Below are 50,612 nucleotides of genomic sequence, written 5' to 3' on the forward strand. Positions count from 1 at the left end.
ATGTATTGTTTTTTCTGTAAAATATTTTCTAATGTCAAAATTAAATTTACTGAAAATGGATAATTATTTTAAAATATATGGCTGAAGCTTTGTCCAGCCACGCTAAGTCTCCAGCTCATCTACAGTCACAGCGACAGTGGGTAGAACAAACAATAATTAGACTAGAATCGGGCCAAACCATAGACGAAGAAACACAAAAAGTTCTTCTAAATTCAGACACTTGCCATTGGAAAAATGTAATAAAACGACTCATATCAATAATACAGTACTTAGCACAACAATGTCTTCCACTGAAGGGCGATTCTGATAAACGGTTTCATCAAAACAATGGTAAATTTTTAAAACTTGTTGAGTTCTTTGGAAAAACTGATTATGTTTTACAAGGGCCCGTTAGAACAACGAATGGTAGTAACAAGCTACTATACTTGGGAAAACGTATTCAAAACGAAATTATTCAGCTCCTTCAAAAATAAAATTTTAAACTTTTTGAAGTCAGAACAGTATTATAACATAATTTTATATTGTACACCTGATATTTCAGGGGTGGAACAGATGACTATTGTTTTATCAATTTAGGTTCCTGTTCACAAAGTGTTAAAATTGCAGAACATTTTCTTGCATTTGTGCCTGTACTGGAAACCACTGGCTTGGAATTACAGAAGTTATTTTGCAAAAACTGAATGAACTGGGAATACGTTTGGAAAATATGAGAAAACAAGGGTATGATAATTGATAATGGGGCAAACATGAAAGGGAAGAACTTAGGAGTTTAAAACAGAATTTTGAAAATGAATCCTAGAGCATTTTTTATCCCATGTTCTAGCCATTCACTCAACTTAGTCGTGAACGATGCTGCTAAATCCTCACAGTTTGCAGTTTGTTTCATTTCCTTAGTGACAAAAATTTGACAAAAATTGACAACTTTTTGCAGCAACTATTCATCGTTGAAATCATATTTCTAGCCTGACATTGGAACCTTTGTGGTTTCAACGAAACTACGAAACTATCTAGATGGAAAAGTAGATTGATGCAATTACCCCCATCAGATACTAAATTGAAGAAATCTACGATGCTCTTGTAGAAATCACCGTCAATAAAAACAACGATAAAACAGTTGCTCATGAGGCAAGCTGTTTGGGAAATCAAATCCGTAATTTTATTTTCCTTTGTTCTGTGGTAATATGGCATCTCATGAGTCTACCAAAGGGGGCGGTAGTTGCCGATCTTGTCCAGGGCGGCAAAATCCCTAGGGCCGGGCCTGGTTATAACAGCAAATCCAATAAGATGTAAATTGGAGTTGGAGGGTCAAAAATTAATGAAAAAAAAGTGATGGAATTTAAATATCTAGGCATCACACCATCTAACTACGGAAAGCTCGAAACGGAAGTAGAAGATCTGGTGATATGCGCAGCATGATATGGATCACAATTGAGTGGCCTGATCAACAACCATTGAACCATTGGCCTTATTCCTCATGCAAGCAAAACTCTGTTAAATAATATAATTAATGAACCGCTAAAAAACTTTCTGCTTCCAGAGGTAGAGGTAGCCAAAGAACAAATGCGAATTCGCACCAGGAAAAGGAACGCGTAAGCAAATATTAAACACCAGACAGATAATGGAAAAAGCGATGGAACACAATATACCAATGCTGCCCTGTTTCGTAGATTACACGAAGACTTTCGATTTAGTAAAATGGGATCCCTTCTAGTCTAGAGTATGATGGAAAATATGGAAGCATCTAATCATTTAGTTAACCTACCAAGAAATCTGTATGATAAAAACTCAGTAAAAATTAAAGTACATCATGGAAAATATTCAAAAGCGCTCAAAACAAAGAAACGAACAGGCAGGGCTGCATACCATCACCATTAGGTATTATACAAAATACACTAAGCGTCAAAATTAACGCACCACCTTAAAAATGGGACATTTTTAAAGTCTCGTATTTTCTAAACCTGTTGTCCGATTTTAGTAATTTTTTTAGTATGTTATAGCTTTATTCTTCACGAATATCGCTGTAATATTATTGTTGCGCTAAACATGTAAGTGTTATTGTATACCGGGTGTAACAATGATAGTGTGTTTTTTCCTCAAAGTTCGGAACACCCTGTGGAATATTCTAGCGTATATAAAATATTTAAATTAAAACTAAACTGTAGCCTTAGGGTTTCTTAACATTTTGCTTTTTGATTCATTCGCTTACGTTGCGTAATAAAAAAGTTAGGTATTTTAACAACTAGTAACGTTCTTCATCAATACAGGGTGTTTCTAAATAAGTGCGACAAACTTTAAGGGGTAATTCTGCATGAAAAATAATGACCGTTTGATTTATAAACATATGTCCGCAAATGCTTCCTTTCCGAGATACGGGATGTTGAATTTTTTTTTACAAACTGACGATTTATTCACTGCTCTAAAACCGGTTGAGATATGCAAATGAAATTTGGTACGTTTTAAGAGGTGGTTATTGCGCACTTTTTGGCATACAATTAAGAATTTTATATTCACCATTGGCGTACATACGGGGATTATGACCGGGTAATATGACCCGTATGCACGCCAATGGTGAACATACAATTCTTAATTGTAGCCAAAAAAATGCGCAATAACTACCTCTTAAAACCTACCAAATTTCATTTGGTAGGTTTCATACCAAACCTACCTAATTCCTCTCTTAAAAAGGGAGAAAAATCGGACCCGGAGAATTACAGAGGAATTAATTTATTAAACACAACACTAAAATTAACGACCAAAGTGAAAACAAACAAACTGAATAAAATTATAACATTAGCAGAAGAACAACAAGGTTTTAGGTCGGAAAGATCATGCACCGACGCTATATTTATAATGAGGCAGATTCAAGAAAAATCGTTAGAAGACAACAAACCGGCATACTTATGTTTCGTGGACCTTAAGAAGGCATTTGACAGGGTCAAATTAAAGGACGTTATCGATTTATTGTACGCAAGAGAGGTACCTCTAGGAATAATTAAATCGATCGAAAATATCTACCAGAACAACACAATAAAAGTAAAAGTAGATGAAGAACTAACTGACCCAATTGAAGCTGGCAATGGGATAAGACAGGGAGATTCCCCGAGTCCTCTGATGTTCAACCTGATCATGGACGAAATAATAAAAAAACTAAGAACAAAAAAAAGGATACCAAATGGGAGAAAAACAACTTAAAATAATCTGCTATGCAGACGACGCAATACTAATATCTCAAAGTGAAGATGATTTACAACGTATGCTGCACGAATTTAATATAACCGCTAGAAAATTTAACATATTAATTTCCCCAAATAGTGCAGCCGATATGTGAAACAATTGTGCATTTCGTGATAGAAGTATATAATTTGGACCACATATACTACACATATAAAGGTTCAAATTTAGATACGAGGCCATTCTACCGCATACTTTTAAGCCATACGGACGTGTCTAGTAGTAATCGTATTTGGTTTAATAGCTTGTTAATTAGTTCTAGTTTTTTCTTTTTGTTTTGGTGATCGTTTAAAAATAAATACATAAATAGTGTGTTTTTAAATAAATAGACCCCGTAATGGGGGATAAAAATCTAAAGACGTCCTCTTTGACGAAAGAAATTGATATGGACGTGTCTAGTGGAAATAGTGTATTGGAAACTAGTGGTGAAACAACTCAGGAAAAAGATGATTTGCAGTCCAAGGAAAAGGAGATAAAGCATTTTAATTTGCAGTCAGATAAGTACAATTTAAATAATATCTGGGCATATATTGAAAGAATTGGTGATTTAAGTAATTTATCAAGATTACACCCCATGGTTTTAGGGGATTTATTATTTAAAAAGTTAAAATTTACTCACATACAGCAAATACGCAGTATTGGGAAGAATAGGATAAAAGTTTTATTAAATTCTCGTTTAGATGCTAACAACTTAGTAAATAATAAGTCTCTAAAAGAACATAATTTGCGAGCTTATATACCAAATCACTTAGAAGTGAAAGGGTTGGTAAGAGACGTGGATACGACGTTTGATGTTAATTATCTTTTAGAGAATATTGAATGCACGTCAAAAGTTTTAAATATATATAGAACAAAACGTAGGATTCAAAAAGAAAGTACAATAGAATATGTAGATAAGAAAACTGTAGTCATTACTTTTGAGGGAAATATTTCTACCCAGTTTCGTTGCTTTCAATCGTGTTTATTTTCCTGTTGAGCATTTTGTTGGTAGGGTTGTTCAATGTTACCGGTGCCTGAAATTTGGGCACGTCTCTAAGCAGTGTAAAAGCTCACAGGAATCCTGTATACAGTGTGGTGAAATAAAAAATCCAGATCATAAATGTGAGAAAAGTATGTTTTGCATTCACTGTAAAAATAGTAACCATGTTACATATCTAAAAACTGCCCTTTTTATGAAAAGCAGAAGAAAATCAAGACCATTATGATAGAGCAAAAAACTGCCTTTTTAGAAGCAAAATTGTATTGCGAAAATTCATTATCCGGCCAAATCAGTCACAATCCTTTTTCTGTTCTTTCAAGTTATGATAAAGAATTTCCCACACTCCCTGTAAATAACAATAATGTTTCTTTAAATCGGCCTAATATAAGTATGAAACAAACCCAATTTTCAACACACCGTCAAACTATTTCTAGTAGTGAAAACCTTCCTACAGCAAAGAAAAGAAAAGCCAACACCCCTCCTATACAATCACCAGCACATCAACCACATTTTCCATTCACATTTGGACCCTCACAACCCTTACCTCCTAACCCATACAAACCAAACTATGGAAAAACTGACAATAAAAATGAATTAGCTAAATGTCTGTCATCTTTTATAATCAATCTTTTAAGTAACATTCGTACATTGGAAGACATAAAAACAATAGACGATAAAACAATAATTTCAGGTTTAGAACAAGTATTGGATAAAGTAGATAATAGTAAATTTTAATGTCTCTTAAAAATACTTTTAAAACAAGTCAATGGAATGCTAGATCTGCGGTTGCCAATAAAGGTAGCTTAATGAATTATTTGAACAAAAAAAAAATAGATATTCTCCTCTTAAGTGAAACATGGTTTAAAAGAAATTTGCAGTATCGATTTAATGGTTACAATCTTATCAGAAATGATCGCCAAGATGGTTTTGGCGGTGTGGGTATATTAATTCATAATTCAATTTCTTTTAGTGAATTAAACTTAAATTGTAATTTTAATAAGGATATTCAAGTTTGTGGTACAAAGATTAAATATGAAAAAAGTGAATTACGCATATTCTCTATATACAGATCACCTAAAAGTAAGAGCACAGTAGATGATTGGAAAAATATTTTTTCGGAAGTCAGTAAACCAGCAATTATAGGTGGAGACTTCAACGCACATCATGCAATCTGGGGATCGACTATTAATGACGCAGTTGGAAAACAACTCATAACAGTTGCAGATGACTTGGATTATATAGTAATGAATAATGGTCAACCAACTATTTTTACCCGACCTGACCAAAATACTTCAGCCATTGATGTAACTTTTGTTTCGCCTGAACTAACTAGTAAAATAAACTGGTCCGTCTATCCTGACACATTAGGTTCAAACCATTTTATCATCAACATGGAAATAAATTGCCAGAATAAAAATGAGGAGATTAATCCTGCGAGCAAGTGGAACGTAAAAAAGGCCAACTGGTATTTATATACATCTTGTGTAGAACAATTTTTTGATAAGCAATATCAAATGGAAAATATATCAGAAAAATACAATTTCTTAATAGATGGGATCAACCAGGCAGCAGAAATTTCAATTCCACGGTACAAACCTTTTAAAAACAAAATTCGAACCCCTCCCCCCTGGTGGAATAGAGATTGTGACAAAATCATCAGTGAGAGACAAGAATCACTTTCAAATTATAAACACAATTCAAATTTTGAGAACTATTTGAAATGCCAAGAGACCATAGCAAACGGTAAGAAAAAACTGAAAGCAATCGCAAAACAAAGTTGGAAAAATTTTGTCTCCACCCTTAACAAAAATACTCCATCATCATCCTTGTGGAATCAAGCCAGGAAAATAAACAGAAAACCAATATCGAATACAAAATGCTTTGACAGTACATTAGAGGAAGAATTTTTTGACCAGATAGCACCACCATCTGTTAAACCACGAGAAATTATAATACCTACTACAAAAAATAATGAAAAGGAATTTTTACTAGAACCATTTAAAATTGCTGAGTTAGAATATGCACTCAAAAACAGATGCAACACAAGCCCAGGACTAGACAATATTAAATATCCTATGATTCAATTTCTTCCTAAAATTGCTAAACTCTTTTTATTAGATATATTTAACGACAAAATTATCAATAAATCAGTTATTTATGAATTTAAAGACGGAAAGATAGATCAAGAAATCTCATACAGAGCGAAAAAAGCAAATAAGATCTACTATGCACTAAATAAAACAATATTTGGAAAGGAAGAAATAGATAAAGAAATAAAACTGACGCAATCTCTGTGCCAACTTTAATGTATGCAAGTGAGACATGGGTAAACAATGCAAAAATAGACAGTACAATAAACGCAGCGGAGATGAAGCAGCTAAGAAAAATAGCAGGAAAAACGAAATTGGACAGAATAAGAAATGAAGATATTAGACAAAGACTGAAACAGGAATCGATAATAACCAAGATACAAAAAAGAAAATTAAAATGGTATGGACACATTAACAGAATGGACCAGGGAAGACTACCAAAGCAGGTGATGGAATCGAAAAGATATGGTAAAAGAAGGAAAGGAAGGCCAAGGAAGAGATGGATCGATCAGATTATAGAAATTGGACAGGAAAAAGGAAAAACACATCAACAAATGAAAGAGTTAGCAAAGGACCGCAAGAAATGGAAGAGATGGATAGAAGATGAATAAAACCTCCGACGCCCCTGGGGGGCATAAGGAGTTTCGAGAAAGAAGAAGAAAGAAGTAATTATTATTTCTATTCTCAAACCAGGTAAAAATTCCAACTTAGCAGATTCGTACAGACCCATTTCCCTTATGTCTTGTTTACTAAAAACATTAGAACGAATGATCAAACATAGACTAGAATGGTGGTTAGATAGGAATAACTTACTTCCAGAATTTCAATTTGGATACAAAAAAGGATGTGGTTCTATAGACGCTCTTGCTACATTAATAACAGACATTCAGGATACATTTACCAATAATACATATCTACCTACAATATGTTTAGATATAGAAGGTGCATATAATAGTGTGTGTCTTGACATCCTAATGGAAAGAATGATTAGAAATTTTCACATACCAGCTGCATTAGCGAAAAGCATACTCAACTTTTACACTTGCAGAAAAATTTATCTGAGATCTAATAATAATAGACTGATAGGTCCTCGATATAATAACCTAGGACTTCCACAGGGGTCAGTTTTAAGCCCTCTATTATTTAATCTGTATACAGCTGACTTGCACAATATTTCAATGGTAAATAACAGCTTTAATATAATACAATATGCTGATGATTTTCTGATATACTCATCTTCCAAATCATACTAAAAGTGCATACAAATTTTAGGAAAAATGGACGACTTCTCTAATAACTGGTTCAAAGAAAATGGATTTGAAATAGCACCGAGCAAATCCAGTATATGTATTTTCACGAGACATCAGTGGCGGCTCGTAGCCTTAGAGACAGGGTCGGCAAGGTTTTTTTGTCTCCTCGTATAGGTATACCATCAAACTAAAAGGCTTAAATCATCATAGGAGATTTTGTTGTTTTTTGTTTTTTTTTTATTTGATGTACCTACTTGACGTTCTCTCGTTTCATAGTGTTTCCACAATACGTGTTGATTCTTTTGAGACAAGATAAATCCCGTTTCTTTGAGGCAGAAATCGGTGGTAATAAGAAAATTGATGAACAGTTTGTTGTAATGGATTGCAGTACTTATTACATATAATTATACATACATATCGTCCCTTAGCTAACAACACCACATAAGTAATTTTTACCAACTTTATAGGAGACGAAAAAAACTACTTTTTGAAACACCGCCTAAGTTTAAAAAAATACCGTTAGTAAACACCGCTTAAGTTATTTTATTATCATTTCTTTCTATATTATTACGCGTAAATGAATAAACATTACTTTATTATATAGCTTATCTCTTAATCTTCTATAAAAACTTCTTGGTTACTAGACTTTTCAGAAGTAAAACTCACGTACAAACATATAATCACAGAGCGACTTGTGCGGTGTTGACCATGATACAGGTTGACGACTTGCGCGGTGTCACTACTTTTTGAATTACGGCATCTGATTGAGTGAAATCTAAATCATGTGACAAATGGTTAGATGCGCAATGAACAGACCTATCCAACGGTATGTATATGTCAAAACCGTTAATTTTCGACTTGAGCGGTGTTGTAAGCTAAGGGACGATATTTTGTAACTTATCCCACTTTCTGAAAATATTTGGATCGGCATAATTTTGAAGTACCTAACTTGTAATAATAAATATCTTAGAAATTCTTTGACGAAGGTAACTTTTAAATTTTGAATCGTCAAAGAGGTCAAAAATTTTCAAATCTTCAAAATTCGAAAAACGAGTATCTATTTGCATATTATAGTAAGGTATCCAAAATTTCAAGATATACCTACTCGTTTTTCGAGATATGTATAATGTCGTTGTCTTTTTTGGGATGGTTCGGAAATATCAAGCGAATCCAAAACGTCACTGCGTATATATTGGAAACTACTATCATTACGAAAATCTCTGAGATTTTTCACCAGCTTTCGCATTCTATTTTTAGAATAAATAACGTCAGTTGACTAATTTTGAACAACAATGAATATCTTTGGCAAACTCTGTCTTAAAAAGATTTAAAAGAATATTAAAAGAGTAATTATTTAATAAAGTTCTCAAACCGATTGCTTCACGGATCGAGGTATCGCCACTTTCAAAATCGTCGCCTTCGATAATAAAATCAAAAACTTCCAAAAGCTGTTCACGAAAATCTGCTACAGATACTAAAACTACCAGAGATAATCTGCTTAGATAAAATTAACCTGAGATTTAATATTTCATCGCGTCTGACAAACTGTTTGCTTTTTTTTTCGAAACAAATTTGTTCTAAACCAATAATCCGTTTAGGTGAGCTAAACTGGCAAGAAAAGACGATATTCTTTATTTTTTACACGTATCATGCAAAACTAAATTCATTATATCCGCATAATAGTGAGTAAATAAAGCTTGTAATGCAATAGTTTTAACTTTTGCCTGGAGACCATTCAATTCACCACACATCACATCAACGCCGTCATAAGATTGCCCCAGTTTGCCCTACCAATTTATTTTTGATATCAAAAAATTTTAATCCGTTCTTTAAAACACCAAAATATATTTTGCCTTATTGCTTTTAGTCACGTCTCTAAAACCTAAAAACCTCTCATAAATATTACCACGTAACGCGTATCGAACAACAATAATTGATAATTGTGAATGACATGATAATCAGAAGTTTCATCTACTTCCAGCGAAAAGCAAATGGTTTTCTAAATCTGAGATTCAATAACGTTATTCAAAATGTAACTATTTGATTATATGTATTAGTTCATTCTGTATTACGAATACACTTCGAATCAGAAAGTAAATATTTCTAAAACAATTTTATTAATTCTCTATAATTACTTTGATTTTTAACAAATGCTTCGATCCATCATGTCCACTAAATGATAATTCCTGACAACTTAAAAAAATTACAATATCAACTAAACGACGTAAAACGGCGTGATTATTTTTGACAATTTCTGCCGATGCGATGCCTCCAACTGAAACACCGACCGGCAGATCGGTGATGTGCCGTACCTACCGCTTAAATGCCTACGGAGAGAATGCATGCTCGCTTGCTCATCGACTTGTTATTTCGTTGAGTTTTACGTGTAAATCGTCAAGCTACGGATGAGTTGGGTAATACGGCTAGCCGAAAAGTCAGATGAATGGCTCGGATCATTCATTTTTTGAGAAGTCTGTTATGCGCAGGGATCACTTAACGCTCGGATTGATCAAATTCTTTTAAAAACCATGAATAAAATTTAGTCTGTATTATCTGACAGATTTTTTTTACTTCACAGATACAAATATTAAAAAAATCTATATCTATAAATGTGTGGGTCGGCACTGCCGACCCCGACCGGCCGCCACTGCGAGACATAATCTCCCAAAAATAGACAAAATAACAGTAAGCAGTCGTGAGTATAATTTCTGTGCCTCAATTAAATATTTAAATTTATGTGCCTCAATTTAAATATTTAGGGATGATTCTTGACCGTAAATTAACTTGGAAGCTACACATCGAATTCATGTTAAACAGATGCAACAAGGGATTAAATTTTCTTAAAGCAATTTCTAAAACTTGGTGGGGAGCCGATGTAGAAACGGCATTGCTTTTTTATCGATCGTACATAAGATCAATAATCGATTATGGATGTGTTTTGTATGGTTCAGCAGCTAAGTATATCTTGGGAAAAATAGATGTGTTTCAAAATACAATATTACGTATTTGCCTGGGTACTATGAAGTCAACTCCAATCAATTCGTTATATGTTGAATCTCTTGCATTTCCATTGAGATATAGAAGACAATATCTTAGTCAAAAATTTCTGATTAATATTTGTCATAGAAACCCCTCTCTCTACTCCAATATTAGCAAACTTAATAATGCAGATTTAATAAATAAATTTTGGATCCACAAGAACTCCCCTCCACTTTGTGAGGCTTTTAGGAATCTCTCATATTGCGATTACAGCAATACATATAAAAGCTCAAACTTTGAAGATTTTGATGCTTTTTTTCAAACTATTACGGTAATTAAACCAAGGTACCATGTAAATACTGCAATCAGCTTCAATATTTTAAGAAATTTATTAGAAAACTGGCCAGAATCAACAGTTATTTACACAGATGCATCAAAGTCTTCTTTTGGCACTGGATGCGCTTTTTATATCCCCTCAAAAAGTATAGGAAACATGTTTACACTGGATCATAATTTTTCAACTTTTACTGCTGAAACCATAGCAATTTATGAAGCATTAAAGTATTTTAAGAGTTCCAATGACAGCTCCGCAACAATTGCGTCTGATTCTTTGTCGGTTCTTTTAGCCATTGAGACTATGTTTTTACCCAGTAAAAACACAAATATTTACATTCTTCTAATTAAAAAAATTATTTTTGAATTACACCATGAGCAAAGAACAGTTAGATTTTTGTGGATTAAAGCTCACATAGGGCTCGAGTATAATGAGCATGTAGATATATTAGCTAAGAAATCCATTGCTTCTGGTGTGAAAACAGATTATAAGCTCTGCATTCCAGATGTATTTATAAAAATCAAGAATGATCTAAACCAGCGGTTCTCAACCTTTTTGAGTGATGTACCACCTACAGTTATTTTTATTATTTTTGGTACCACCTATATTTTTAAATTGTATTATCAATACTTACTACAAAGTACTACTATTTTAATTTTTTCTGTGTTTTGTGTACCACCGCCAATAATGATACGTACCACCAGTGGTACATGTACCACAGATTGAAAACCTCTGATCTAAACAAACAGTGGAAACAAGAATATTATGAATATAGTCAACACTCCAAGTCACAATATGCACTGATACAACCCACAATCCCGAGTGAATTTTGGTTTAAAAATTACTCTGTCCCACGTAGATACATTACATCTATTATCAGAATGAGATCTGGACACGCGTGTTATCCAGCCCATCTAGCAAAACTTAGAATTATAAGTTCTAATTTATGTGAAGATTGTCAAAAAGAAGCAGATTTAAACCATATTTTCTTTGAATGTACAAAATATATACAACAAACTGATGACTTAATAAAAAATTTAATCAAACATAAAATCTTTCCTCCCTATAAAATTTGCTACCTTTTGTCATTAAATAATAAAACCGTATATGACTATTTAACAGAATTTATTTCAAAAAGTAACCTTAACTTGTGAGCACAGTTAAACTAGTAACCTTTGTTTTACCCCATTTGTTTAAAACCTTCTTTCCGTGACCCAGTCTAATTTGTGTATTAATTTAATGTCTTGATGGGTCCCTAGACGAGAAGCGAGTAACCATGTTATTCCTTACTGATAATCAAATAGGTATTGTGATAATTACTTTCTTTTCTTTGCTTTAGGAAGAACTTAAAAAAGTTGTGACTGGCTGAATGGCAAAAGCCTATGCCAAAAAAAAAGATACGAGGCCATCTCAGATTTTGCCTTTTACAAAAAAGGCGTGCATTCAAAATGGCGACTATACATATGTGACTAATAGCATAGCACGATAACTTTTGAACGAGACGTCAGATTTCAACCAAATTTGGTATATACGTTCTTTTTTTATGTATAAGATCGAGGTCTTGAACCGGAAAAATTGGTTTAACCGAAGTTGTGTTTTTCCTGGTTTTTATGTAAAAATATGTTGTTTTTTTTTCAATTCTCTCACCCTGTATGTATTAATTTTTCAAAAAGTTAATACCGCCATTGAAAAGAGCGTAAAAATATTTTTTAGAAAATATTTTGAACTTTTTAGTTATGTTAATTAACATTTAATAAATACATAACGTATCTTCACATGTACCTATGTGCGACACATTCGTGCAAATATTATAGGAATTACTGTGAATTTAATGGTAGAAGCATATAATTTGGACCACATATACTACACATACAAAGGTTCAAATTTAGATATGAGGCCATCTCAGTTTTTGTTCCTTTTACAAAAATGGCGGGCATTCAAAATGGCGACTATACATATGTGACTATAGCACGATAACTTTTGAACGAGACGTCAGATTTCAACCAAATTTGGTATACAGGTTCTTTTTTTGATGGATAATATCAAGGTCTTGAACAGGAAGAATCGTTTTGCCAGAAGTTATGTTTTTACTGTTTTATTATGTAAAAATATGTTGTAATTTTTCAAAAAGATATTAACGCCATTGAAAAGAGTGTACCAATATTTTTTGAAAATATTTTAAATTTTTTGTTATGTTAATTACCTTAATAAATGCATAACGAATGTTCTCATGTACCTATGGGCAGCAGATTCATTTTGAATGCCCGCCATTTTTGTAAAAGACAAACTCCGAGATGGCCTCATATCTAAATTTTAATTTTTGTATGTTTAGTATGTGTGGTAAAAATTATATGCTTCCACCATTAAATGCACAATAATTCTTATATTATTATTTGCACGAATCTGCCGCACATAGGTACCTACATGTGAAGATACGTTATGCATTTATTAAATGGTAATTAATATAACTAAAGAGTTCAAAATATTTCCTAAAAAATATTTTTACGCTCTTTTCAACGCCAGTATTACCTTTTTGAAAAAATAATATATACAGGGTGAAATAATTGAACAAATAAACAACATATTTTTACAAAAAATCAAGAAAAACACAACTTCTGGTAACAGATTCTTCCGGTTCAAGAGCTCGATCTTATACATAAAAAAAAAGAACCTATATACCAAATTTGATTGAAATCGGACATTTCGGTCAAAAGTTATCGTGCTATCAGTCACATATGTAATCCTTTGTATATATGTATGCCTTTTTTGTAAAAGGCAAAATCTGATATGGCCTCATATCTAAATTTGAACCTTTGTATGTGTAGTATATTTGGTCCAAATTATATTCTTCTGTCATTAAATACACAATCGTTCTTATAATATTTGCACGAATCTGCTGCACATAGGTACATGTGAAGATAAGTTATGCATTTATTACATGGTAATGAACATAACTAAAAAGTTCAAAATATTTCCTAAAAAATATTTTTACGCTCTTTTCAATGCCGGTATTACCTTTTTGAAAAATTAATATATACAGGGTGAAAGAATTGAAAAAATAACAACACATCTTTACATAAAAAATCGGGAAAAACACAACTTCTGGTAAACAGATTCTTCCGGTTCAAGAGCTCGGCCTTTTTCATTAAAAAAAGAATGTGTGTGTACTTTGTACGCACGTAAGAAGATATTCTTCTATTATATAGGTAATTTAAACGAAGTAAATATACCTAACAGGTTATTTGTATTTTATTTAAAAATTAAACTAACTTTCTTACCTACCACTTTCAAAAAATTTTTATTAAAATAACGAAAAATACAAAAAAGATGAATCGTCCAGGATTAGAACCTGCGACCTTCCGTTCTCTGTCCCACTGCTCTGCCAACTACGCCATCGAGCCACTTGAATTGACACGTAAGTTTCGGATATAGTTACACAACACGGCGACAAACTGTAAAAATGTTATGCCTACATATTTTATTATTTTACTACAGGGAAACACAAATCCAAAAACACAAGAATTAAAATAAATAATACATTTCCTAAAACCACTAATATATTCTTTTAATGACTTATAGGCTATTGATTATATTCAAAATAAGATAGCTAAAAGGAACTACAGCGTTAACGGGGTTTTATTATTTGATATGGTCAATGGACATCTATATACATGAAAAAACCGCGGAGTGTTACCATTTAAAGGGGTGCGTTTTTGAGAAATGGGTGAATTAGTCCCTGGGCACAGGTTACATTAGGGTGAGTTCTATGCACTTTTGATACAAATACTTCTACATAAAAATTGTTCCTGGTTAAATTTCCTATCTAAATATATCTTTTTAAAGTCAAAGATACTTTTTTTTACAAAAATATATTCAAAAGAAAAAGCACAAAGAAACCCAAAAGAAAGAAATTTTGTTTTTTGTCCCATAACTTTTGTCCACGGGGATATAGGTATAGATATTGCTTCACAGAAAGAAAACTTACATATTTTCTCTTTAAAATGATGTTTGGTAGAGGTCATTAGGATTTACAGTTTCCGAAATATGATTTTTCAAAGTTCGCCACTCACAGCAATTTTGGGCAATTTTCCTTGTTATTTCGCAAATATTGTTCTGTAACTTTTTTCTACGTATCTTTAGGTATATGCAATGGTACACGTAATAGGAATAGAAATCAATTACCTTTAAAATGGTCTACTGTATAACGTTGTACGACTTTTTTTAAAGAGATTGTGGTTTGTCAAGGTTTTATACTTTTAACGATTTTTTTATAATATAATTTAAAAATAAAGCAAAATTATTATATAATATATTATATATTATATAATACCTAATATAAAAAAATATTATTTTTTACATTTTTTACGATTATTTTTGAAATTTCTCATTATAACTTTTTTTCTTGTACATGAATATACTATCTATGTATATATTGGGCAACAAAGAGGGCTTACTTTCTGTTCTTTAAAATGGTGTATCATCTATATTTAAATACATAATGGAAACCGAGTGATTATTTGATATTTTTTTGCCTGTATTATTTAAAATATTTCTTTTACAAAAATTACAAAAACATTAGTCTTAAAAAACATCACTTTAGTTAAAATTATTTAAACGTTGACATTTAAAAAAAAATTTCAAAATCAAAGTCCATCTCTTCGTTAGCATTAGCTTCAATATCTTCCTCTGACACCTCAGTTATCTTAGAGTTCCCACAATTAGTACCCATGCACATGCACCCTTTGCAGAATATTGAACAACTAATTCCTATCTTCCTACAACCGCAGTTTTTTGTACATCCTTTGGTACATTTACATGCTATTTTTTCAATCAAAGCTTGTGGTGCAGGAGCTTTGACAGTAAATATTGGAATTAATCCATATTTTCAAGTTTGCCCGGCCGAGTCAAGTGGATCAAAAGTATTACCTATAAAAAATAAGATTCAATCATAACACACAATCACATAAAAAAGTTATAATGGGGAATTTAAAAAATAATCCTAAAATCAAAAATCGTTGCAAGTACTTATTACAATTTGAAAAAGCATATCTTATTCAAAAATAACCCTAGAATTTTTTTTAATACACCATTTTAAAGTAAACAGAATAAGCTTTCTTTTTTATTATATAATATATACCATATAGAAAAAAAAGTTATAATGGGAAATTTAAAAAATAATCGTAAAAATATAAAAACTCGTTAAAAGTCTTGAAAAAGATAACCTCTTTAAAAGAAGTCGTACAACATTATACATTAGACCATTTTAAAGGTAATTAATTTCTATTCCTCTTACATGTACCATTGCATATACCTAAAGTTACGTAGAAAAAAGTTACAGAACAATATTTGCGAAATAACAGGAAAATTGCCCAAAATTGCTGAGTGGCGAACTTTGAAAAATCATATTTCGAAAACTCTAAATCCTAATGACCTCTACCAAACATCATTTTAAAGAGAAAATATGTAAGTTATTTTCTGTGAAGCAATGTCTATACCTATATCCCCGTGGACAAAAGTTATGGGACAAAAAACAAAATTTCTTTCTTTTGGGTTTCTTTGTGCTTTTTCTTTTGAATATATTTTTGTAAAAAAAGTATCTTTGATTTTAAAAAGTTATATTTAGATAGGAAATTGAACCAGGAACAATTTTTATGTAGACGTGTTTGTACCAAAAGTGCATAGAACTCACCCTAATGTAACCTGTGCCCAGGGACTAATTCACCCATTTCTCAAAAACGCACCCCTTTAAATGGTAGCACTCCGCGGTTTTTTCATATAGAGAGATTCATTGACCATATGAAATAATAAAACCCCGTTAACGTTGTAGTTCCTTTCTATAGTACATAATCAATAGCCTATTATTTGCACGGTTACAGATACATACATACCTATCTTGAAAGATTAGCAATGAACTACATACTATCAGTGTGCGCAGGCGCGTGGTTCATGTACAATTTTACCCTCAATCGATTCGCCGCTAAAGAAGAATATCTTCAAAAACGAACCTATATACCAAATTTGGTTGAAATCGCACTTTTAGTTTAAAAGTTATAGTGCTATTAGTCACATGTATCGTCGCCATTTTGAATGCCCGCCATTTTTGCAAGAGGTAAAACCTGAGATGGCCTCATATCTAATTTTGAACCTTTATATGTGTAGTATATGTGGTCCAAATTATATGCTTCTATCATTAAATGCACAATTCTTATAATATTTGCACGAATCTGCCGCACTAAAAAAAGACTACATGCATGGTTATAACAGCAGATCTAAGAAGGTGTAAAAGTAAGTCTAGTAGGGTGTTTACAAGTTTTGGTAAAAAATCTGCTTACCGGCTACTGTCATGACCTGACGGTTTCTATAAAAATATAAAACTAATAATGATTTAAGTTGGATAATATTTGCGAATCAACCAAAAAAATTTGCATCTCAGGTTTTTACAACATAACTTAAATTATTCCAACTTATAAATAATTTTATACATTGTTAATTAATTCACTGATCCAGGTGGTCTGTTTACACCCATTTTGGAGATTTCAATTACACTCATGTTAAATTTAAAAAAATCAACTTCGTGCTTTTATATAACTTTCAACTTTTTGATTGTTACCTTGCTAAGGTAAGTGCCACCCATTTTGAAATATAACGACAAAACTATGCATGATTACCTTTTACGTGACTTAAGGGGGGGGGGAGTATGGTTTGAAATATTTAATTTTTTTTTATTTCAAATAAAGGTACATACTTTCTTTCAAGAATACATACTCTCTGAAAATTTCAAAATAATCGGAGTAAAATTACCAGAGATACAGCGTGTTGAATATCCCTACCTTCGTCTTGCTTTGCCGCGACTTCGCGCCAGCACGCTTGAGCGCAGTGAGAAACGTTAAACAACTGTTCGCCTTCTCTTTTGTAGATTACTCCTCGATTCAAAAAACTTATTCCAATGTGCATCACTTTACGATTTGGCAGACAAATAAGAAGATAAAGATGCAGTTGTCAAAACTTTAAACGCATTTTCCCAAAACTGCTTTTTTAAATGCGGTGGACATTGTAACTGAAAAACTACTAGTCCGATCTACCTGAATTTTGCACAATTTTCTTTAGATATTTCATGAGGTAACAACGTCGAGCTATTTTTCTTTTTTTGCTTATTTTTTGTTCAACAATAATAAATCTGTTGATTTTCACAAAATTTTTACCAAAAATTTCATTTTTTTTTATTTCTGAGTGATACCAAAAATTCAAGTCATTAAAAATAAAAAACTCGACGTTGTGACCTCGTGAAACTCATAAGCTTATTAAATCTTTTTTAATTTTTTTGTTTCGTATGATCTAGTGACGAGTTCTGATGTTCACTGCAAAATCCATTTTTTTTCTGAGCTGCCTGTCAAAATTTGTCACCAATGGCTTATTTTTCAATATTTTGGACTCAATTTTTTTCTAAATATTCTTTGAATTTTACTTATTATGTTTATTTAATTTAAAAATAAAATAATTGTACCATAGCTTCGAAAAAAATTCACAAAAATGTGCTTGATATGTTGATTTCAAACCATACTCTTAAGATTTTGATTTAATAATGTTCTTGAACTCCTAAGTAGAGCATAGAGCTTCAGTGAAAACGCGCCATCTGGTTCTATTTTGCGCTAGGGCCTTCACCTCATTCCAAGACTTTCCTTGACTTCTTATCTCGTCCATGATGGATCTTCTCCAAGTTTGTGCTGGGCGACCTCTTTTTCTTTTTACTTGGGGATTCCACTCTAGGGCAGTTTTTGCAATACTGGAACTATCTTTTCGGAGTGTGTGACCTATCCACCCCCACTTTCTGGATTAGATTTTGATTTATATAATAATCATTATATTATTTTTATGTAACTATATGTTCCTATTATATATAATACATGTTTATTATTTATTTTATAATACAAAATGTCATTAATATAGTAAAAAATAATGTTCCCAAATTTTGTGAATTTATAATAGAAGTTTAATTTTTAATTTATTTTTACCAAATAAATATAATACATATAAATAAATTACTTGTATTATTTATTATTTGTAAATGTATGTAACTATAGAAAAACGTACAGTTTATTCTAATTATTGACGTATAAACCTTGAAATACTGACATGTGTCAATTTTACGCATGATTATCTTTTATGTACATCAAAATATGATTATCTTTCTAGGGTTAAATAAAAACACTTACTTCCATATTCTTTTAAGTATATACTTATTTAAATTATTTAATATTGACACAGTTTATCTATTCACATAATATGTGTATATTATACAAAATCTAACAGACAATAATTACAATAATGAGATTATTAGTATTATTATTTAATAGAGCCTCTAGTTTAGCTTGGATTAGAGAAAATGTTATTTGTCTTTGAGGACAGCCTTTGTCACATTCAGATACTTCTTAAATGATGCCAAATTCTGAAATAAGTTTCACACATCTTAAGTTTTTCTTAAGTATGTGTTCCCAAATGTTTTTCTCGAATGTGCCTTCAAATGATTTTAATACTCAATTGTTTTAAAAACATTTAACACCATACTTAAGGCTTTTCTCCAGTGTGCACTTTCAAATGTGATTTCAAATTACTTGTAACTAGTAAACTGGTTCAAACAAATTTCACACTTTTAAGGCTTTTCTTCAGTGTGCACTATCAAATGCTTTTTCAGATTTTCTGATTTAGTATATTCCTTAGGGCAACGTCCACACTTATAAGGCTTTTCTCCAGTGTGCACTCTCAAATGCCTTTTCAAACTTCCTGATTCAGTAAATCCCTTAAAACAAATGTCACACTTGTAAGGCTTTTCTCCAGTGTGCACTCGCAAATGTTTTTTCAAATCATATGATTGGCTAAATTGCTTAAAACAAATTTCACACTTGTAAGGTGTTTCTCCAGAATGCAATCTCAAATGCTTTTTCAAACTTCCTGATTCAGTAAAATTCTTAAAACAAATTTCACACTTATAAGGCTTTTCTCCAGTGTGCACTCGCAAATGTTTCTTCAAATCAGATGAATGACTAAATTGCTTAAAACAACTTTCACACTTGTAAAACTTTTCCCCGGTGTGAAATTTCAAATGTGTATTCAAATGACTTTTCTGAGAAAACTGCTTTAAACAAATTTTGCACTTATAAGGCTTTTCTCCAGTGTGCACTCTCAAATGCCTTTTCAATTTTCCTGATTCAATAAACTTTTTAAAACAAATTTCACACTTGTAAGGTTCTTCTCCAGTGTGCACTCGCAAATGTTTTTTCAAATCATATGAATGACTAAACTGCTTAAAACAAATTTCACACTTGTTAGGCTTTTCGCCAGTGTGGACTCTCAAATGCCTTTTCAAATTGTGTGGTACAGTAAATTTCTTAAAACAAATTTCACATTTGTAATTCTCTTCTCCAGTGTGCACTCTCAAATGCTTTTTCAAACTCTCTGATTTAGTAAATTTCTTAAAACATATTTCACACTTGTAAGGCTGTTCCCCAGTGTGCAATCTCAAATGTCTTTCCAAATTACTCTTTTGGATAAACTGCTTTAAACAAATTTCACACTGGGAAGGTTTTTCTCCAGTGTGAATTTTCATATGTCGAGGTAAACAAGCCCTTCGAGAAAATTGCTTTAAGCAAATTTCACACTTGTAATGCTTCTTGCCAGTGTGTATTCTCATATGAACCTTCAAATGTGATGCATGACGAAACTGCTTTAAACAAATTTCACAGTTGTAAGGTCTGTGTCCACCCGCAACTTTCTTATTTTTATTTAATATTTTTCCTTCAGTATGTTGAGCTGTTACTTCATGAGATGAATGTGACATTTCCTTGATTTCCATTCGATTCTCCTCTTGGGAACCACCTAAAATGCAAACGAACTATAAACATTTTACTGGAGCAGAAAAATGATTAAAAATGAACATAATCGGTTTCATTTTGATTCAAATCGAGTCTCTTGCCATCGCCTGCCACCCAGTTTCGGGGTCTACCCTGTATCAAAGACGATTTGCAAGAAGAATGATTTGAATCAAAACGAACCGAGAAGACGGTATAAAGATTCAAATATTTACACCGTAGTATGCTTCACTCATTTTATCGTTCCCCGTTAGAGGTCAATCTAACCATAATCAGTCTTATTGCAAAGCCTCTTTGATAAAGGGTAAACCCCGAAACACGGTGTCAGAAGATGGCTGACTCGATTTGAATCAAAACGAAACCGATTATTTTCATTTTTGTTTTAAACCATACTCTGTATTAATTTATTAGAGTACAAAATGATAGCGTTTCATATGGGTAATCTGCGATAGTGATGTTGATTATAGTTAATTTCGAGTATTCCTTATAAATCGTTACTTTTGTATAAAGTAATCATTTACAGTATTCGTTACTTTGATTACTTTTGTATTAGAGTACCGGTCGGTACCGGTAATCATATCAAGAATCGCATTTCTAAGTACATATTTTATATTAGTATTAGTAGGATACTTTGACATATATAGTAGGAGACTATATACTTGTAAATGAGCGTTTCCGAAATGCCGTCAAAAAAGTCACTACATTTCCTGGGGCAGATATTGGATCTGATCATCAACCACTTGTAGCAGATATTAAACTAAGGTTAAAACGAATTCAGAAACAAAAACCAAAAACCAATGTACCTAACTTTGACGATATAAACATAAAACATAACATTAAAAAAGAATTTAACAATAGAATAAAAAAACATCGGAGAACAACTAGAAGATCCAGAAGAAATATGGAGTGAATTTAAAAATCAAGTTAACGAAATCTCCACAAACAATGATTATAGAAAAAACTTAATCAAGAAAAATAAATGGATGACAGACGACATCTTGAAATTGATGGAACAACGACGACTGATCAAATCTAATGAAACAGAATATAGACACCTGCAGAGAAGAATAAAAAAGGAGATCAAATTAGCCAAAGAAAAATGGATGAGAGAAAGGTGCGAAGAAATGGAGGATGTGATATCTAGACACGACTTGTTTAATGTGCACAAAAAACTAAAAGAAGTAAGTAACATATTTAAAAAACGAGTTCCCTCTGTGCGCGTTGACAATAATAACAAAATTATTGTAAATGAGCACGAAATAAGAAAAGAATGGCAACTGTATATATCAGAGTTGTTTGAAGATGATAGGAATAATATTACCGAATTCTACCAAAACTGTACTGACGGCCCAGAAATTATGAAATGCGAAGTAGAACACGCTATAAATAGTGCTAAAATTAGAAAAGCTTGTGGTCCAGATGATACACCAACTGAGTTGCTGAAACTAATAGAGGATGATAACATAAAAGTAGTAGTAAGACTTTTTAATTCAATATATAACACCGGAGTGATTCCCACAGGTTGGCTCAAATCCATCTTTGTCGCAATACCTAAAAAACACAATGCGAGAAAATGCTCAGAATATCGATTAATTAGCCTAATCAGTCACACTCTTAAGATTTTCCTAAGAATACTTCACAACAGAACTAGACGCAAATGCGAAGAAGATCTCAAAGATACCCAATTTGGTTTTAGAAATGCTATGGGTACCAGGGAGGCACTTTTTGCGCTTAACATCCTATTACAAAAGTGCCGTGATCAAAGAAAAGATGTATTTGCATGTTTCGTGGACTTCGAAAAGGCATTCGATAAAGTACAGCATGTAAAATTAATGCAAATACTGAAAAATATCGGAATAGATGACAAAGATATTCGTGTCATTAAAAATTTGTACTGGAATCAAACTGCTACGGTCAAAATTGGAGATAACTACACCGATGAAATCTCCATACAACGAGGCGTCAGACAAGGTTGCATTTTGTCACCAACATTGTTTAATGTTTACTCGGACCAGTTATTTAAAAAGGCACTTGAGAGACAGCCATATGGAATAAAAATCAACGGAGAACTACTTAATGTGATAAGATATGCAGACGATACAGTAATTCTGTCAGATAATATTGAAGGTCTCCAAATTCTGCTTGATCGTATTCACGAGGTAGGAGAGGAAATGGGCATTAAAATAAACTCAAACAAAACCAAATTTTTAGTGTTTAGTCGTGACCCACATCCCGATGCAAAGCTTCAATTAAACGGAGTCCAAGTTGAGAAAGTTCACAAAATGACATATCTGGGAACTGTGATAACGGACCAACTAGATCCAGACATAGAAATAAAACGTAGAATAGCAATGACTAAAACTACTTTTACGAAAATGAAGTAATTTCTTTGCAATAATCATCTCAGTTTAGAACTAAGACAAAGAATGGTCAAGTGCTATGTTTGGTCCGTACTTTTGTATAGTGCAGAAGTGTGGACGCTAAAAGTATCGATTATGAACAGAATTGAAGCATTGGAAATGTGGATTCATAGACGGATGCTGAAGATACCCTGGACAGCAAGAAAAACTAATGAAGAAGTACTAAGGAAGGTCAACAAAGATAGAGAACTTCTAAAGACTGTTAAACATCGAAAAATGTTTTATCTGGGACATATAGTGAGGGGAAGTCGATATATAAAATATTACAACTAATCCTTAAAGGCAAAATAGAGGGCCGTAGAGGTGTAGGAAGAAAACAAGTTTCTTGGTTAAAAAACATTCGTGAATGGTCTCGGATATCAAATGCAGGACAACTATTCCATATTGCAGAAGATCGAGAAGCCTTCGCAATGGTGATCGCCAACGTCGGATAATTCTGATATGGCACGTGAAGAAGAAGAAGGATACTTTGATTACTGATTACTTTTGTATTTGAGTACCGGTAATCATATCGAGAATCGCATTTCTCAGTATTTTAAGTATAAGATCCGATATAACAACGACCTTCACCGATCTATTTAATGGATATTATGTAAAAAAATATTAAAACAAGGGGTGCCCGACATAATTTTGTCCAGACTAATTAATAATTAAACAAGAATTTTTTATAAATTATTCTAATTGTTTTGGCCCAGGCAGTATTATTTTAGTCGGTCTAGTTAGCTGAGGCGCAGTCGATCGACAAGTTTAGTGGATTTGCGATTTGCGATCGCTAGTTCGAGCCTCAGCTAGGTCATGAAATTAATAAAAGGCCAACGCCGCGCGCCGTAATATAAAACTCAGTAGTCTACGGCTTGGTCTGGAATAAACTAGCGTCTGATCGGCCTATGGAGGAGCGGTACGGCAAGGGATAAGGGCTTGCGGCTTGGTGATACTCCTCCATAGATCCCTACCGAAGGGCGTTAACGCTTAAGAATGGTAGATATTATTTTAGATTTTTGGATCACAATAATAAAATACACATAGATCAAGGCATTTAGGAAAAAATAAATGATTTTTAGGGAAATAGTGAAACAGGAAAAAGTTTTCAATAGAAAAGCCTGATAAGAATAGTGTGTACGTATTTATTATTATTAAAATCTAATGTGTTGCATTTTTATTTTCAAAGGAATTGTGAAATTCTGTGAATTATTTACCTCGACATCTGTTTCTGGGTGCATGCTTTGTTAAATGATATACCTCCCTCTGTTTCAGCTACTTCTCAGCACCCTTTAATCCTGTAAAACTCTTCATAGCCTTTCCCTTCATAGATACAATTTTAGTTAACTGTACTGATACCGAACACTCGTGGAATACCGGCCCGATTCCGATATCAACCGATTGTAGATACAATATTCAAATATGTACTCGCTCTGATAGGATTGGTACGAAGTAATCAGAGTAATCAAAGTAACGATTTGCCTCTCTGTATAGCAATCGTTACTTTCGGTATTCGTAAGTAACGAGTACTTTGTAACGAATAGTTACTTTTTCAACATCACTAATCTGCGATGCATTGTTGGAATATTTTCCTAGCGTGTCGCCCGTTTGGTACTTTAGTACAGCAGAACCCCTATAAGTCGGCCTCCGTTAACCCGGAAGTCCAGCTAACCCGGACTGATTTTCATCAGACAAAACAAACATTTTTTTCACTTTGACCGAGTTTTTTGCCAATAAATAAACAATAGGTACTGTATACAACTGTATGTAATTTAGATTTTTAGATGTACTGTGCATATGTATTTCATGTTGTTGCAATTATAATGGAGTTTATCTGTAAGTAAGTATACCGCGTTTTATTAATTTTTACCATATTCACAGCCTAACCTGGATTTTCGGGCATATACTAGTTCGCTCCGGCAGTCAGATTTTAATACCCAACAGAAAAGGGTCACAGGTAAATTCGCTCCGGCCATTAGAAATCAAAATTTCTAATAAAATGTCTTACTAAGATTTTTCAAAATAGGGACCAAAATGAAGTTAATATTATACAAATAATCTAATTCAACTGTCTTGTAAATAAATATGTAACAAATAATATTTTATATAATTTCTATATAAAATACAAAAACCACAGAACCAATTTTGCCGATATTAATTATTCTCCTAGAACTTAGTAAATAACTTTTAACCCGCTTAACCATGGGAGCGAACTAGTATATAATTAAAAGGGTTTTTGACCACGGCAGCGAACTAGTGTGCTCCGGGATTTTCGATAACCCGGATCGGCCGCGGTCCCGATTAATCCGACTTATTGAGGTTCCACTGTACCTGGGTTAACATATTACGTGATTCGTTATCGACATTCATTTCAATCAGAAAAATGATTGTTCAAAAAAGGATATAATAAATAAAGTAAAATTATATGCCAAGTTGACCTTTCAAAGTTTATTCCTACATGTAAAATACTGGTTTCATCGCTCGGCAACATTTTTCGCACTTTTAATTAACAAAAAAATTATAAGAAGAAAAAGTAATATTAAGGTTATGTTATTAAAAGGTAAACGATTGTATGTAGTAAATAAAATTAATTATTAAAATGCACTACTACAAGCAAAATATAATTAATTAAATTTACTTTTATATAATATATCATATCAATGAAATGACTAATGAAATAAAAAATTTTAGCAGTTCGAAAATGGCACAAAATCTAGGCATCGGATAAAAAAGTTTATCTGAAGAAAGTATATTTTTTTGTTCTTCTTAATGGCGGTACAGGCTCGTTTTTTTAATATTGTATTTAATTACAGAGTAATTTCCACATATTAATATATTTTTCAAATTGGGCTCTGTACCGCCATTCTTTATTATATTACGAATACGTGTGCCAAATATCTCGAAAAAATATTCAAAATTACAGCCGCACATATCCAGTAAATTCAGACAATCACTATTATAATACAAGAAGTGCTGAATCTTTACGAATTCCTAAACACAGAACATCGTGATTTCAAAATTCTTTCAGATATATGGGACTGACTTTATACAATCATTTACCAAAAACAGTACAAGAAATTAATAAAATAATGTTAAACATTTACTCATAAAAAGCCTATTATTCTATAAATGAATATTAGTTCAGAGAAATAAGGAAAAAAAATATCCTGTTGGTGACACAACCCCCTCCAGGCCGAAACCAAATTTTTTGAGTAGTATGAACATCTATATTAATAACCTATATGTTTCCTGCAGCCGATTTTGATGATATATATAGTTAAAACAAATGAAGATCAAAAAACGGCAAATTTTCGCTTTTTTCGTCTATAACTAAAAAGTTAAGTATTTTAAACAAAGAGAGTGAGAAAATCATAAACCGTATAAAAAACTTCAATATGGCGTTCGCTGAATATGTCTATCCTTATTGGTTGCTTAGAAAATTGCAAAATAAATCATAAATTTTGAGTTTTTATAAATATTCATCTTATTATTGGCTTTGACAGAGCCAATTAGCCAGACTATTTGTGTTTTTTTGTATGGTATTACAATAACAATTTTAAGTTAATATCTAAGCCTACTTATTATCTAAATTTACAGAGTGTTATAATATATTAATGGATACATTTTTCAATTTTGTGTGATATTTTTACAATTTTATTATCTAAGCCTATTTAAAATTTAAATTTACTTCTGGTGCTTAAATCATACCCTAAATTTCAAAGCAATTGGTCAACTAGTTTAAAAGGTATTTAATTTGTTTATCCCAAATTAATTTTTTTTGTAACGCTATAAATCAGAAAATGACAAAGTTACATTAATACTTTGGATAGTTTATGAAAGAAGAAGATTTATACTATTAATTTAATTAACAAAAAAAAAATGACAAAAAATAATTCTAAATACTGCAAAATTATTTTGCAAAAACATGTGAATTAAAAAAAGGGGTGACTAACTTCGTCCCTAATTGTCCTAGGACAATTGTTTTTCTTTCAAAATATGTATAAAAATTCAGTATTTTCCAGTAATTTCCAAATATGAAAAAATAATTTTTCTACGGGTAACGGTTAAAAAGTTATTCTAATTGTTTATAAGTAGGTAAGCAAAAAATCGACGTGTTTTTGCAAAATAATTTTACACTGTTTAAAATGACTTTTTGTCATTTTATTTTAATTAAGTCAATAGTATAAATGTTCTTCTTGTAGTAAAACTATTTGACCAATTGCTTTGAAATTTAAAAATATAATTTAAGCACCAGAAGTCTCAGCAATTCCTGTAATAAGAACGTTCTAAGTTAATTTTTACATAAGTTATGGATATTTATAAAAACTCAAAATTTATGATTTAGTTTGCAATTTTCTAAGCAACCAATACGGATAGACATATTCAGCGAACGCCATATTGAAATTTTTTAGACGATTTATGAGTTTCTTACTCTCGAATTTGTTTAAAATGCTTAACTTTTTGGTTATAGACGAAAAATGCGAAAATTTACCGGTTTTTATCTTCATTTGTTTATTGTATATCATCAAAATCGGCTGCAGGAAACATAAAGGTTATTAATATAGATGTCCATACTAGTGATGTAACGAATATTCGTATTCGCATTCGCGAATATCCGCATCTTTTTGCATATTCGCATTCACGTTCGCATTCGCAAAATTTGTGCGAATGTTTTGCGAATATGAATATCAGGGAGAAAATAATTTGAAAATAAAGTTAGATTTAATAAAACCAAAATCTATTCTCTTTGTCATCTTTTTTTATTAAAGAAAAGGTAAACCTCGGGGAACCCCTTAAAAAGGGTATTTATCGTTCCCTCGTTTAATCAGATTATCAGGCTTCACGTTGTTTTATTATTTGGTATAATGTAATAAAGCTTAAGATTCAGATTGATTTACACTAAATATCAATTAACTTCTCATTATAAATTTAGAAAACATTTCAAAAATAGAAACAAATTAAAAAAACTGTACATTCGCATTCGCATCCGCATTCGCGAATGTCGTTATTAGATATTCGCATTCGTATTCGCGAATGTTCAAAAAACGATATTCGTTACATCACTAGTCCATACTACTCAAAAAATTTGGTTTCGGCCTGGAGGAGGATGTGTCACGAGAAAAATCTTATTTCTCTGGACTACATCTTGAGAACAAACTGCAGTAGCTTCATATTTTAATTGTAAAAAATGTTATTTTATAAATCTTATGTTTTGTGAGTTTTGTTACACTGTGAATATTGTAGGTACTATACAAGTTGATGTTTTTTTTATACTGAAATTGTAGGGGGAACAGAGCAAAATGCAAAATTTTGACGCATGTCAAAAATTTCAATGTGTTTTAAATGAATTCATTTTTTTCGAATCCTGAGAAAACTAATAAGTATTTTTGAAAAATTTAAACGCACATGACAATTTTGACATGCCTCAAAATTTTGCGTTTTATTCCGTTCCCCTTAAAGGATCAATAAAGTATGACAATGACTATATGTATGGTAAACATTTTTGAAAAACAATGGCATTGGTTTGGTGGAAATCTTTATAGATGAGAATGATTGGTCTTCAGGAAAACAAAAATTTGTTGAGTTATGTGAACAATAGGGAACTTGCATAAAATTTTAAATTCGAAAAAAATGTTATAAATCACAACAGAACATAATTTAAAACATGCATCAAAGATTAAAAAGTTTTGTTTGGCTTTCATTTGGCCAATAAAGATGATTAAAAATTCAAATTAAAACAGGTGGCTCAAAACGCGTCGTGACGTCATTCGTTTAAATTATGTTTACATTCTTCCAAAAAAGTAAACAGAATTTAAAATTAGACATTATAAACGTCAGTAGAAAATACAGTTATGTAACCTCACAAGTGTTTTTGATCGTTTGAACTATGTATTTTAAATTGACTAAAGGTTCTCTAAACCAAGGCCAGAAAACAAAAAAATATATATAGATTTTAAATTTGTACTTGTTATTATGAGGTTTTAAAGCGTGAAATTTTGGAAATCTTATTTTTAAAGGAAACTGAATATTAATAATAATGCAATAAAAAAATGTGCAAGTTTCCTATTAGGTTTGGCATTCGTTTTGACACTGACACTATTAAATGACATTTAAAATAGTTCAAACGATCAAAAACACTTGTGAGGTTACATAACTGTATTTTCTACTGACCTTTATAATGTCTAATTTTAAATTTTGTTTACTTTTTTGGAAGAATGTAAACATAATTTAAACGAATGACGTCACGACGCGTTTGGGCCACCTGTTTTAATTTGAATTTTTAATCATCTTTAGGGGCCAAACGAAAGCCAAACACAACTTTTTAATACTTTATACATGTTTTAAATTATGTTCTGTTGCGATTTATAACATTTTTTCGAATTTAAAATTTTATGCAAGTTCCCAATAATTGGCGGGTGTATGGGGAAAGGGATATATGCCAAAAAAGTATAATTTTGGGAAAACAGGTTTTTGTGATTTATGTGACGTAAGTAAATGCAATACTCTTTTATTTTTCAATAAAATGTATATTAACTTCTGTGTATGACTTAATTCTGATGCAAGAACACATTTTGTGTAGTAAATATGGAGTATATCGAATATTTTTTGAAAAAACAAGAACATATGCCTCTATTTCCAAACATTTTTTATTTATGTCCAATTAAGTCGGCATCATATGGGAAACTTTTTTATTCTTAGTTTTATGAAAAAAAGTTATTCTTTATAAAAAGTTGTGTATGGTCTTAAACTTAAAATACAACCATCAGTTATCAATTTTTTTTAGCCGTATACGACGTATGTCAAAAAATATGAATTTTACTCAAGAGTAAAGTAGCTTTATTTTTCACAATATTAAAAACTGTTATAATTAAAAGTTGTTTAGAATTAAGAACTATATTTTAATATGGAATTTCATCCTTCTAACTGAAAAAAAAATTGAATTTGTTTTTTAATTATGGATAACCAACATTATTTTCAGTTATTTCAATTATTATTATTAATTTATTAATGTTCTGCATGGTCTAAAACCTAAAATACAACCATGTTATATCAAATGTTGTCAATTTTATACGAGGTGTATAAAAAAAATATGAATTCGCTAAGAGTACTTAAATAAAATACCGTTATTTTTCCCAATATTGAAAATTGTGATTATGTAAAGTTGTTTAGAACTAAAAATCATGTTCCAATATGTAATTACATCCTTCTTATTGAAATATTTTGAACTATAAAGGTACTTTATTCTTGATCGAAATTCATCTTATTTGACATACCTCGTATAAAATTGTTCAAATTTGATTAGATGGTTGTATTCAAGGCTTTTGACCATGCAGAACTTTTTACAAGGTATACATTTTTTTCGTAAAATTAATAATAAAATAGTTATCTTAATTTAAATAACTGAAAATAATGTTGGTTATCTATAAAAAAAATTCTATTTTTTTTTCAATTAGAAGGATGAAATTGCATATTAAAATATAGTTCTTAATTCCAAACAAATTTTCATTACAACAAATTTCAATATTGTGAAAAATAAACCTACTTTACTCTTGAGTAAAATTCATATTTTTTGACATACCTCGTATACGGCTTAAAAAAATTGGTAACTGAGAGTTGTATTTTAAGTTTTAGACCATGCACAACTTTTTATAAAAAATAACTTTTTTTGATAAAACTAAAAATAAAAAAGTTTCCCATATGATGCCGACTTAATTGGACACACTGTATAATTATTACTAGTAATTTATTATTGTTAATTATCCTGTCATTCAATTATTGTTCAAAATTATGTAATATTTATGTTGGCTCATACCTATTAACCCAAGCGCAAATCAGAAAAAAATTGGAACGCTTTTGATCATATGCAAACATACACTAGGGTGCAAAAAAATCGATCTACTGAAAATTTGGTCATTTTTGATGTCTCGAATTTCCTAAACCTTTTTTCCGATTTAAGTGATTTTTTACCATGTTATAGCCTTATTCATTCACAATATCAGCTTTTGAACTGAGTAGAGAGCCGTGGAAGAGTTTGCTATGGAACTCTAAGGACCTCATTGCCTTCTTTATGTATGAATAGAAAACAAAAAAGTTGTGACTGGCTAATTGAGACCCAAGTCTACGCCATAAAACAAAAAAAATATCACTGTAATAATATTGTTACTAGACAGGTAAACTGCCATTGTAGACCAGGTGTACGAATCAAACTGTTTTTTTCTCAAAGTTCGCATCACCCTGTGGAACAGCGTTTATAAAATACTGAAATTAAAAACCAACTATAGCCTAAGGTTTTCTTAACATTCTGTTTTGAGATTCATTCGCTTATGTTGGATAATAAAAAAGTTAGGTACTTTAACAACTTCATCAGTACAGGCTTTTTCGAAATAAGTGCGGCAAACTATAAGGGGTAATTTTACACATGAAAATAATGACAGTTTGCTTTATAATCATATGTCCGCAAACGCTTCGTTTCCGAGATACGGGGTTCAATTTTTTTTTCAAACTGACGATTTATTTATTGCTTTAAAACCAGTTGAGATATGCAAATCAAATTTGGTGGGTTTTAAGACGTAGTTATTGCACATTTTTTGACACACAATTAAGAATTTAATATTCACCATTAGCGCGCAAACATGTATTATGACCGATCATATTATCTGTATTCATATTACCTGTATACACGCCAATGGTGAATATAAAATTCTTAATTGTATGTCAAAAAATGTGCAATGGTTACGTCTTAAAACCCACCAAATTTGACTTGCATATCTCAACTGGTTTTAAAGCAATAAATAAATCGTCAGTTTGTAAAAAAAATTGAACATCCCGTTTCTTTGAAACGAATCGTTTGCGAACATATGATTATATAGCAAACTGTCATTATTTTCATGTGTAAAATTACCCCTTAAAGTTTGCCGTACTTATTTCGAAACACCCTGTACTGATGACAAACATGGCCAGTTGTTAAAGTACCTAAATTTTTTATTATCCAACATAAGCGAATGAATCTAAAAACAGAATGTTAAGAAAACCTGAGGCTATAGTTGGGTTTTAATTTCAGTATTTTATAAACGCTGTTCCACAGGGTGATGCGAACTTTGAGAAAAAAACAGTTTGATTCGTACTCCTGGTCTACAATGACAGTTTACCTCTCTAGCAACAATATTATTACAGCGATATTGTTAATGAATAAGACTATAACATGGTAAAAAAATCACTTAAATCGGACAACAGTTTGTTTATAAACGTGGGGTTTTTCTAGACTTACTTTATACACATAAGAGTAGTGAGATTACTGAAGCAACGAATATACTATTTAACAGTAGCTTTCACCATGTACCTTATCGTGTAACAGTTCCTCATAGCTCTAGTTCATCACTACCAATTGAGACTTTCTACTATGATTTTAGGAATATTGATTTTATAGGTATAAATAATTATCTTGCTCATATTAATTGGTCATATATGTATAATATCAAGGATATTAATTTGGCTATTCAATTCTTCTGCAGCATTATCTATGAGGCTATTCATTTATTTGTACCACTGAAACTTTATAAAACATCAACTTTTCCAGTATGGTTTACAAGAGAATTAAAAAATTTGGTTTTTAAGAAAAAAATGCAGCACAAACAATACAAACACTTAATCCTTTTGACTATCATAAATTTTGTGAACTACGCTTACAATGTAAAGCTCTGAGTGAGATTTGTTATAGAAACTATTTGATTAAAACTGAAACAAATATTCAGAACGATCCTAGTTGTTTTTGGAAAAATATGTCAATAATTTACGTAAATCTAATGGTTATTCCAATACAACGTTTTTAAATGATGAACGTAGTTCTGATGGTCAAACTGTTGTTAACCTTTTTGCTGAAAGCTTTAGCACAGTATATTCAGATAAAAAAATAACATTACCAACTACTACCTCTATTGATGTAATTGACTTGAACAGGGTAACTCTAAGTATTATTGAAGTGTTCGAAGGTATTAACCAATTAAAAAACAAGTCTTCATTTGGCCCAGATGGTGTCCCCGCTCTTTTAATTAAATGTTGCAAATTTACTTTGTTTAACTTGTCTTTGGAAACAGAAAAAATTCCTGATTTTTGGAAGGATAGTTTTATTACACCAATTTTTAAATCAGGTGATAGGCAAAATATTTAAAACTGAAGGGGTATATGCATACAATCAACATTACCTAAATTGTTGGATAAATTAGTGACTCGTCACTTAAATTGGGCATGTAAAAATGTAATTATACCACAACAGCATGGTTTTCAATCAAGTAAATCTACTGTTACAAATTTACTTTGTTATCACAGTTTTATATTAGAGGCTATTGAAAAGGGATTACAAGTTGATTGTATTTACACAGACTTCTCTAAAGCCTTCGATAGAGTCAATCATGACCTACTCGTATACCTATAAGTTGAAGAATCTTGGTTTAGGGAATGGCATTGTGACCTGGTTCAAGAGCTTTCTTTATGGTCGTCAACAATGTGTTAAAATTGGCAGTTATATATCTAATGAAATTCAGGTTCATTCAGGAGTACCACAAGGCTCACATTGTGGACCATTATTATTTAACATCTTTATCAATGATCTATTATCTGTAATTGAAAATGTTAACCTTCTACTCTTTGCTGATGACTTAAAATTATTTCACATTGTAGAGAACTTATTGGATAGTAAAATTCTACAAAATGACTTGGATAAAGTATATGAATGGTCTATTTCCAACAACTTATTATTAAATATCGACAAATGTCATATTATTAGTTTCTCAAAAACTAACACTACAGATCTGTATGAATATAATATTGGTATAAATGTGTTGTCTAGAGTTGATGAGATGAGAGATCTAGGAGTAACTTTTGAAAAACAATTAAATTTTAAATCTCACCTGCGTGTTCTATCATCTAACTAATGCTAACAGATCTCTAGGTTTTGTAAAAAGGAATACAAAAGTTTTTTCTGTACCCGTTCTTCGAGTTTTATATTGTTCAATAGTTAACTACGCTTACAATGTAAAGCTCTGAGTGAGATTTGTTATAGAAACTATTTGATTAAAACTGAAACAAATATTCAGAACGATCCTAGTTGTTTTTGGAAAAATATGTCAATAATTTACGTAAATCTAATGGTTATTCCAATACAACGTTTTTAAATGATGAACGTAGTTCTGATGGTCAAACTGTTGTTAACCTTTTTGCTGAAAACTTTAGCACAGTATATTCAGATAAAAAAATAACATTACCAACTACTACCTCTATTGATGTAATTGACTTGAACAGGGTAACTCTAAGTATTATTGAAGTGTTCGAAGGTATTAACCAATTAAAAAACAAGTCTTCATTTGGCCCAGATGGTGTCCCCGCTCTTTTAATTAAATGTTGCAAATTTACTTTGTTTAACTTGTCTTTGGAAACAGAAAAAATTCCTGATTTTTGGAAGGATAGTTTTATTACACCAATTTTTAAATCAGGTGATAGGCAAAATATTTAAAACTGAAGGGGTATATGCATACAATCAACATTACCTAAATTGTTGGATAAATTAGTGACTCGTCACTTAAATTGGGCATGTAAAAATGTAATTATACCACAACAGCATGGTTTTCAATCAAGTAAATCTACTGTTACAAATTTACTTTGTTATCACAGTTTTATATTAGAGGCTATTGAAAAGGGATTACAAGTTGATTGTATTTACACAGACTTCTCTAAAGCCTTCGATAGAGTCAATCATGACCTACTCGTATACCTATAAGTTGAAGAATCTTGGTTTAGGGAATGGCATTGTGACCTGGTTCAAGAGCTTTCTTTATGGTCGTCAACAATGTGTTAAAATTGGCAGTTATATATCTAATGAAATTCAGGTTCATTCAGGAGTACCACAAGGCTCACATTGTGGACCATTATTATTTAACATCTTTATCAATGATCTATTATCTGTAATTGAAAATGTTAACCTTCTACTCTTTGCTGATGACTTAAAATTATTTCACATTGTAGAGAACTTATTGGATAGTAAAATTCTACAAAATGACTTGGATAAAGTATATGAATGGTCTATTTCCAACAACTTATTATTAAATATCGACAAATGTCATATTATTAGTTTCTCAAAAACTAACACTACAGATCTGTATGAATATAATATTGGTATAAATGTGTTGTCTAGAGTTGATGAGATGAGAGATCTAGGAGTAACTTTTGAAAAACAATTAAATTTTAAATCTCACCTGCGTGTTCTATCATCTAACTAATGCTAACAGATCTCTAGGTTTTGTAAAAAGGAATACAAAAGTTTTTTCTGTACCCGTTCTTCGAGTTTTATATTGTTCAATAGTTCGATCATCCCTAGAGTATGCTTCCATTATTTGGTCTCCCTATTATGAGGTTGACAAAGTCTTAATTGAGAAGATTCAAGTACATTTTGCTCGATACGCTAGATTTAAATTGCAGATTCTCAATAATTTTAACAACAATGATGTTCTTCAGCATTTGAATTTGTCACTTCTTGTAAATAGACGAATAAAACTAGAGATGCTTTTTATCTATAAACTAATTAACGGCTTTGTTAACTGTCCTGAATTACTATCTGAAATCCGAATTAATACCACCAGTTACAACTTAAGAAATCCTTCTTTATTCTATATTGAGTATCACCGTACTAATTATGGTAGAAATGATCCGATGACTAGAGCTCTTAGGCACTTTAACACATATACTGTTGATCCATTTTTTAATTCAATTTATTCTTTTAGGCAATTGTTAAATTGTGTTGATCATGTTTAGTTTGTCTATGGTGTTACATCATTTTTAATATGTTTTATATTGTATTTTATTGTATATGTTAGAATTTAACTATGTCAACTATTTTATAATTTATTGTATTACTTTTTTTGAATAATGGTGAAACCGTTAATAAATAAATAAATAAACAGCTTTAGGAAATTCGAGACATGAAAAATGACAAAATTTTCAGTTAATCGATTTTTTTGCACCTGAGTGTATATCTCTATTCACAGAATATTTCATTTATTTTGACATATCAGTATACATAAGCCCCCAATTCTTCAAAAATTTCACTTTTAGTCAGTTATATCATTTTACACATATAAAATCGCAGGTAAATTTGTGTAGAATGACATGTCTCTTTTCCTCTAGGTGTAATATCCATTTTTGGAATATATGGTGTACTTAGCTCAGTTTGCATATTTTTCGACATATATCCGTTTTCCCGTACACTCACCAATGAATATACATCTCATAGAAGGGTATGGCCCTGTAAAGTTTTAGCATAGGATTTTGCGTCCCAACTGAGTAGGTGCTATGGCGGTGCATACCTGACAGCGACTACGGACTACCACCGCCTGCATCATCCCTTGTCAACAAGCCTGCTTATAAACCTAACCATCTGTTTCATATAAAAGCTTATTCTATGAAATGTATATTCATTGCACTCGCCAATGGTTAACAGCTAATGCAGTGACAGCAGCTTTAGAGAGATAGGTATTTTCTCTGTCTGTGAGACCAGATATTAGCAGTGAAAGGTTAAAATCAACTTCAAATACTACTTATACTTCTATAATATGTACTCTCTAACCTTTATTTTAATAAGGAACTTCCTCAAAATATAATTAGATCTATCAATCATGTTATTGTAAGAATTATGTAATGTTATTTACTTACTTTCTTCATTTGTTGTTTGGTTTTCTTCAAATAGTGTCAATTTATATTCATCATCTTGTTCTGCTTCAGTTTTTAGGGGGAATTCTTTTAAGTCTAAATAATCAAATGCTTCATCTTCGGATGCACATTCTCTTTTGGGCTCTTCCTTGATTTCAATTTTGAAGCCATCCAAGGAATCATCACATGTCTCAATATCTGTTTCTATTTTACAAGTCTTCACACTATCAATATACTTTACTAAGGAACCATCAAATGGCTCAATATCTGTTTCTACTTTACAAGTTTTCACACCAGCTTCTTGATTTGTTTCCATATTATTAAAATTGATTTTATTAGCCAATTTCAATTTGTGGTTGTATTTTGCTCTATGATTTTTGCTTTTTCACTTTTGGTCTTTTTACTATTTACTTTTTTGTTTTGGCGTTTGCCTGCCACTATCCACTATGCCAGTGAGCAGGCAGAGCGAGCCTCATCCGAGCCGAGCAGCGAGCTAGCAGCTGCCAGCTGGGAGCTGCACTTATTTAATTAAAGGCGCGTACACATCTGGCGAACATAGAAAAAAGTGTTGTGTGATTTGGTAGAATCTTAGACAAGGAAAAAAGAGAGGACGGGTAACACCCATTTAACACACACGTTCCAAAAGTGAAGCCAGTTTTTGGTTTGTTGTTTGTTTGTCACCAGAAACATGGCGGTCACGTCAAAAATAACAATGGGTTGCCAGTGGTGGGTGTTCGTTGAAGGTTAAAATTTCATAAAAAATAAAGTAAATCATCATCTAAAATTCGTAATAAAAACATATGTATGTATTGAAACATATGTACGTAATATGAGCAACTTAATAAAACATTTACCGTACACAAATTCTTCATTTTAAATACATTTCATGTTTTTATTTTAAATACTCAATGCATAACAATACCCCAAAGACAGTACCGCTACCGGTTTAACCTAATTTCGGGCCCTGGGCGCTGCAGGTTTAGGGGCCCCCTTCATTGCTATTCGTTGTCAGTTTTTAACAAGAAACCACATGCATTAACTATATATAAAGGTTTATTGTAAAATCCAAAAAATATTTGTTTAACAAGCAAGAAGAATAGCAAATGTAAAAAAAAATCCAAAAAATACATTTAAAAACATAAATAAAAAATAGGAAGTTCCACAAAACAACACATGACAAGCAATAAAAATATTCTAAAAAATACATCAAGACAAAAATTAGATCACTTTTTTTCTTGACTTGGCATTCGCAAACTGCCATATAATATTATTACAATTCAGTTTCTCCAGTTCTTCAGTCTCATATACAATAGTGATAATGCGTCTAGGTTTTCTTGACCCAAATTTGACCTTAAATATGTTTCTATTCTTTTTAAAGCCGAAAAAGACCACTCGCCTGACGCATTACAAATTGGTATCGTCAAATAAATTTGCAGTAAAGTTAAAATATTGGGAAAAGTTGCTTTAAAATCCTGGAAGAATCAAATTTTTCATAAATTGTATGATGTTTATTCAAATTTTGGCATATCGTTACAAAATGGGTAATTTCATTATGAAAGTTCCCTTTGGTTTCATCAATATCGTTTTTATGTTTCTCGCATAAAGTATTAATTGACATCTTGACTTCTTCTTTGTCTCTAGATTAAAAAAACATCTAAAAGCTGATGTTACATCCTTGTAGCATTCAATTCGCGATTCTGAAAACAGCGACTAATTTTCTAGACTAGGTTTTTCTAGACTAGATTTTCTGCGACCAGGATTTTTTTGTCGCTGCGACTGCAAATCGCTAGTGGAGTGCTAGCCTTAGAGACCACTGTATATTGCCAAATTGCAATTTTTGTAATCGCTTTACTTTTGAATGTTTGAAAGAGTGTGTACCTATTGTTTGGGTATTGGCATTTTCGAGAATAATCTATTCTTTATCTTTAAATTAGATTTATGTATATCCAGGGCCGGACTGGCTCATCAAAAAAGCGCCAACCCAAATTCTAAAAAAGGCGCCAACCTAATCTCTGAACTAAGGCGCCCGACCACACCCCCCCTCCTAAACTTTTTTGAAATCCTAATGCATTGAATATTACTTGTAAATTTTTTAAGTTATATTAAGTTTCATTTATTTATTTAATATGCACTACAGGCCTTGTGGGCCTAGGGCTTTACAATTTTACAATTACAGCTTTACAATTTTATTTAATACACATGGTAGTATATACTAATGTCTTATATTTAATTTTATTTAATTTCTATGTAAAAATTGCTGCACTATGGTTCTCCACTGTATCCTATTTTTCGCTTTCTCTTTCTTTCTAGTCTGTAATTTCCATCGATCCTATATCGTTCTGAAACTTTTCTTGTCATCTTTTTCTTGGACTACCTCGTCCCTTTGTCCCAACTGGCCTACTTAGCAGTACCTTCCTTGGCATTCTTGCTCTATCCATTCTCTCGACATGACCTGCCCACCTGATGCTTTGTGCCTTTGTGTATCTTGTTATACTTGGTTCGTTGTAAAGCATCCTTAATTGTTGATTGGTTCTTCTTTGCCAACCGTCTTCTGTATTTTTCCCCCGAAAATAGCTCTTCGTACCTTCCGTTCCCATCTCTCTATCATTTATTCTTGTTTTGTTTAGCACCCATGTCTCACATCCGTAGGTGACTGTTGCTCTTATTACGGTTTTGTATATTCTGGTTTTCGTCTTTCTCGATAGGTACTTTGACTATAATATTTTTTTATACTGTTTTTTATACTTTTAAACTGTCGACCTTTCGGTTACCTTTTGATATCCTGTGCTTTAGTTCATTTTGCTCGTTATATTAAGTTTACTTTGGAATAAACTTATTAAGATGCCACAAAAATATAGCTTCAGTTTCCCAGTAGGTGCCTATCCCTTTTAATCCGTTACACTCTTTGGTACTCTCTGGAGACTCGAAACCAATTTTTGAAACGTGTGGGTAATTTTTCAACTACTGCTACAGAATAATATACTACTACTACTACTACTACTACTATCGGTTTACAGAGCCCTCCGACGCCTTCCGACTTATAACCGCCATTCTTCTCTGTTTAATCACAGACCTGGACTTTCCTCTAGTTCTTTTTCAATTCTGTCCCTCCAGCTTCTTCTCGACCTTCCTCTTTCCCTTCTCCCTTGTGGTGTCCACGCCAAAATCTGTTTATGGATCCTGTCATCTGGCATTTTCTTTATATGGCCGTACCATTTTCGTAAGGTCTCCATTTTGTGGAGACTTTTGTTTACACTTTTAAGTATGGTATTGTATATGATCTGTTTGTTCGATTTAGATATTGTTTGGTCCCACAGAATGCCGTTCATCATGGATATCGCTTTTCTACCCTGTATGTTTCTGTCATTTATAGCAGTATCGAGTATCTCATTTTGAGTTATCTTCATACTTGTATTCATCACAGTGTTTAATTTCTACCCCATCATCTAATGTAATGGACTGCTTTGTCTCTCCAATACACATGGCTTCAGTTTTCTTAATGTTGACTGCGAGGCCCCATTTGTTAGATTCTTCTATTAGCTTCCACGTCATGTAACGTAAGTCGTCATGATCCTGAGCAATCAGAATTTGGTCATCAGCGAAACATAAAGTGTATAATGTGGTCTCGTCATTGAGAGGAATTCCCATGCCATTTTTCCATAGCTTGAGTGCTTGTTCCAGAGTTGTTAGGCCACTCTGGCTCTCACGGCCTTATATTATAATATAAACAGCGGATATTGATACTTACCTTCGAGGGCGCTGCGCGTCGTTTCTAAACTATTAACATAAAACTCTGGGTGCCATTTTCGGGCTATATATGCTGGTCTTTGATTATCTGATACGAGTTGTATTTTGTTATACTCACTGGCTTCGTTATGTATGATTCTGGGGTGCAACAATCCTGTATGTATAATGTAGTCAGGCGAAAGGCGCCCGAAGGTCTTCGAGGGCGCCGCGTGTCACATCTAAGATTAACACAAAACCCTGGATACCATTTTCGAGCTATGTTTGCTGAAAACTGTACCTGTATATTTTAAGCTAATTGTAGGATGTAACACTCTTATATTATTATAACAGAAACGGCGGGTATTGATAACCACAAAAGGCGGCCGAAAGTGTTCGAGGGCGCCCCGCGTCGTATCTAAGCTATTAACTTAATACCCAGGATGTCATTTTCAAGCTATGTGTGCTGGCCTTTGATTATCTGATAACTGATATTTTTTTGTATCCGCTGGCTTCGTTATGTATGATTCTGGAGCGCAACAATCCTGTATGTATAATATAGTAAGGCAAAAGGCGCCCGAAGGTCTTCGAGGGCGCCGCGCGTCACATCTAAGCTATTAACACAAAACACTGGATGCCTTTTTCGAGCTATGTGTGCTAGATTTTGATTACCTGATACCTGATACGTGTTGTATTTTGCAACCACACTATGCTTAATTGGTCTTTGCTTCAAGGAATCTTTGTGTAAAGTTTTAAAAAAAATTTCAGCGTTTAAATTTTTAATGGAATATGAATGAAAGCAAAAGGCGCACCGGCCCGCGGGCCGGTGGGCCGGCGGCCCTGTCCGGGCCTGTGTATATCTATTTTTGTCTTTCGTTTAACTATTTTTAATGGACTTATTTTGTTCCTATTTCAATAGAACTTATTTTAAAGCCGAAAAGTGAGATAAATTATTAGATATTATTCCCCACAATTAAGAATGAAATTATTAGAAACAGTTTTTACCCAATAACTGGGTAGTTTTTAATCAATGACATGGCGACATCTGACAACTTTCTGTAGTTTTTGGAAAAGGGCCCCGCCACAAACACTGACACGGGTCCCCCGTGGGGCTAGGCTACGGCACTGTGTATAGATCAGTTCACTGTTTGAAAAGATGTAACAATAGGTCAAAGACGTTTGCAGTGTATTGGCGTATCTGCGTATGAAATTTTTTTCGAAGAATATGTAAATTATTTAGCGACTTTATTTTTTTTTAATTAAAAGGAACGGGCCCCTCCGGGGCCCGGGCCCCTGGGCGCCCGCCCCAAGCGCCCAGTGGATAAAACGGCACTGCCCAAAGATAAGTCGATGATCAAAATCCCTGGTGTCAGTTTGGCTTCACTTTTGGTCATAGGATTACTCGTCCTCTCTCTTTCCTTGTCTAAGGGTAGAATGCGATCTTACCCTTCAAAAAATATGTCACGTATTTCAGCACCTGGAAAATTGGAAGGATACTACAAATCTGGCCTCCACATAAGTGGTCTGTAGCTTCGACATGATAGGTGTGAAATTTTAAACGTTCTTGCTGTTGATTGGATAGGAAGGGTAGCGTTATCTAGCCTCCACGCTAGGTACACCATAGCCTCCATACGATACTTCCAATATTTAATATTATTTTATTCAAGTGGACAATAAAGGTAAAACAAACAACTTTTGTTTCTTAATTATTTATTTATACAATAATGTGACATTTTACATAGAAATATGAGTATTTAATTTCGATTAAATATATGTTTACTTGTTGAATTTATCGGCTGCACACAACAGCTGATCGGCCATTAGACCCAACAACAAAACGCGAAATAAAATGTGTATTTTAAAACTGTTGGATAAACAGTACCTACAATCAGAAAAACTTACCTTTAAAAAGGTACTCGATTATGAAATAACAAAAATATCAAAAAACACGACTGAATATCAGCTTTTTATGGTGACACAAACTAAACACAAACACCAAACACATCACATAACCGACCATATAAAATAAGTGAACGACAACGAACGAACGAACACGAACACAGATTACAGATTCACAGATAGCCCAAGATTTGTCAAAAGTCATGTTCCACCAATCACAATGCCGACATCAGCGCCTCTGACTAAACGGAAGGAAAATAAATACGATTACATGTTTTTTATTAGAGTTAGCGGGGCATGCTGGCGAACGCATGTGGCCGAAGCCTTGCGACGTGCTTTCAACCAAACGTCTTCCTACTACGCTAATTATCAAAATACAAAGAAAAGTTATTTACCAGCAATTTTATTGCTGGAATCGAATTTTATGATTGTATATATTAATAATATAGGTATGCAAAGTCCGCAGATAGTGTGCTACTTTTTTTATAAACAAAATGGCGCCCGAAAATCGTGTTTTTTTCAATTTTTGCTCTATAACTCCAAAGATTTTAACTTTACACCAAAAACATTCAAATAAAAATTCACCGTAATTAAATTCTGCATAGAGACGTGTTTTTCCCGATTTAATTCGACGAATATTTTTCCCGGAAAATGCGGGTTTTTCCAACAAAATCTTTAATTTTCAACTAAAATTTTAGATAAGTAATTGTTTATCAATTATTAAATAACTTGGTAATATAAAAGCTCTTTTTGTATAGATTATAATTATTCCAAAAGCCTATGGAAATTGAATGAACAGTTTAGCAACAATTTAATTGTTAATTAAAAATTTACGGTAGCTATAATAACCACAATAATTATGATACATAAGAGTATCTATGATTTTTGTATAAAAAGGCACTGTAGACTATTTAAGCGGCCTCAGGAATATTTTAAAATTATAATCAATTTTTTTGGCTTATAAACAAACACAATATCTCGGGAAATATTAAATTAAATTAAATCATGAAAACGGTATTGGAAAAAAGGCGGCAGAGGACGCTCCTTTTAAAAGAAAAAACGTTTAATTGGGATGAGTGGTTCCTGAGATACAACCGGTCAAAGTTGACCGGCATTTACGGCAAAGATATAAACAATAGGATCATAATTTTCAAACCACCACCTTTTTATTTTTGTTCTCTTTCTCCACACCAATTTTCATATCTTTAAAGTACTTATAACATAAATTATTATAATAAACACTATCGACATTACGAGTGAAAATTGCCAAAAATAGCAAAATTCCAATAAAAAATTAGGTTGGAAAAATGTAATCTCAAAGTTCAAAATCTGTATACGTTAAAAAAAAAAAGAATGTGTGTGTACTTTGTACGCACGTAAGGATATATTCTTCTATTATATAATAGGTAATTTAAACGAAGTAAATATACTTAAAAGGTTATTTGTATTTTATTTAAAAATCAAACTAACTTTCTTATCTACCACTTTCAAAAATTTTTTATTAAAACAACCAAAATAAAAAAAAAATATATGAATCGCCCAGGAATTGAACACGCAACCTTCCAATCTCAGTGCTAACGCATTTCCCACTACTCCAGCGAGGCCCTAGAAATAGACATGTAAGTTTCGGATATAATTACACAACACGGCGACATATAGTGTAAAAATGTTATGCTTACATAATATTTTATTATTTTACTACAGGGAAACACAAATCCAAAAACACAAGAATTATAATAAATAATACATTTCCTAAAACCACTAATATATACTTTTAATGACTTATTTGCACGGTTACAGATACATACATACCTATCTTGAAAGATTATCAATGAACTACATACTGTCAGAACTACATACTGTCAGTGTGCGCAGGCGCGCGGATCATGTACAATTTTACCCTCAATCGATTCGCCGCTAAAGAAGAATATCTTCAAAAATGCATTTTCTCGGCTTCCCATGGAGCAATTTTGTTCATTCTTTTTTTGTTCCCAAGTAACTCGAGTAGAGCCATCAGGGCCATCTAACTAACGCATTATTAAATGTCAAACTTGCTTTTGCTTGGAGTTGTAGACTTTTTTTTAGATATACTTACTACAAGTGTACCTTTTAACGTTAAAAAATATTCTCATTTTAAAGCTGTATAATTGTTTAAACGATCTTTATTTAAACAAATTAAAAATTTTTGTTATAATAAATAAATTTATTTATTATAACAAAACAAAAGCAACCTTGACATTTAATAATGCGTTAGTTAGATGGCTCTATTCGAGTTACTTGGGTACAAAAAAAGAATGAAGAAAATTATTGCTCCATGGGAAGCCGAGAAAATGCATTTTTTTTAACGTATACCGATTTTGAACTTTTTTCTATTATAATTCCTGTCATTTGACATATTCTACATGTTCCACTCAATAAAACGCCCATTTGATGATAAATAGCAGTCTGATTTTTGCATGAGACTTTAATCTCTGTTCGGAGAGTTTAAGTCTGTTTTGTCGGACAAAATACATGTGCCGTTTTCGCGGTCTGATCGTTCCAAATTTTTAACCTGTTCCACAATTAAAACTTCCCCTGTTCCAGTGTTCCCATATATCAAAGTTTGTCCGACTAGACACCCTTAAGCTATTAACAAATTTTCAGCTTGCTATTAATCAACTATTTTTTTCATACGCGGGATCCAGATCTAATAGACAAATTCAACCTTTAAAACACGCATTTAATGCATATAAGTTATTATTTACGTCTTTTAGTAGTTTGGATATATGTCTTTTTTATTTTATGTCTTTTGGTTGGTGTTTCATTGAAAGTTCCCCTCGAAACGCAAATTTCTTGATAAGCCTGCACTATCGCTCACTGGGCGGTACATCAAAAGAAAATTGAAGAACTAATTTTCTTGGCTGTGTTTAGTGTGTAATCTTCCAAGTGAAAGTATCGAACTTCGTCGCAATTTTGTTTTGATTCTCTGATTTGCAATCACGGAATGGACTAATTCTTCTAGTTTAAAACTTCCAGTGCATAAATACCAAAATAAAATAAAGAAAATGGATGTCTGGAACGACATCGTCAAACGTCAAATAAAATACCAAACGTCAGACCGCGTATTTTAAATTTAAGAAATATTTTCCAAAAATTTAATATTTCTAAACTAGACATTACGCTTTCGAGGTGTGAACAGTTTCTGTTTTGCAGCAGTTAAAGTTTGCCACTAGTTTAGGGTCTTAACCTAGCTAACAACCGCCGGTGTTGTTGCTTAAGTGTTTGCATATAGGTAAGTTGAGCATTTTTGCTTATATTTTTATTAAGCGGCTTTCTTTTATGCTATTTTGCTTGCTCTTTTTATTTCTTTTTGCTTTCTAGTTATTAATACTTCATTGACTGGTTTTTTCTTACAATGAGTGAGGAAAAGGGGGGCTCAGTCCCCCCTTATCCTGATACTTCTTCTCCGGCTAAAATTGCAATGACTAATAATTCCGAAAAAAATCAAAATCAGACTTCCGACAATAATTCTCAGGAAGAAAAAAAGGTTAATACATACTCCGAAAAAGATCATGGACCTTTTGTAGTATATCTTGAATCTACAAATATACCGAATATAAAAATTGGCACATTCAATACAATTAAAATAGCTCGAGATATATTCAACCTCAAACTTAATGACGTTAAAAAAATAGATAGTAAAGGACTCAATAGAGTTTCAGTTGAATTTGCCAATTTTCACTCGGCTAACATGCTACTTAAGAACACTCAACTTCTAAATCAGGGATACAAGATATATATACCTTTTAACTTCGTAACCTGCAAAGGTATCGTCAGACAGATTGATACAGATATTGATGAAAAAGAACTTCTTCGGTGTTGCGATACAGGAAATGACATTGAAATTTTACATATAAAAAGATTAAATAGAAGAGTAATTAAAGATGGAGTAACTTCTTATGAACCCACAGGTACGACACTATTTACATTTCGAGGCGTTCTTATGCCCAAAACTGTGTTTTTTTATGGCATACCAAGACTAGTGGACACATATATTGCTCCAGTGACACAATGCTATAACTGTCTTAGATTTGGCCACACAAAAACAAACTGTAAAGGGAAAGAAATATGTTTTAATTGCGGGGAAAACAAACATGAAGACGTATGCATGACAAAATGTTTTTACTGCAAGGACTCTCACAAATCTATTGACAAGAGCTGCCCAGAATATACAAGGCAAAAGAATATTAAAGAACTGATGGCGTATGAAAATTTGACATTTTTTGAGGCAAGTGAAGCCATTCCAAAATCATACATCTCAAATAATAAATTTATTTATAACCCGAGAGATTTTCCAAATTTTAAAAATAACAGCAGGCCATTAGAAAATACTCCAAGTACCAGTACAAATAATTCTAACACCATAGAACCATCGCAACGAAGAACAAACAATTTTAGATCATCTACAGTAAAACGTTCCTTTCAACAGGTGGTTCTGAACTCCGACAACAAACGGAGAGTTGTGCAAAAACGTCAAGATAAGCAACCAAATGAAAAGAGTACATATACACAGCAATTAAGACCAGAAAAGCCAACCTCTTCCCCCACTAGCACATTTTCTCGTTCAGAACCTTTCAAATCAAGAACCTCGGCTAATTTATCACAAAACTCTAATCAAGCCTGGCAATCCAGTGCATCGCAAAACTTTCAAAATATTGATACCTTTTCTTCAAATGACTTTTTAAACTCATGCCTAAATTTTATTAGTAATACATCATCAGAAAACTTAAATTTACTTAAAAACCCTTTATTTTCCCGATTAAACGTAGAGTCCTATATGGACCAAGAGGATAAATCTGATTCTGATTTTAATTAATTAAACATATCAAATCACATAATCATGAATTCAAAAAAGAAATTAAAAATTATTCAGTGGAATATTAGAAGTATTAAATCAAACAGGGAAAACATAACGAACTTAATTTTCAAAGAAGACCCTGACATAATTGCTATTAATGAAACTTGGCTTAAACAAGATTTTAATTTTTCTTTGAAGTATTATAATGTTGTCAGACAGGACAGAGATGACGGATATGGTGGAGTAGCTACTTGTATCAAGAAATCTATTATTTTTTCTACAATTCGGAAGTACAACTCAGACCAAATCCAATACATAACAACAAAAATTGGTAACTTATACATAATAAACATTTACGCCAATACAAATAATGCCATAACTCTTCCTTTCTTGAGCTCAACAATAGAAAACATACCTACAGAAAACTTAATTATACTAGGTGATCTGAACTCTCACCATCCCCTATGGGATAAATCTCCTACCAATAAGGGAGGAAAAAATATTTGATTTTATTTTTGATAAAGAATTAATTATCCTAAATGATGGGTCAGCAACATTGTTTCAACCTCCTAATAATAATCTTAGCGCTGTAGATCTAGCCATAACAAGTAATAATATGGCTCTATGTTCTACTTGGGGTGTCATACAAGATTGTGGAAATAGCAACCATTTCCCCACCTTTGTCATAATAAACAACTGTGAGTTTAACAAAAATGATAGCATCTATACACAAACATACAAAATGAGAAATATTAAAAGAGCAGACTGGTATACATTCCACACTGGGATGATAACAGGAATGCTTGATTTACCGGTAAACTCTAATTACAATGAGTTTTTGGAGGTAGTTAATCAAGTAGCAGATAACTCAATTCCCTATAAAAACTGTAGAACACAGGGTAAACCTTCAAATCCGTGGTGGGATGAAGAATGTTCACTTTGGATTAAAAGCCGCAAACAGGCAATTCAAAACTTTAAACAATCTGTTTCCTTAGAGAACTATATAAACGCTAAACGTATAATCGCCCAAACTAAACGAAACCTCAGAATTAAAAAAAGAAATAAATTCATAAACTTCTGTGAATCATTAAATAAGGAATCTAACACTACTTATGTCTGGAACAAAGTTAAAAAATTCTCAAATAACAAAAATTACGGCCAGGCATTTCATAACCCCGCAGATAACATTAAAACAGAAATTCTACAGAACATGTCTGCAGTTTTTATTGATCCAAATTTTGAGCTTGACGATATAAACGAGCAAGTTTCCCCCTTTACAATCTGGGAACTTAACAATGCTGTAAATAATAAAAAAAATTCGGCACCAGGTATGGACGACATTCCTTACCTTATGATAAAACATCTACCACTACAAGCTAAACATTTTCTGTTGAATATCTACAATAATTGTCTAAATGGTGACAACCTGCCTGAAGATTGGAAAAACCATAATGTTATAAATATCTTAAAGCCACACAAAAATCCACTCTTGGCCAGTAGTTTCAGACCAATAGTTTTATCCTCATGTGTGCTTAAAACATTAGAAATATTAATCAAGAATCGCCTAGATTGGTCCTTAGAACATAACTGTTCATTCACCAACCATCAGACAGGTTTTAGAAAAGGAAGAGGCACTGCTGACAACTTGACCCTCCTTCATTCCACAATTGTGGAAGCCTTTGAATCCTCCCAATCGGTTTTGGCCATCTTTCTTGATATCAAAGCAGCATATGATAATGTCAATATATACAAACTTTATAGCAAACTAAAACTTCGAAATATTCCACCTGCAATAAATAATATTGTGTTCAAAATTTTACAGAACAGACTTTTATATTCAAGATCTAATGATGGTGACTTTTTGGGACCTTTCATGGCAACTAAGGGGCTACCTCAAGGTTCTCCCTTAAGTACCATTTTGTTTAATATTTATATAGCAGAATTGTTTTGTATTAGCAATAATGAAGTTAAAATATGTGGATATGCAGACGACTTGGTTTTGTATATTAAGGGATATGATATCCAAAGCATGGTAAGTAAAATAAACAAAGAATTGGAAAACACATTACACTGGCTTGCAGAACATGACTTGTCCTTATCCAAAGACAAATGTGAAGCTGTATGGTTCACAAAGGGTAGGCGAAGAGATAATCTAACAGAAATCAAAATCAACAACACAGCCATTCCTCTAAAAAATGAAGTGAAATTTCTAGGCATAATTTTTCATAAGCATCTATCATGGGACTTACATGTTGACAATATTATACTCAAGGCAAAGAAAAATATTAACATCCTACGTGCAATATGTAGAGTCTGGTGGGGAGCTGACCCACGAACACTCCTAATGGTTTTTAATGCCTTGATCAGATCTCACCTCGATTATGGTTCCTTCCTATTCAACCCAATATCACAAAAATGCAACAACAAACTCAATGCAGTATTTTTTGAGGGACTTAAGATCCCAGGCAACCAAACGACGTTTTTATAACGTAGATAACACGTCATAAAAATGACCAATTGACGTGTTTCTATGACGTAGTACTGACGTTGAAAATCACGTGTATTTGTCTCATCGATTTGACGATGTGATAATTGTGACGATTTTTGAACGTCAAAAAGATGACGACCTTTATACGTCGGTAAAATCACGTCTTTAATACTTTCAAAAAGTGACCTCTTTCAGATGTTTCAAAATAGTATAAAAAATAGGTAACATGAAACCTATATAGGCCTACGTCCCATGTGTCGAAGATATACTACCACTTGTTTAAGATCACTTGTGCGCTAGAAGCAACATTGATTCTGCATGGTTGTACCAGCCCTCACATTATAGAATTTTCACCAGTTATAAATACCTACTTACTGTGTTAAAACTGAAACAACATATATATGAAACAGAAACTAATAAATAATTTATTAACAAATTATCCAGCATACTCAATATCTTAATTTAACGCTGTCTTAATATCTTCATTTAACGCTTAATTAAAAACAAATAAACATAACCTCAAATAGTTGTCAGAAAGAATTACTGCATTAAACTAACTCACTGAGCAAAAACGAATAAAAATCTCTTAATTAACACGTTTATTCAACTAAATATCTAAATGAAAAGTCTTATTTTATCACACAAGACACAAACCGCGTCGTAAACAATAAATGAGAAATTTCTTATAGACATTTAGCGTTATACCTAAACGAAATTGTTTTGAGTCAATACAAACAAGCAAACTCCTCCCAATTTTGTGACGTCAGACTTAGGCTGTCTGAAATTAAAACGTTTTTTAAACGTAATTTTAACGTCGTTAATCTTACGTATTTAAACTC

The 50,612-nt window shown here is 32.1% G+C and overlaps 1 protein-coding gene across 1 annotated transcript; it reads right to left on the reverse strand.

Annotated features, from left to right (window-relative positions):
• Positions 1 to 19,102: 19,102 nt before the first annotated feature.
• LOC126887523 (zinc finger protein 501-like) lies at positions 19,103 to 37,841 on the reverse strand. The gene is made up of 2 exons (XM_050655153.1): positions 36,830 to 37,841; positions 19,103 to 20,736 (listed from the first exon to the last, which is right to left on the reverse strand). Exons 1-2 carry the CDS (start codon positions 37,140 to 37,142, stop codon positions 19,514 to 19,516), a joined length of 1,536 nt encoding a protein of 511 aa, XP_050511110.1. The 5' UTR covers positions 37,143 to 37,841; the 3' UTR covers positions 19,103 to 19,513.
• Positions 37,842 to 50,612: the final 12,771 nt, after the last annotated feature.

The sequence above is a fragment of the Diabrotica virgifera genome, chromosome 6 (assembly GCF_917563875.1).
Source record: "Diabrotica virgifera virgifera chromosome 6, PGI_DIABVI_V3a".
Taxonomy (NCBI): domain Eukaryota; kingdom Metazoa; phylum Arthropoda; class Insecta; order Coleoptera; family Chrysomelidae; genus Diabrotica; species Diabrotica virgifera.

What these genes read in the sequence shown, in the direction of transcription:
- LOC126887523 (XM_050655153.1), bottom strand. Translation starts at nt 37,142, where the DNA reads ATGGAAACAAATCAAGAAGCTGGTGTGAAAACTTGTAAAGTAGAAACA. An exon ending in CCAAACAACAAATGAAGAAA is followed by an intron (nt 20,737 to 36,829) that starts GTAAGTAAATAA and finishes TTTGCATTTTAG; the next exon opens with GTGGTTCCCAAGAGGAGAAT.